The 60948-nt window shown below is 41.2% G+C and overlaps 1 protein-coding gene and 1 pseudogene across 1 annotated transcript; one reads left to right on the forward strand and one right to left on the reverse strand.

The window, feature by feature from the left end:
- Positions 1 to 20247: 20247 nt before the first annotated feature.
- COL1A1 (collagen type I alpha 1 chain) lies at positions 20248 to 44209 on the forward strand. Its single transcript, XM_077460020.1, has 50 exons — positions 20248 to 20455; positions 22629 to 22817; positions 22959 to 23023; positions 23357 to 23449; positions 23548 to 23616; positions 23987 to 24031; positions 24127 to 24180; positions 25679 to 25732; positions 26138 to 26191; positions 26643 to 26696; positions 26794 to 26847; positions 26937 to 26981; positions 27756 to 27809; positions 27906 to 27950; positions 28173 to 28226; positions 28509 to 28607; positions 28694 to 28738; positions 28967 to 29065; positions 29368 to 29421; positions 29509 to 29616; positions 30641 to 30694; positions 30922 to 31020; positions 31510 to 31563; positions 31660 to 31758; positions 31899 to 31952; positions 32461 to 32514; positions 32603 to 32656; positions 33043 to 33096; positions 33474 to 33518; positions 34452 to 34550; positions 35048 to 35155; positions 35470 to 35577; positions 36036 to 36089; positions 36171 to 36224; positions 36670 to 36777; positions 36867 to 36920; positions 37386 to 37439; positions 37811 to 37972; positions 38168 to 38275; positions 38691 to 38798; positions 39536 to 39589; positions 39689 to 39796; positions 40510 to 40563; positions 40652 to 40759; positions 40909 to 40962; positions 41078 to 41185; positions 41365 to 41635; positions 41721 to 41911; positions 42050 to 42292; positions 42870 to 44209. The coding sequence occupies exons 1-50, from the start codon at positions 20374 to 20376 to the stop codon at positions 43014 to 43016; spliced, it is 4338 nt and encodes a 1445-aa protein (XP_077316146.1). The 5' UTR covers positions 20248 to 20373; the 3' UTR covers positions 43017 to 44209.
- Positions 44210 to 51677: 7468 nt separating this feature from the next.
- On the reverse strand, positions 51678 to 52896 carry LOC143934927 (microfibril-associated glycoprotein 4 pseudogene; annotated as a pseudogene).
- Between the last annotated feature and the right edge of the window lie 8052 nt (positions 52897 to 60948).

Raw genomic sequence — 60948 nt, forward strand, 5'->3', positions numbered from 1 at the left:
AATGATTTGCAGTGAAAATAAATATATCCCTATGTTATATCTGGTGAGGATATGCTTGAATGCCAATGGTTTCCTTGTCCTTAGTGAACCCTTCATTCATAGTATTCATAGTGATATATTCATATATCATTTACCTTTCTATCTATTTACTAATGCGAACACCATAAGGATTAAAAATAGTCAATGTTGATCAAGGGAGTTTAGTTCTGATTTAAGTAACACAGTGAAACTACAATCAGAGAAGGCTTTGAAGACTAAAAGAAGTGAAAGCAGACCCAGAAACAAAAATGCAAAATGGCTGACGATTTGCTCCCAAATTAATCATGGAAATGCTGAGTTAATTAATTTTCAGCTGCATTATAAAGCCCTCAGACATGGATAATTAGCACTGTGTGAATAGATTATCTCAATGGGGGAGATCTGAACATCTGGCTATTATGAGTAAGCTAGGGCTCAAATATTCATGACTAAGGATAAAATATAGGGACTGGTGTTGACCCCCCCCCCCCCATTGGTGTACATGTGGAAAGTATGAGGTCATCTGAAAACATGAGGCAATTTCCACCTTCTGCTAGAACACTGGAGATGTCTGGACCAACAGATATGGGCAAGCCTTTGGTGGCTGCTGTCGAAAAAACAAAGATTCGTACAATAGACTATATCTGGGAAGTAAAACAGCTATATTTATTAAATAAAATAAAAAAAGGTTAAAGGTATTTTTAGAAACAGCCAGCATAAGTACCAGATTCTAATCTGATATTAGTTCCCCATAACCCTCCACATTTAGAATTTGCGCATCCTGAGCTAATCAGAGTTGTATTGCTTTGCACAGTGTTGTGAGTCAGCATGTTTACAGGAGACCGCAGTAAGATCACATAATCTGTCTGTTACTACTCCTTTATAAGTCCAATTATCAGGCTTGGGTTGGTTGTTGACCCAGCAATGTTGCCTTAAACGGGGGTTGGCAAGCTGTCTATAGCGTTCTACCCATTGGCTGTCTATGGGATCGGAAATGTGGCCCTGCTTTGCTGGTCCTCCTCTTCACTGCAGACTGGAGATCTGGAGGTGTCACAGTACTGGACGGAGGGTGGGAGCTGCCTTATTTTACCTTTTAAATTAACCAGCAGGTGATTGGTTGCTAGGATGTAAGATGGGTCGCTGGTTCATCCCAACCACAACACTACCTGCCTGGAGTTTACATGTTCTCCCTGTGCCTGCGTGGGTTTCCTCTGGGTACTCCGGTTTCCTAGTATAGGAATTGGGACCTTGGATTGTGGGCTACTTGAGGGTAGGGACCGATGTGGGTGTAGCAATGTACAGGGATTGGGACAATTGTAGACACTCACTCAGGTTGAACTGGATGGACTGGCCATTATTCAACCTTACTAACCATGCAAAATGGAGACTGTGGGGTTGATTTACTAAAACTGGACAGAGCAAAATCTGGTGCAGCTCTGCATAGAAACCAATCAGCTTCCAGTTTTTTCTGTCAAGATGTCTTCTGTTAGAAGCTGATAAGCTACCATGAACACATGTACCAAATTTTGCAGATGTTTTAGTAAATCAACCCCAGTGTTTTTCACCTAGTTCTCAAAGACCACTGCATAAAAAGAAGGGATGGAATGAAATCTGCAACATGCTGCAGCTTTGAAAACAGGAAAAATAACAAAATTTGTATGTGATAAATGGCCCAATAATGTTTGCTTTTTGCTTTCATAAAAAAAGACAATAAAGAGATGTAATGAATTATAAAATGTGGCTACAGCATTTTGCTTGCAAGAAACTGTATGCACTATGCAGGACTAGCCATGGTAGTCAAGGATTACGTTTCACAGAGCAGGTGGGTGACTGTATACATTGCCTAAAGCCTCACTACTGCTCCTGTTTAATAAGATTCCCACATGGCAAGCGGAACGCAGTAGCCAGCAGTGTATGGGTTAAACCTGCCCCTGGGAGAATTCCTTCATGATGTGAATTCCTCCTGTGCTTCTGCTCTCCTCCTTCAATAGTGACATAACAGCAAAGGGCCTGCTTAACCATTTCCACTCTGAAAACATTGTATGGCTCATTAGCCAACCTGGACCAAAGACATCTCCAGCAATAGTTAACCAGTTTTCCAACTGAACGTAGATCTGCACATGAAACTGATTGCTTCTGAACACCATACTGAATGATAAAATGGCCCTGTTGAGGAGGATCCCTTTGGATCCAACATTACTTCTCCCCAAATTTTGAACACTGCCTCTTCGACCCTTAAACTCTATTGAAAGTTGTCCATGATGGACCAGAGGACTAAGAAAAAGAATAGAAGTAAAGTAAAAAAAATAGGGAGATTAGGGGTTGGTAGGGGTAGAGGTTTGTGGGGGTCTACAGTCTGGTCCCTTGACGGTAGACCTCCCCGTAAACCCCTACCATCACCTCCCGAATTTTCCTAACTTCTCTACTCTTCTACTACCCATTGAGACATTGTACCTCTCAGTGTGTTATGCCATAGCTCATTAAACAAACTTATTACACCTAAAAATGCTATGAATTTCTTGTATTTATCTTTGGTAAAACCTCCGTAAACATTATTGAACAGAAATTGATTGCTTTTGTTTCAGTAAAACGCCCCAACGGGAGTTGGTTCCTGAAACCCGAAACATGTGAAGGAGGCAGTAGGGTTGTTGTCCTTATCTACCAACCTTCCTACATTTGAAATAATACCTTTGATTTCTTCCGGCAGGAAAAATGTCCCATTTTCTTCATGTTTTTTACATTCGTTTAAATATAATCCCAGTGTGACTGATTGATGGAAACTAAGCTAAGAGTGGAAATATTGTCTATAATAAAGTTTGGTTTAAAAAGAGGAACTGTGACAGCTTCAGGTTTACTCTGATTTCCTTGGTTCTATCATGTATGGAATTATTTATGAAAGTAGGGTTTTCTACAGCAGCCAACGATATCGTACAATCCATCTAATGCACGAAGACTATAGAATGAGGGCAAAAACCTGATTGGCTGTTTGGAGCCACCCTTTTACATTTTATCGGTCTCGTCTTCCTAAATAACCAATTCATCCCCATAACAAAACTCACATCTGATATGTATATATCTCTTTAATATCTTTCTATGGGTGGCACAGTGGCTAGCACTTATGCCTTGAAGTACTGGGGCCTCAATTGGAATCTTGACCTGGACAAAATTGCATGGCGTTTTTGAGCTCTCCCTGTGTTTTTGTAGGTTCTCTCTTATGTTCCAAAAACATGCTGGTAGGTTAATTGGCTCCTGTCCAAATTGATCCCAGTATATGTATATAAATTGGCTTTGTATGCATACATCACATTCTACATGCTAGTCCCAAGTTGAGCATTTGGGGAGGTTTGAGGAAAGACCTTATGACTAAGGCTGGCCATACATGGGTCAAATTCCGTAATAATTTTCTTTCAAAAATCTTATCTAAGAATTTCTGTTCGAATTTTGTTCCAATTTTGCACCATTAGTGCGCTGCAGCAATGGCCCAATTTTTGTGTGGCCCTTTGAATTTGAGTGATCGGGCATGTTGGAAATTTTTTGAAAAAACAAATTTTCTAATCAATGATTGGAGAATTGTGTGAGAAATATGATTGAAAAAGAAATGTGCATGAGTGCAGGAAAGGACAATTCCTGGAAAGAATTATTTTCTATAGCAAGATGAGGTGAAATTTAAGGCTTGGTTGGTCCAATTTCTAAATCAATGGTGGCACCATCAAGTCACAAAATGCATGGAATTTCTGATTTTTGAAAGAAAATTGTTTCAGCATTCGACCCATGTATGGACTACATCAGGATGACCTTAAGTTCAGACTGAACCAAGAAAGAAGCTGTCAGTGCTAGGCCAATCAGGGGCAGCTGATGCGTTCCCCTTGCCACAAGCATCCGTGTACATTCAGCTGCAGGGTGGTGGATGCCTCGGCAGCACCTGGTTGGCCCGGCACTGACACCTTCCTTCTGGGTTCGGGTAAAAATGGGTGCGGCCCGAACCGAAGCTGAACCCAAGTTCATCCCTAACAGTGACCTACCTCATAAGAAATTTGGCAAAAAAAATCTATGAAAAAGTCATGGTGTCCAGAGAACTTGCCTATAGAATTATCAGATACTACTGAACAGATGCAAATAATATGCTGCTAACCAAAGATTTGAAACTATAGTTGAGCAATAAATATCCTTTAACAAATAAAATGGTATCACTTATTATTTAATTGAGCTCCTTTAAGTCGCATTAGCAGCCAATCATCTCCACTTAAAAAAAAAAAAAAAAAAAAAAAAAACTGATGACATGGCTCTATAATATCAAAGCTATTACATTGTGCATGAATTCCCCACAGCATTTGAACATAAAAAGATTGAACGGAGGTTTAACAAAGGCTGGAGGCTTGCCTGGATTGGTGGGTTTTCCTTTGCGAGCTCTATATCAATAGATGCACTCGTGGCTTATTTCCATGTCTCAATGCATTCCTTTACCATGAGATTTTGTAACTCTCTTTCCTGCCTGGATACTACAATGAAAAGTTTCCAGGTCACAATGTTTAATATCTTTGGTTATCCTTTTCCTCTTTAATGTTGATAAAGAAGAAGATTCTACAACATAAGCGCAATTCCAATATTCTATAAAAATATAACAAGGATTCTAGTGATTCCTTAATTTTTACAATATTAAAAAACAGATAAAACGAAAGGCGCAAAAACAAATAAAATGCAATAGTAGGTTTCATAAAAATAATAATATATATGGTTGTTTTTGTTGTTTTCATAAGGGGTTTTTGTTACACTTCAAGATCCAAATTCTTCACCATTTTTCAGCAAAGGGTACAATATGTACAGGAGTTAAATAGACTTTATGGGTATGGAAGAAAAATAACATTGTTATACTGTATATTTTCAACTGTTTTATTTTTTCTTCTTTATCACTTAGAAAACTTATTAATATTGTGAAAAGTATTTTTTATTATTTCTAACAAAAATGGACACAGGAAATTATTAATTATTATTATTATTATTATTATTATTATTAATAATAATATGTATTATTATTATTATTATTATTATATTGTTACTATTGACATTTATTTTTTAAATCTACTGAATTGTATTCTTAATTATATTTATAAAGATATTTGATTAGATAGTTAATATAAACCATTAGATACTAAAGATACACCAAAGAATTGTAATGTATACCACTATGGTTTTGTTACTTTTAGCCCTTGTACACACGGTCAGAGAATCCGTCGGAATGTGTCCTATCGGACCGTGTTGTCGGATAAGTCCCACTGTGTGTGGTATGCATCGGACTGATTCCGTCGGAATATCCGTCGGACCCAATTTTACAACTTGTTGGAAATTTTTTCCGACCAACTGGTCCGATCGGACATACTCCGATCATGTTTAGAGAATTTTGATAGGACCAAGTGCCACGCATGCTCAGATCAAATTCCTAAATCAAAGCTATTGGTTACTAGCCTGAATGTAGTCCCATCGTAACGAAATTGTGTCATCACATTCTAAAAGATCGGATTTTTCGACAACTTTGTCCGACCGTGTGTATGCAACAGTTTCGGACAAGATCCGACTGACAAAATCCGACGGATTTGGTTGTCGAAATCTCCGACGGTGTGTACAGGGGCTTACTCTGCCATTTACATCATATACAGCAAAACAAATATCTGAGAGTATTTTTTGTTTCAGTTTATTCAATAAGCACACTGCAAGTACAGAAAATACTTTTGACCCTGCCAGAAATTCAGTGAGTTCCTAACTTCCTGTAGTGAGTTGACAACGCCTCTTCTGCACTGAAATCCCAAATAGTGCTGCCCTGTCCAGTTCTACCCTGCTGGACTACAGAACACCTCATTTTTTATTCTAAACATATATTGGATATAAAATCCAATGCATTTTCAGGGGCTGTTAGGAGAATACCTGTAAAGTGTGGAGACCAATGGCTGAAAATGTCAAGCTAAGCCCCATACTCAGCCCTTAAGAGGTAGAATCTTTTGAACCGCTAGAGAGATGATCAATGTCGGAGTCACAAGCCAGGGTCAATGCAGGGCTAGAGTTTTGAAGTCGGGGGCCACAAGTCAGGGTCAATGTAGGAGAAGGGTTTCATAGTTGGGCGTCACAACCCAGGGTCGATGCAGGAGAAGGGTTTCATAGTTGGGCGTCACAACCCAGGGTCGATGCAGGAGAAGGGTTTCATAGTTGGGCGTCACAAGCAGTGTTAATTTTGGCAGCAAATTTCTATTTAGATTTAGTCTTAGGGCTAAAATGGCATTTTAGGTATATTCCCATTTTAGTCTTCTGCAATTGTTTTAGTTTAAGTCGTATTTAGTCGGCTAAATCTCCAGGACATTTTAGCCGACTAAAACCATTTTAGTCGACTAAAACAAATTTTAGTTATCTGAAATCTAATGGGTGTAGTTAAATTATAATGCATCATTTAAGCATTTCTTTACATTTTCCAAAACTCATTATATACTGCTGGAGTGAAAAATCAAATATGTTATTTATGGTAATGAGGTATGAACATGCACTACAGACCAGTGTTAATTTTGATGTCAAATTTCAATTTAGTCTTAGTCTTTTGACTAAAATGCCATTTTAGTTTTAGTCATATTTTAGATATCTCAATTGTTTTAGTTTTAGTTGTATTTTAGTAGACTAAAATGGTATTAAGTTTGTAGACAAAATTAACACTGGTCACAAGCCAGGGTTGATGCAGGAGAAGGGTTTCTCCAAGGTCGATCCCAAGTAACAATAGGGGTAGCTTGAAGGCAGAGAAAGTGAATGAATGAGTGACATGTATAGCGCTACCTATGCAAACTGAATCGCCTCAGGGTACTTTTGCTGCTGGTGTCCATTTGCGGTATAGCACATTCCTTTAACCCGTAGGGTCCCGACGTGCTTACAAACACATACACATATTTTGGCCAGTTTTTATTTTTTCAGACAGGGTCTAATTAACCTACCAGCATGTCTTTTGGAGTGTGGGAGGAAACCCATGCAGGCACAGGGAGAACATGCAAACTCCAGGCAGATGGTGTCGTGGTTGGGATTTGAACCAGCAACCCTATTACTGCTAGGTGAAGGTTCTACCCACTACACCACTGTGAAGTGAAGAGGCATGGCTTAAATCAGGAAGTTCATAGGAGGAGCAAAAAGTTCAAGGTTCAAGACAAACAAGGTTCAAGGCTGGATCATCCAAGGAATTGTTCAGGGAAATGTCCAGCATTCCAGGTAGCTCCACAAGCAGAGATATCATCCGACACAGCAGAGGTCCCCTTTACCCCCTTTGTCAGGGTTTATAGAAATGTGAGGGCTCGGGCAATGATTGTAATCTGAAAATATGTGCTTATAATTGTCAAATTTGATAAAGAAACATTCAGCAGATGCTTAGAAGCAACACACTTGAAGCACATATTTTCAGTTTACAAATCTTTGCATTGTGACCCCACAGCTCTATAAGCCCTAATGAAGGGAGTGATACCCGGCCCCCGGAGCGCGTTGGCTGTTTGTATCTACTTTATATTTGGAATAAGACTTCATTTGGGACTCGGATGTTTTATTGTGGTGCTTCAATTCTCAGATTCAAATAAGGTCTGCGGCAATGTGAACCCATCTCGCCTTTGTGAATTTGAAGGTGGGTGGTCGAGGGTGGCAAAAACGCAGATCAACCACCTATTTTTACTGTCCCTCTGCTGCCAGTGTGAACTAAGCCCAAGGAGACTTATGTATGGGATCTTACATTCACAATCAAAGATAAACTCTACACAAAATCATTGTTCAATTTGGATAAAATTTTGACTTTAATTACAAGTTGTTACCAGATGACCGCAGGTGGAATAGCAGTATGAATATAACATTCAGTTTTTGTTCTCCATGCGTTTTTACTGTACAGAGAATACATGTGTTTCCAATGTTCTCTCAACTCCATGAATGCACATTTTTATAACATGCAGAAATATATAATACTGTTGGCTATTTTTTTTAAGGTTCCCATGGAGCATTAAAGGCAGAATGATGACACCGGAGCAAGTTAATGGAAACCAGTGGGTTTAGAGCAGGCCTACCACTAACTTTAAAAATCTATATATTTTCAGATAAGTCATTATAAATAGCAACAATTAGCATTTTAAAAGTTTGTTTTAAAAATAAGAAGTCCAGAGGTTTCTGTCCAGTGATGTTGATTAGTCTAAGATGATGTCATCAGTCTGCTGCAGGTTGGACAAATAATTTCCTCAGTCTCCTCTATCTAAGTACTATTTCGAGTGTTCATTGAAACCAATGGTGAAGTTTTAGGATGGGGGGGGCAGACCCCGTCCTTCCTTTTTGATCCCTTCTAGTTCTCTTAAGAATAAACCCGCTCCACCCCCTGTATTCCACTTGCTTCCACCCATAGTGTCAGGAGTATACAGCTCAGCATCACAGGACAGAGTATATGACTCAGCCTCAGATCAGGGTGTACAGATAAAGGTATACAGTTTAGGATATACAGGTCAGGGTGTACAGATAAAAGGTATGCAGTTCAGGGTGTACAGATAAAGGTATACAGATCAGGGTATACAGATCAGGGTGTACAGATTAGGGTATACAGATCAGGGTATACAGATAAAGGTATACAGATCAGTGTATACAGATAAAGGTATACAGATAAGGGTGTACAGATAAAGGTATACAGATCATGGTATACGGATAAAGGTATACAGATCAGAATATACAAATACAGGTATACTGATCCATGTATACAAATACAGGTATACAGATCAGTGTATACAGATAAAAGGTATACAGATCAGGGTATACAGATCAGGGTATAGACATAAAGGTATACGGATCAGGTTATACAAAGCAGGGTATACAGATGAAGGTATACAGATCAGGGTATACAGATAAAGCTATACAGATCAGAATATACAGATACGATATACAGATCAGTGTATACTGATAAAAGGTATAAAGATGAGGGTATACAGATAAAGGTATACAGATGAGGGTATACAGATAAGGCTATACAGATCAGTGTATATAGATCAGGGTATACAGATCAGGGTGTACAGATAAAGGTATACAGATAAGGGTATACAGATAAAAGTATACAGATTAGGTATAAAGAACAGGGTGTACAGATCAGGGTATACTACAGATCAGGGTACAGCAACCCTCCCCTGCGGCTCTGTACACCCCCCCCTCGTGACTCTGACAGCCCCCTCTCCGCTCACGGCTCTGACAGCCCCTCCTCGCGGATCTGACAGCCCCCCCCGTTTATGGCTCGGACATTCCCCCCAGAGCAGCTGTGGCAGCAGGGATGTCCGTCCTCGTGTCTCCTCTGTGCCACCTCTACCTGACGACCTGCCTACCTGATTGGCGGGGAGGAGCGTTAGTGTGAAAATAGCAAAAATGAATTCGCTATCGTCACACAATTGGGTGGGATCAGGGCGCACTCTCTGCACCCTGAGCCCACCCTATTTTGAAACCTATTTGAGCCTCTGGCTCTAATCAGGTGCTTCAAAAAGTACCACCCCCCACTCATGCCATGGGAATCCATGGGTCCGGCGTCCTGAAAGGGGTCGGGTTCATGGGTGGGGGGCGGCGCCCGTGCACCCACAATGCATGGGTCGCCCCTGATTGTAACACTTTTCAGTGGGGCTTATTACGGGAGATTGCTTTTACTGACAAACATTGTGGTTTGAGTTAAAAAATTGTACCCATATACAGTGCAGATGTGACACTTCTCTAGAGGTCATAGAAGACAGGTAGACTTGTCCATCTAATATGGGATTGGTCTCCTAATATTGTACTTTGGCAACACTCATGGCATCTTGTGACCCCAGTACATCATTACATGCTTAGGGAGACATAAGAATCCTTCTGTAAGAAAAGCCTATGGATGTGCTCATGTAGCAGACAACCTGAAAGGGAGGGAAGGAAGGAAGGACAGGCAGCTACAAAAGCTAAACTTTTCCAGCCTCTATGCAGATGGATAGATAGATAGATAGATAGATAGATAGATAGATAGATAGATAGATAGATAGATAGATAGATAGATAGATAGATAGATAGATAGATAGATAGATAGATAGATAAAACACATGTTAGCAAAGAAAGAAAGAGAGAGAGAAAAGAAAAAAGAGAGAGAGAGAAAAGAAAAAAGAGAGAGAGAGAAAGAAAGAAAGATTCAATTATAGAATTAGGGAGAATAGAGATAAAAATGTATAAGGTAGATAAGAAAGTAAGAAAAGAAAAGAAAGAAAGAAAGAAAGAAAGAAAGAAAGAAAGAAAGATAGATTAAACTATTATACAGAATAGCAATAAATATTATGTATACGATAGATAGATAGATAGATAGACAGATAGACAGATAGATAGATAGATAGATAGATAGATAGATAGATAGATAGATAGATAGATACAAAAACTACATATTAGAAATTAAAGAAAGAAAAAAAGAGAGAGAGAAAGAAAGAAAGTCAGGAAAGATAGATAAAATTCTAGAATTAAGGAGAATATAGATAAATATATTTATATAGATAGATAGATAGATAGATAGATAGGAAAGAAAGAAAAAAAGAAAGAAAGAAAGAAAGAGAGATAAAAAGATAGAAAGAAAAATTAATCTATTTTAGAGAACAGCAATAAATATGTATACGATAGATAGATAGATAGATAGATAGATAGATAGATAGATAGATAGATAGATAGATAGATAGATAGATAGATAGATAAAAAAGACATATTAGAAATGAAAGAAAGAAAGAGAGAAAGAAAGAAAGTCAGGAAAGGTAGATAAAATTCTAGAATTAAGGAGAATATAGATAAATATATTTATATAAGATAGATAGATAGATAGATAGAAAAGAAAGAAAGAAAGAATGGAAAAAAAGAAAGAAAGAGAGAGAGAGAAAGAAAGAAAGCCAGGAAAAATAGATAAAATTCTAGAATTAAGGAGAATATAGATAAATATATTTATATAAGATAGATAGATAGATAGATAGAAAAGAAAGAAAGAAAGAAAGAAAGAAAGAAAGAAAGAAAGAAAGAAAGAAAGAAAGAAAGAAAGAGAGAAAGAATGGAAAAAAGAAAGAAAGAGAAAAAGAAAGAACGATAGAAGAAAGAAAGATAAATCAATAGATAGATGGATAGACAGGCAGCTATAGACATTTCCCCAGCCTCCGTGCAGGCCGGCTTCTAGTGGTGAGGTGGCAATGTCTGTTTTCTGCTTCTACATATAGAAAAAAAAATGCATTCTTTTCTTTGCTGTCATGCTTAAAAATTGAAGACACAACTCTGCCCTGGACGGCTTCCAGCCATGAAAAAATCTCAGGGAGGGCCAGGGAAATGATCATGCAACGTGTCTGTGTGGATGTGTGGGGCTGGACGGAGCGGTATTTGGATTGGATTTCTGGGCTGTACTGTGCTTCTAATTACACTTTATACTATCACACAATAGTCATAAAAGAACACCATCCCCCCAATACAACGTGTCAGAGAGAGGGGGAGAAATATCTCTCATCTGTCTGCCTGTCTAGAGAGAATGTCCTGTCATCTATCCATCTATCTATCTATCTATCTATCTATTGTACATGTCTATCTCTGTTTTGTTTTTAATTCTATAATTTAATCTTTCTTTCTTTCTCTCTTTCTTTCTTTCTTTCTTTCTTTCTTTCTTTCTTTCTTTCTTTCTTTCTTTCTCTTTCTTTCTTTCTTTCTTTCTTTCTTTCTTTCTTTCTTTCTTTCTTTCTTTCTTTCTTTCTTTCTGTCTATATTTATATTCTATAATGTGATGACATCACCATAGCGTACCTACCAGGTTGTCTACCATCATGTCATCACATAAGAACAACCATAAGCTTTACTTAAAGTAGGGTTCTTATAAGTCCCTAATCTTGCTCTAATCTCTATCTATCTATCTATCTATCTATCTATCTATCTACAAGGGGACAAGGGGTCCGCCATGGGAATTTGGGGGATTTTGCTAGAAGGGATGATTTTGAGGGGGACGACAACTTATACTAGGAGTGTGGACTTGTGTTATGAGTGGGGAGTGGGGGGGGATATGTGCTAGTAGGGTTGATTGGGGGATTTGTGCTAGTAGGAGAATTTTTTTTGGGGGGGGGGATTTGTGGTGGGAGAGAGGAATTTGGAGGGGAGGGGGGATTCACGCTTGAAGGGAAAGGTAGAAGATATGTGCTAGGAGGGGGGAATTTTGGGAGGGAGATGATTTGAGCTAGGAGAGGGATGTATGCTGGAAGTTTATGCCAAGGGGGCAAGTAATTAGATTAGTGCTTAAATGTGGAGGGGGGGGGGGGTGCCGTTTGGCATCTTTGCCCTGGGCACTAGATGACCTTGTCCCTACACTGTCCATACCTATATCTCTATCTATCTATATAGCTTTCCTTCTATCAATCTGTGTGTTGCAGTGGTGAGAACTCTGAACTCAGTTTGCCTCCTGCACTGCTGAGGTGGCAGCATACATCTCTGCACTATCACTTTTGGAATGGCAATGTATGATTTACATGAACATTATCATGTCTATATAAGGTTCTTTAAAGATGAACTAAGCTGCATCTGAGCACCACCATCCAAAAACACAATTTAATTTATTTTTAATATTCAAAGCCAACTCACCCATCTATCCATGTCTCCGTGCTTTATTTTGCTGAGAAACTACTTTGAAACATTTGTCTAAGAAAATAATTTCCCTTACTTTAGGAGATTTCTTCAAACTTTCCATTGCATCTTTTGGACAGGAACTAAAGAAAAATTGAACACATATAAGAAAAAAAAAAAAAAAAAGCGAATTGAGTAAAATACTAGCCTGCATCAGGCCTAACTGCTATTATTTAGGATAGTTTTTAACAGCATCAAATCATATTGTAGACCAGAGGTCTCCAAGCTTTTTAAACAAAGGGCCAGTTTACTGTTCTTCAGGCATTAGGAGGGCCGGGCTGTGGCCATTGGAAGTAGAAAAGGTACAGATATCTATGGGAAAAAAACAATGCCCCATCTTTGGTGTCAGTGGGAGAAATGTTGCCTCATCACTGGTGTCATTGGGAGAAATTGTGCTCCATCATTGGTGTCATTGGGAGAAATTGTGCTTCATCATTGGTGTCATTGGGAGAAATTGTGCCCAATTGATGGTGTCAGTGGGGGAATTTGTGCCCCTTCATTCTTGTCAGTGGAGAGAATTATGCCCCATCATTAGAATCAGTGGATGAAATAGTGCCTCAATGGCACTAAGAGCAATGAAGTCACATTTAAGATTCATAATACCTATTTTATCTTGCATCAACATTTGGTTGAGATGGCCTTAGTGAGGTCTGCATCAATTCTATATATTTTTCTGTTAAGGTGGGAGTAAACTCCCATTGTTGATTTTTTACCTATAGGTAAGTACAGTATATATGACCCCTAAACTTAATGTGTCCTAATAAAGAACCGTGTCAGGTTGCCACAATGAAAGAAAATGATTGGTAGTTGTGGGCAGCAAAGGTGGTTATTTTAAGTACCCACCAATACCTAGGATGGACATAGGATTGTGGGAGGTCAAAATAACCACTCTGACGTACCTATACCACTGTATGGGATAACAAAGAAGACAATTCAGTGGTTTGATATGGGAAACTATCCCTCTTTGTGACCTTCCATTAATAAATAGGGCCCATTATAACAACCAGTCTATTCAATCTCCAATGTTAAAAATAAACACTGTTTCTTATGTCAAATAGCTTAATAGGCTATGACATTGCAAAACCTCCTTATTGTCCTGTAATAAAGACTGTGTCATACAGCAACATGCATTACACTCAATGGGGTTTTCATTTCCATTTAACTGCCATTTTGAATCTGATAGCCAGCACAGACAGGTTGACCTGGGGCCTTTTTTTACACGACCAGTACTTAAAAAATACACAGAAGTGTCAAGAGTAAAAACATTTATGGATGCCTACAGTAAATTATCTTCTCTCTTTCATGTTGTCAGTGCATTAGGGTAAAATGAAAGGTAGTGTCTGATTGGATGCTAAGGACCATTTGAAATGTTCTACCTCCGTACATGATAATGTTCTACAAGAGTGGAAGATGGTGGATATCATTAGGCATACTGGAACATACAATCAAGGTTGATCTTATCTTTCAGAGAAGAAGTCCCATTTATTTTTATTTTTTTTAAATATGATCTGATCCCCGGAGGACAAGGTACATGTAGTATTTAATCTGTTCTTTCTATGTGCTGCCTAAGTGCCGTCCTCCACTGGGACGTGGCTCTGCCGACCCAATGTCGAAAAGTATGCGTATGTCTCAGCCAGCGCAACTCCACCAGCCACGCTGTGACACATTTCGCCCCACCCACTTAGTCTATGATTAGTCTCTATAACTAGGCCTCGGTGGGTAAGGAGAAATGCGTTAGAGGCCATAGCCTGCGGAGTGGCGTTAACTGAAGCCATTCACATACTTTTAGACATCGGGACGGCAGAGCGGCTTCCCATGCTTTTCAAATATGGTACTTCTGGATTGGTGGACTTAGATGCCTGCTCCCTTTCTCTGAGATCCGGAGGGGCAGCACTAAATACTTTGGCTATAAGCTTTCTAAAGTCACATTGTACCCTATTAGACGCATTTTCTATGACAGAATTTGGATATAAAGTGTACTCACTCACTCACAGCAACCAATTCAATCTCACTTTACTAGAGTTATGATAATGAAAAGATAACATGATAGGCTGAGGTTGGTTACTTTAATTTACACAGTCAGATAAGCTTGTTGGAGTCATTAGGGTTAATATACTAAAGCTATCCGTACATGCTTCGATTTCTCTAGTATATCCCTAAACAACATGGATAGAACCTTCATTGCCAGCTATTCAGCAGCTGCAGGCAGGTTACCTCTCAATGCCAAGCTGTCACCCTAGCTTCAATCAAGACCGAGCAACACTCCGGGAAATTGAACTTACAAATATAGCTTTATCGCAAAATAAAATAAAAGGAATGGTCATTGGTCACCAAGCCAAGGCTTAAACGCAGTTTCCAGTCCAGTACACAATTTTAAGCCCTGAATGGGGCAATGTTTTGCCTCCTGGAACACGCTGGTTTGGTGATCAAAGGTTTATTTGGACATGTGCATTTCTGGTGTGGCCTTCAGTCTTGATTTCCTGCATCAGATAGGATGCAGTCACTGTTGGCCAATAATTTTCTTGGGTTTACTTCCTCTTTTTTTCCCTGCAAAGGTAAAGCATAATGGACTACTATGCATCGCATAGTAGCTCATTATGTGTCACTTACCTGACACAGGAGCCAGCGAAGTCGCCGCTGTCCCTTGTAGTCCGCCGCATCCATCTTGCTGGTGGCGTCTTGCAGCTCCGCCGAATGACAGCGGCGAAGCCGCGATGACGTCACTCCCGCGCATGCGCACGGGAGTCGCGTCTCGCAGCTCCGCCGCTGTCATTCGGCGAAGCCGCGATGACGTCACTCCCGCGCATGCGCACGGGAGTCAACAAATTAGGCAGCTCCATTCTTGGACTTGCCGCGTTTAGTGCGCCTGCGCGCCGCTGTCTACGGTGCATGCGCCGTAGACAGCGGTGCCCATTTTCGGGCAAATATCTCCTAAACCATATAGGTTTAGGAGATATTGCTTGGACCTACAGGTAAGCCTTAATCTAGGCTTACCTGTAGGTCAAAGTGGTTTGTAAGGGTTTACAACCACTTTAAAGCGGATCTTCACTGCATCTGAGCACCACAAACCAAAAACACAATTTAATTCATTTTTAATAGTCAAAGCAAACTCCCCCTTCTCTCCATGTCTCCATGCTTTATTTTGTTGAGAAACCCCTTTGAAAAACACCCCTTAGCATTTCCAGCCGTGGCCATCTTGAGTAAGGGCAAATGATTCATGGAGCATTTACGTCCTGGAATCTGTCTGCCCTTAGCTCCAGAGTGGGCTTAGCTGAGAAAACCCCTCCTCCTGTCCTCCCCTCCTGAAGACTCCAGGGATGTATGACATCATTTGCCTAGGCAAGAAATCAGGAATTAATAAGAAATGCAAAAAAAAAAATGATATACTTTCCTGTCTATTTACTAATGCTAGCAGCATTAAGATTATAAATAATAAATGTTAAAGTTACACTTTAATTTGCAGTAGATTGATGAGTCTAAAAAAATCACCAACAACTAATGACTATTGAATGACAGGTGCATATTGATAGCACGCTGTAGACCTGCTCAACAAAGCATGGGGCCTAACAAGAATATGGAATGTAAGGAATTAAATCCTAATAAATTAAGACCTGACAGCCTGAAGGGAGTGTATGCAAGGCCCAGTGAGGGGTGCCTGGTTCTTCTCATGGCCTTAGGCTACTGCCTTTGTGGGTTTTAACTTAACATAATGCATTACATACATTTTATAATAACATAATAGAGCTACGTTTTTATATTGTTTCCTATTCATATTGTAAGTCATCTTGGCTTATTGTTACCTGTTACGAACCGTGAAAACACACATCAAAATGATCAGTAGACCGAATATACTGTATAAACAGCTGAAATTCCATGCAAATCTTGACTTTTTTTTTATAAAAGTCAAGCTTGGCCCCACCCTCTTCCATGCCTCTGTAAAGGTGTTTTGGGGGGGAAGGGCTTTAAAAGAAAATATGGAAATTTGGAGGCAAATTCAACTTCCTATATTTTCAGATCTTCTGATTATTTTGAAATGTTGCTATCGCTAAAGGTCACCTCTGCTTATACAGTTCTTCATTGACTTTTTTACGAAAGTCAAGCTTGGCCCCACCCTCTTCCATGCCTCTGTAGAGGTACAGTATTTTAAGGCGAAGGGCTTTAAAAGGAAATATGGAAATTTGGAAGCAAATTCAACTTCTTATGTCTTCAGATCTTCTGATTATTTTGAAATGTTGCTATTGCTAAAGGTCACCCCTGCTTATACAGTTCTTCATTGACTTTTTTACAAAATTCAAGCTTGGCCCCACCCTCTTCCCCCTTCCATGGCTCTGTAGAGGTACAGTATTTTAAGGTGAAGGGTTTTATAAGGAAATATGGAAATTTGGAGGCAAATTCAACTTCTTATATTTTCAGATATTCTGATTATTTTGGATGAGTGCTATCGCTAAAAGTTATCTCTGCTTATACAGTTCTTCATTGACTTTATTACAAAAGTCAAGGTTAGCCCCACCCCTTTCCTTCTCCCATGCCTCTGTAAAGGTATTTTTGGGTGAAGGGCTTTAAAATGAAATATGGAAATTTGAAGCAAAATTCTACTTCTTACATTATGTCTCCAGATCTGCTGATTCTTTTGAAATGTTGCTAAAGGTCACCTCTGCTTATACAGTTGTTTGTGGATTTTTTTCAAAAGTCAAGCTTGGCCCCACCCTTTTTCCTTTCCCATGTCTCTGTACTGGTATTTTAAGGTGAAGTGCTTTAAAAGGAAATATAAACTTGGAGACAAATTTGACTGCTTATACCTTCAGATCTTCTGATTACTTTGAAATGTTACTGAAGGTCACCCCTGGTTATGCAGTTCTTCATCATCATTTTTATTTGCCCAGGTTTGTAGCAGGCTTGTATCAAAGGGTAATGGCACTAAAAACTGATATTTCACTATCGGTGGGTGTTGGTGGACTTTGGTAATCACCTTATTAAGTTACTAAGGGACCTCTATGGAGAAATGTCCACCTCTTACCATCTCAGATGTCACTCTTCTGCTACTGGATTATCTTTCATGTGATTGCAATGAATAAAATAATATCTGGAGGTGATGGAAACCTTACTGTGAACATGGAAGAAGGGTCGAGTTAGCGTAGCGCAGTGGTCTCCAAACTGTGGTCTGGGGGCCAGGTGTGCACATTTGCTTGCCCATATCTGGCCCTTGGGGCCTCCCTCTGAGTCCAACAATGGGGCACTATTCCTCCTGCTGACACCAACGATGGGGCACTATTCCTCCTACTGACACCAACGATGGGGCACTATTCCTCCCACTGTCACCAATGATGGGGCACTATTCCTCCCTCTAATACCAAAGATAGGGCATAGTTTAATCACACTGACACCGGGACATTTTCTACTCCCACTGGTGACTATTCAGCCCCCTCCCTAAAATTTAAACAACAGTAAACTGGCCCTTAGGTTTGAAAGGTTTGGAGACTCCTGGCATAGGGTTTTTGTTGTGCCTTTGGGATTTAAAGTGGATCAAATATCAGATATATTTTTCATGTTAAGTACATGCATGTACAAATATAACACTTGTATATAACATATCAACCTCCTGCTGCAGACTATGACTTTTTCACTTGTCACAGCTTGATTACCCCGGAAGAGGAGACTGGGGAAATGCTTCCTTGTACATGCAGCAGCATGGTGACATCATCTCAGGCTAGGCAGAGATCTTTAAGAGCATATATGGAGTTGCCGACCATCTTCTATTAGTTCCCATCTGATGGTGCCTGCATAGTTTTGGGACCAACACCATTTGGAATAGCCAAGGATATGTCAAAGATTATTTTTTGCTTTCTGTATCAGTGGCATACTGACCATTACTTTAAGGGGGGCTTTCTTACCAATGACCATCAAAGTAAGGGGCATTTCTCAATGACCCCAATTAATTGATATTATTAGGGGTTCCCTGAGACCTGGACACCTTTAATTGTTCCTCTGGAGTAGAGAGTTCTAGAAAGACTGTCTTCCATATGTAGGGTCTTGCTATCCATATGTAGGGTCTATCCACTGGCATTTCAAACTATCCAACCATCAAAAACATTAGTTGGCAGTCCAATTTTATCTACTCAGTCTTTTTATACTATAAAAAATGTTTACACAGGGAGTAAGTCTAAATTCCAGGTGAGGGGCTGGACCAAGAAGAAATGAGTTCTGACCAATAAAGCCCCCAATACATATAAGCGACCAGCGTGTACATCAACCTGGTAGCATCCATATAAGTGAGATCATTTTAAGTGGACTTACCTTTACCGATTATTTTATAAAAATAAATAGATAACCAAATAAACCATTTTTGTATAACATGAAGTACATAGTAATCAAATATAAAGTAATTTGCCTATGATAAATGCATATCCAACAAAGCTATAGTTGCAAGAGGCAGAGTAAAAAAAAAAATACATATATATTTTTATAAGGTTTCCCTTTTTTTAAGCGGAATTACAAAAATAGGCACAACCGAAAAACCTCCATTAATTCTATATCATTGTCCTTCCTTAAAGACTGCTCATTCACCAGCCTGTGTACTCTTAACCCTCTTGCTAAGTATATATTGCTATGTCTAATTGCTGCCTGTAGAAATAAAATGACATATTTCATATATCACTGCAGTGCTTCCAACGTGGCTTTTCTTAAACAGAAACAAATGTGGGTTTTAGCCAAAAACTGAGTTAAAGGCAAAGACCAGATTTCTGCACAATGCAAAAAAAAATAAAAAATTGTCTTTTAATTTATTTTAACTAGAATTCTTTGGACATAATAAAGTTACAGTAATTAAGACACCAACATATACTATTCAAATATACTAATTACAAATGTACTAATTACATCTAATTCATAATTAGAACTTCACCTTAAATTAAAGAAAAAAGTGCAAACTTTATTATAAATTTTTAGTAGTTTGCAAAGTTTCAATTTATGCAGTTTGGAATGTTTTGAATTTATAGTTTGTTTAAGCATCAAATGTATTTACAGAGACACAAAAAGACATTTTAAATAAAATAAAAAAAACTGAATTTATTTTACCATAATATGAATATGATTTTGTGGATGTATATTTTAATGTCTGTAATAACTATTAAGTCATGTAAATTACTTTTTTTTTTTTTTCTGCAAACTGTCATAAACCTAAAAAAATGTAGGTACTTTTAAGACATTTGGAAAAGTTTTGTGCATTACTATACAAATGTCCCGTGTTTTAAAAACCAAATTGTTAATTCAAATACGAATCTTAAGTTTTATTACAATCAAAAAATGTATGCAGCTTTTTTGGTCTCGGTGCATAGGGTTGCAGAGGCTCCTATTCTTTGAAGGGAGGGGCTGGCTTTGTTTGAAGTTTTTTTTTTTTTCCTCCCTCTCTCTTATGAGTCTGTGTATGAGTTTTGGTATTGGTTAAAGGGCTGGACCATCTGTTGTTCCAACCTTAAAAAAAAAAAAAGTATTGAGAGAGCAAGGATCTTTGGACCCCACCTCTCTGGAGTGGTGGGTAGATATAAAAAGGGGTCTAGTCCAGCTGAAACACAGTAGGAAGTTTCTGCTGGGGTCTGCATTGGAACTATACCACTAAAACCTACCCCTGTATGACTAGGACCTAAGAAGAACAGAACCAGGGCCACAGAGAGTCTACATGTCTAGAAATTAGACATGTTCAGCTTTGTGGATACACGATTACTGCTAGTAATAGCAGCAACAATCCTAGTAGCAAAATGTCAAGGAGAAGATGACCGTAAGTACACTTTTTTTTTTTTTTTTTTTTAGTTCCTATTGTCTTTCAGGTGTGATTAGCCATTGGTCAGCTGGGCATTTGCATGCAAGTGCCAGCTGCACCTTACATGGGTATTGTTGCCCAGCATCACTCAACTTTCTTTTTATGCCAGTAGGCATCTTTGAGCTGTCTGGTTATTGAAGTTCTGCAAGTGTCAAGCATGCAAAGCCATGCTAGGACTTGTAGTCCCACAATGCCTGGATAGCCAAAAGTTGTCTATTTTTTATTTATTTTTTTCAGATTGATGTATTTATGTTAAAGCTGTATCCTGCTGCATGAGAAACATGCTTTGAGCATTCTTGCTGTCAGCATTGAGGGTCTCGAATAAGTCACATGTTTATAATTTAATGCAGGGTGGGAAAAATGTGTTAACCTGTCTTGATAGGAAAAAAAAAAATGTTTAATTGGGTTACAATTTGCTTAGCAGAGGGTTTGCAGGGGTAGGGGGTGTAGCAAAAAAAAAAAAAAATCCAGAGGGGAGGAATTCTTGTAATCGCCTTTTCCTTTGTATGATTTAACGCAGGGTGTTTATATTAAAAACATATTATCTCATGGTTACATTCAGTGCTTTAGGAAAAAAGGGGGGGTTTGCAGAATAGAGCAATGCATGTGGTTTTCATTACATTCTGTTAAAGTCATCAGGTGGTGGTTGGGGGGGAACTGGATCATAAAACATGCTAAGGAGTGATTCACCATGGGATGTTTAACAGATTCCAGTTTTAAAATGTCTAGACATAACTTCAGAACTTGGGATGCTAATTTTACATATTGGTCCACACTGGTATCACACTGCTGCCACCTGGTGGCCGCAGTTGATACTTCATGGACCATGTGCAAAGCAATTGTTGTGGTGGCAGGTCAAGACAATAGCACTTGCTTATTGGTCTGTCCTGACATCCTTATTTTTTTTAATTCTACGATTGAGTTTACTTTTAAATTTTTAAATATTGCAACCGAAAAAAAAAAAAAGGAAAACTTTTCCTGTACTTCTAGGATGTATGCTACCAACAATAAATAGTTGGCAGTATATACAATTCAAATTATGTTTTATTGCAATCTCAGTTGCAATATATTTAATATATTGTCAGCAATAAATCATTTTTCCATCTTGTGAGAGAATATCGGGTTGCATATTTGTCTTGGGTGTGGTACTTTTTTTTTGTGCAACAATGCACTGAATATATATATATATATATATCTATATATAATATATATAGATAGATATAGATATATATATAGATATATATATCAATACATACATATATATATATATATATATATATATATATATATATATATATATATATATATTACATGTCTGTATCATGCAAGATCTTTAGCATTTGAAATATTATAGCACAGCAATGGTCGGAATGTTATAAGCGTTAAATCATTACTATTTTTATTTTAAGGCCAGGTTCTTTATTGTTGCTTGGGGCACTCTATACATCTGTCATTTATATGCTTTGGAAACAATCCTTTCTGTCCTTTTTAACATTCCTTTGGTACCTGAGCGTGTCTCATCCTGCACATCTCCAGCTGCACACGCCACAAGTTCTTCCTCCTCCTACTTTTGCAGGATTACGGCACAAGCCTCTACTCCCACCCCAAACCTTTTCACCTTCTCAGGTTCTCTCTCCTCCCTCTCCAGGGCTACATTATTCCTCCCTCTTTTGTCCCTCTCGGATCAGCAAGCAATAATGATGTACTTGGGCTTGGAAAAGACCCTAGCCTGGAAAAACTTAGTTGCTTCCAAAATATTTAGTTTCTCCTTCCTCCTCCCACTCGCAGAACTTTGGCAGCCTCCACTCTTGTCAGGGAGCCTAGTTGATGGGAACCAGATGATATTTTTTTTTACCCCCCCCCCTCCTCTTTTTCTTACTGTTAAACCAGATGTTGCTCAAAAACATAAAAAAAAACACAGCTGTATCTTCTAAAGTGTTAACCCTTTTGCCCTTGGCCTCAAAGGGATCCCATTAAGTCAAACGTGCTTCCTAATAATCTAGTAGGTAAGGGAAGTTTTAACAGTTGTCAACCATAATTTAAGCTGCACCCCAGGGCAGTTGCTTATATTGGACATAGTTGTAGGGTTATAGGGGCCTAGTCATTTAATTATGACCCTTTTCTCCCACAGTCGGATATTCAGGGTGCACCGTTGATGGTAGAACGTATAACGACAAAGATGTATGGAAACCCGAACCCTGTCAGATCTGTGTATGCGATGAAGGAACTATTCTTTGTGATGAGGTGATCTGTGAAGACATTGGTGACTGCCCCAACCCTGAGATCCCAATGGGAGAGTGCTGCCCTGTGTGCGGTGAGGGTAAGTTCTAAAAAGCCTACCAGTGGTTCTTAATCATGCATAAGAGGGGTGTGGCCTTATTTAGTATTTATCTGTTTGTTTCATTGGTTTCTTTTAAAGGTTGTGTTTTATTAATCAACACATTTGCCCATTTGTTTATAGGTCAGTACCAGACAGGCTCTGTCGTTGAGGGTCCTAGGGGAGAAACTGGTCCAAGAGGCGACAGGGTAGGTATCAGTGATCGGGCCTACATATATCTCAACCTTGTGGTTTGTGGTCATCCTGGAATCCGTGGCATAAGCACGTGATCAGGTCTAAACTGCCTATTAAAAATAACTTGTCAACTGTAGAATGATAATCATTGAACTTTGATCTTAGTAGGATTCATGGTGTTTTACAGAGCAAGTACACCTCAGCGATTTGCTTTCTCGAAGTTTAGACTCAGAATATTTTTCAATTTTTAGAGTTAATAGTAAATTTTACATACATAATCAAAGATCTACTCACTGATAATATATTATCTTTTAACTTATTAATAAACATGTTCTTTAATCTAACAGGGACCAGCTGGCCCACCTGGCAGAGATGGCATTCCTGGACAACCTGGTACACCTGGACCCCCAGGCCCACCTGGACCACCTGGCCTTGGCGGAGTAAGTAGCCCACCTGTCCAGCTTGTAAATGTTTATTTCACCCATTGCAGGTCACCTATGTACATTTCTAACCGGTGTGCCTTCTTTTTCCCTTACAGAACTTTGCTCCTCAAATGTCTTACGGTTATGATGAGAAATCCGCTGGTGTCTCCATGCCCGGCCCTATGGTAAGAGAATCTACTTTTGGTTATACACTGCTGAAATTACAACTTAAACCATTTCTAAAACAGTGTACTTTTAATGGTAAGCCTTTTAATAGTGCATCTTAGTACACTCTAAACATTAGTAAATATATGGGTATGATTGAATTAACAAAGCAGCAAACTATGGTTCAATATCTGCAATGGTTACTGATTAGTTCAAACTCCTAGCCTAGGCTGTAGAGGACTTTGAGTTGAGTTTAGGAATTTGGTTCCCCCTAGTGATACAAATAAAATTAGCATTTGAGTAAAATAGGGAAATTAGCTAATATGGCTTGTCTTGAGAAAGTGCATGATGCTCAAAATCAAACTCACATTTACTTATATCTTTCATTAGGGTCCAATGGGTCCCCGTGGTCCTCCTGGTCCTTCTGGCTCACCTGTAAGTACCTTTAATTTTTGTTTTAAAATGACACTTTTCACATTATACCATACATGAAAGAAAAACTTGACATGTCTCCTTTTTCCCTTTTTAAGGGACCTCAAGGCTTCCAAGGACCCCCTGGTGAACCTGGTGAACCTGGTGCTGCTGTGAGTATTTTTGATGCTTTCTACCTGGGCATTGTTCTTAAATTTTTGTTTGTATATCTTGTCCACCTGTATGGCCTTCACATTGGCCCATGATGTTGAGAGACAGAAAAAAAGGGAAAGGCTAGGCCTGAGACTTTTTGCTCAAGGTTAGCTATGCCATCCTATTATTGGTAGAGCCCAACATTTTGATAGGCCCGAAAGCCCCTTTACCATGGCATTGAATTGGCTTCATCTTATAATGCATTTTAACCTTTTTGTGAGATAAAATGTCCTCCCTTTTTCTGAAGGCTTACCACCACAGTTCTTTAGAACTTTCTCAGAATTATTCTATGACTGAAACCTTCCCTGATTATGTTCTGACATTACCAACAATAGCCAAGCCACTTCTATGACATAAAGCTATACACAAGCACAATGCTGGGGTGAGGATTCCAAGAGACCAAAATCAACCCCTTAAAAAACTAAATTAATTTGTAGTCCGAAAAAAAAATCAAAGCCAATTGCATTGTTTTTTTTTTCTGGACAAACTAAATTCCAGACTTGCATTTCAAATTGTATACTGTATTTTGAATTTCTAGAATATCCTCAGTCTTAATACATGACAGTGTAAGTAAAAGTCATACAACACAACAAAAATTCCGCCTTTGCCCCTGTAAATGATCTCATTGTGTTCAGATACTTACAGACAGACCTTTTCATATTTTAAAGTAAATATTAATGTCCGATCAAACACTTATATAGGATTGAATAAACTCATATATGATCAAAGCCAATATGTACTTTGACCTAATAAGTTCTTAGTGGACAGTGGTGTTTCTCAATATGCAATGCATGTCTACAACAGAGCATTATGAGAAATAATGGAGTAAGATAGCCATTCGGTTTCAGCGAATGACATTCTCTTGTTCTTTGTAGTATATCTTACTGACTATTAATAGCTGGTCAGTAATTCATAATATTGTAGGGTGCACTGATCTGACTAGTCATATAGGTTCTGTGTATAGTTGCTCCTCTACTAATGATGGAGTAGGCCTTGCGGCAGCAGGTCTTCACTTGCAAGAACAGAGTGACAAAGAAAGTTGTGGCCTAGGTATACAAAGTGCATCCTACAAGTGTTTAACAAATTATATATCTATATAGATATATATAATTGTGATCACTTTAACAATGATCCATCCTTTCACACAATATTATTTGTAATGCTTGCCAGCAGAATTTTTTCTAAAATGCTCCAACTATTGGCTAAACCTTAAGGGTGCTTCCCAAAGAGGCCTGCCAAGCCGCATCATGTGTACTGAAATCATACAGTACCATGCGATGTAGATTAATATCATTTTATGTTTTTGGGTAACTACATTGTCCACCTCCATTCCACTCTTTAATATTTCTAAGAGTATATGTTTGAAATACTTCTAGTTCTATAATAAAAGAAACTAGTTATAATGAGAATGGTCTACTTCTACAGATTTTCTAATGAATGCCTTTGTGTTGTTTTTAGGGTGCTATGGGACCTCGTGGACCCCCAGGACCTCCAGGAAAGAATGGTGAAGATGTAAGTATCTTGCCCATAGATACATGTACATATTAGGGGAAGACAAATTAATTATTAATTGATTATTTTAGTATAAATCAAACTATGTAGCAGAATTCCACTAATACATGTCTCTAGTACATTAGTGAAGTGCTATGCTCTCTTCTCAGTTTAGATAACCTGAAGCACTCCATGCTGGGAATCTCAAAAAGTAGAGAGTTATAGGTCACCTTCCTCTGGCCTAGATAGTTGCATTTCCATCCCAGGCCTCAACAATTCAGTAATCCTCATAAAGTCAGACTATGTATTTTTCAGTTCCGAACCTGCTTATTTAACACAGATTCCAATAAATAATTCACCGCTCAACTAGGTTATCACCTTAACTAGCAACATTCTTAATGCTTTTTATTTATTTTTTTCCAAAAGGGTGAAGCTGGCAAACCCGGACGTCCCGGTGAGCGTGGTCCCCCAGGCCCACAGGTAAGAGTCTTTCGCATCATTTTATAAAATACAGTTTTGTCATGTGTAGTTGGTTTTAGATGAATCATAAGATATCACTTTTAGTCTTTCTTCAGACTTAGTCTTTAAAACTCAAAAGGAACATGGTTTTATATCTAAAGTTGATGTATTCTGTAGTGTGCTAGCAGAGAGAAGTGTTATTTAATCCATGTGACTAGGAAGCAAAATCATATATGTTGGTCTTAAATGCCATTACATTTAGACATTCATTATATATTGTTTATACTATTGTTAATACCAATAATAGTAATAATTATAGTACACATTTTAAAACTTTCTTGTGATTAAATATATCAATTAAGAACTTAGACACTGTTGGTCTTGCATAATTGTGATCACTTCAATAATGATCCATCCTTTCAGGATACAATGTTCTTCAAAATCTGATGGTGTGATTCTTTTTCATTTATAGGGTGCTCGTGGTCTCCCAGGAACTGCTGGTCTTCCAGGCATGAAGGGACACAGAGTGAGTCCTCCATCTTGACACCATCTTCAGAAATATTCAGTCATTTAGTTGCACTGGCAAGATCTTATTCAATGTTTTCCTTATACTCTTTACCTAGGGTTTCAACGGTCTTGATGGAGCTAAGGGTGACACCGGTCCTGCTGGTCCTAAGGTAGGTTTTACCTACAGGTGAAACACGGACTATGGCTCACTGACAATATCTTGGAGGTGCTGATCTCTATTTCTCTTCACCCCCTTTAGGGTGAGCCTGGCAACCCTGGTGAGAATGGCGCTCCTGGACAAGTGGTAAGTAACAGTTTCACATTGATGGAATCCATTTAAATTTGCCAAAATCTGATGAGATAGATACGGTGGCCCTACCAGACACATGGAAAATAGTCTTAAAGCACTGCCTAATGTACTTGACAATGTTCCTCTTAAAGGGCAGGTAGGAATGTAGTATACTTTATGATATAGACTGTTTTATAGGTGCCATCACCAAATAAGAGATACAAGAAAAATAAGTAATATCTCGTACCCATAAAACACAAATAGTAGATCAGAATCATTTTTCAAATGATATTGTTAAAAATGCTGATCAACTAAGACCTAGCTACTGTAAATTTGCCATATAGTTGTGCTGTACTAATCTTGCTAGATTTATAATGCCATTTTGGGCCTTACAATGGTCATCAAATCAGCTTTATTTATCAGCAGCACCTATAACCAAAAATATGCTGTCTTTTATTAATCCTTATATATTTTGAAAATAATTTTTCCACATAGTATACCAATGAAAATGATAACCCATACTATCTGTATTTGGGAGGAAAATATTATTTCCAATTAAAAGGATTGAAAGGCATGGCATTGGCTACACAAGGCCTGAAATTGTGAGCCTTATAAAGTCCTGAAGCTATGGTTGGTGCAGTATTCATCACTCCTTGGGATTAACCATAGCAATGTAATATCATACCTTCCTACTACAAATCATTTCCTTTGCTGTATAGAAATAACAAGTTTGGAAATGTTTTATTGTGTTCTTGACTTTTAGTAATGATCTCTGTTCTTTTTATTTAGGGTCCACGTGGTCTGCCTGGTGAGAGAGGTCGTCCCGGCCCATCTGGTCCTGCTGTAAGTATACTGGACACTTTTACTTCAGCAATTAGAGGCCTATGGGATGTATATGAACAAAGTACTGATTAGACTGTTCTTATTTTTCCCTCTTAGGGTGCTCGTGGTAATGATGGTGCTCCTGGTGCTGCTGGTCCCCCTGTAAGTAGCATCTTTGGCTTAATAATTGAACTGCATGATGAGCGATATCAATATTTTAGGATAATTTTTTTAATTCAAATTAAAGAAGCAAGATGTTAGCACCTGTTCTTCTGTAATATCAGATGAGATTCAGTGCTGGCATTTACTGTTACTGGTATTAGGTATTGGGTGAAAAGCTTCTTATGATACATGATTTGATAAATGTTTCTTTTTTGATTTTAGGGTTCTACTGGCCCAACTGGACCACCTGGCTTCCCTGGCGGTGTTGGCCCTAAGGTAATATTTTATATTATGTTGCTTTTGGCATAGAATTTTCTGGACATACATAAACACAATTGCTGGTGGAATACCACAGTTTAGTGTCCCTCACTTTGGCTTACTTGAAAGAATACCATGTCATCCAACATAGGGCATCTTTTTTCACTCACTTCAATATTCATTTCTAGACTCCTTTAGTAAATTTGTGGTAGCATGACACCAACTTCAAACATTAGATATTATGATTCCTGACTCTTTACATGACTGTCAATAACCCATGTTTTTTTTTTTGGCAAACAGGGTGATTCTGGTCCTCAAGGATCCCGTGGTCCTGATGGTCCCCAAGGTGCTCGTGGTGAACCTGGTGCTCCTGGTCAAGCTGGCCCTGCTGGTACTGCTGTAAGTAGATTTGGCATATTTCTCTGAATGTTTACTGATGCATCATTTGGGAACCTTCATTGACTGATATTTCTCTTGCATTTCAGGGAAACCCTGGTACTGATGGTCAACCTGGTGCCAAAGGTGCCACTGTAAGTATAAAAATTATATAACAATAAATATCACCCAGCAGGCCAATACTTGCACTTCCTGTCCTATTATTTTCTTAAATCCTAAATGCTGTTATTTCTGTTATGTTGCTCCAGTTTAGCTTTCCTCTATCCTACTATATATTTTCATGGTCCTGGTTTACTTCTAAATTTCTCAAGCACAAATTGTCCTCATCAGGCTAACACCCAATGTGTTCTTATCTCATATAGGGTGCTCCTGGTATTGCTGGCGCTCCTGGTTTCCCTGGTGCCCGTGGTGCTCCCGGACCTCAGGGACCTGGTGGTTCTCCTGGTCCTAAAGGTAACAATGTAAGTATACCACATCAATATCTATTAGTTGTCCTTTTGAACATTTTGTAGTAATGGATAATAAGTTCAGCAGTAAAACAAACAGGGATAGCAACCCTGAGTTCTTGCCATTGGGAAACAAAATATGTTCTACGTGTTTACACATTATTATCTGACCAATGATTGTGCTTGAATAATGGCAGATTAGTTATAATTAGTTTCTCTAGAGCTGATTTTACATCTATATAATAATCAGTTAGATATTCAAGTGGATAGGAAACATTCTGTTACTGGTGTAACATTTTATGTTTACTCTTCTCTAGGGTGAACCTGGTGCCCAAGGAAACAAGGGTGAGCCTGGTGCAAAGGGAGAGTCTGTAAGTATCTACCACATCCTCCTAAGTTGACTGAACTGCAATCATATTGGTTTGAATTTATTGGTTAACCTTTCTACTTCTTTTTAGGGCCCAGCTGGTTCCCAAGGACCCCCTGGCCCTCCTGGTGAAGAAGGAAAGAGAGGATCCCGTGGTGAGCCCGGACCTTCTGGACCTCCCGGACCTGCTGGCGAACGTGTTAGTATAAAAATTTGCCAAACTCACAATTTTGACTGTGCCTAGGCCCATTAGTGAAAGGGAATAAGAAACACATAGAAGGCCAAAAGCCATCTAAGTGGGTGTGTCATAGGACTTATGGCCTGATTTAAATGTAATAGATATCAAACTTGGGTCACTGGATAGACTCTGTGACCTATATCTAATCTCATTATTGGTTGCTCCATGTAAAAACTATAATCACTGGGGTATGATGGAAACATGCTATATTCCCATACCAACCAACTGTATGTCATTTTCACAGTCTTTGCCAGACAAGCAGACAGCTGTTGGGTATTCCTTATTTTTCACCAGATTTTATAAAGGCTTCCAATATTGTATTCTATAACCCCCCCCCCCCCCCTTCCTTTTCCATGTTGTATAGATCAGCTCTACTTAGCAGGTGGTTATTTAATGGGCAGTATTAGTGATGTCAATAGAAGATAGGTAGGCTGGTCATGCCCACAAAATGTCTGCCTCCAGTGCTAGGTGGCTTTTACAAAGGCCGTACACTTCCATGTACTACTGAACTATACAGCAGGCCTTGAATTATTAAAATGTTCAAACTTAACTAAACATTTTCAGCATATTAATATCAACAAAACCATAGTACGGACACAGTTAATGATAAAGTAACACACAATGATGTGTTAAAGGTGCAATTTTTGGGTGGGTACAACTAACTAGATTCATCTTTTGAAAAATCCACTCCATTTTATAACAATACTAATGGATTCATTCATAATGGATTAATATTATCAAATATATGAATGAGCCCTTGCCAGGACCTTGTATGGTTTCATATGGCCTTGAAGATGTTATTGGTTTTTACATAGAACATTGAGGGCATACAATATCAGGATGCAAGCCTTCAATTATTACTACTATAGCTAAATCCAAAGTATTCAGTATTGTAATATTACTGATTGCATTTACTTAACTACTATTATTACACAATTTTAAGCTAGCTTTGAACTTGACTCAGAATGTCTTTTTTTCTTAACAGGGTGCCCCTGGAAGCCGTGGTTTCCCTGGTGCTGATGGTGCTGGTGGTCCCAAGGTGAGTCACCTATGCAATTGACAACTTTAGCTGACAGGACATAATTTTGGACATTCGATGGCACAGGAAAATTCCTGACCTCAATTTATCACTAAAAAGATATTATATGTTTATATCCCTTTACCTTACTTCCTGGTAAAGTTTCATGGCCTCATTCACTGAAGGCAGAACATGTCTCATTATTGGTTTTAATCACTCTAACCATTCTTTATTTTGCTGTAATACAGGGTCCTCCTGGTGAACGTGGTCCCGTTGGCTCTGCTGGTCCCAAAGGATCTCCTGGTGAATCTGGTCGCCCTGGTGAGCCCGGTCTTCCTGGTGCTAAGGTGAGATGCCACTTTAGAGCGTTATGGAAACTTCAATCATTGTCATTCAATAGATCTTACACTTCCCATTTATCCATTTATTTCCATGCACACACTTCCTTAACTAACTTGTAAATCAGGTATATACCAACAAAACTTGATCATTTCTATGTTTACCGCTAATTTTATTTAGAACGGAGAGCTCTCTGAATGGGCTAAGCCTGTAGAAGGCTCACACTAGATTAATTGATTTCCTTTTTAATTGTATAACCAAAAGGGCCAAAAAGGTAAAAACAACTCATGATACATCTCAGACTTCAAACTACATTTGTTGAAAGCCTACCACTTATACCACAGGATACCACTTATCACATGCCCCATAGAGGATAATGTAAAATTAAAAAAAAACAGGCTAAAGAAAATAGTTTCAGAATGTTTCTATATTTTATAGACCTTGGTTTTGCTATAGAACACAGTGTAATCTTGGCTTCTCTTCCTCTTCTATTCTAGGGTCTGACTGGTAGCCCTGGTAGCCCTGGCCCTGATGGCAAGACTGGCCCTGCTGTAAGTTGGTGTCTTCTCCTTTCAGGACTGTGCATTTCTTCCTTTCCTTCATTTGATAGATTTGTTTTTCTGAACTGTGTTTTTTTTTTGGCATAGGGTGCCCCTGGTCAAGATGGTCGCCCTGGACCTCCCGGCCCACCTGGTGCCAGAGGCCAATCTGGAGTTATGGGATTCCCTGGTCCTAAGGGAGCAGCTGTAAGTATACACTTCATGTGAAGACCCCATAATGTAACATTTGCCATCTTTTCTCCTAAAGTCCAAATCTTTACTATATTCCAGCAATGAGTATATGCTCACTACATAGTATAATTTAACATCTCTTTCTTATTTCACAGGGTGAGCCTGGTAAGCCCGGTGAGAGAGGAGTTGCTGGTCCCCCTGGTGCTGTTGTAAGTATTCAGAAAATTATTTTAATTTTAGCTCTCTAAAATTAGATGCACTCTACAGTATCCAGACCTCTTGACCTATAATTTGTAGGCTAACTAATTTAAATGGGAAGCAAAAAAGGAAGTATGAATTTCAGAAAATCTTTTATTTGCATCACTGTACTATACATGCGATCTATGATAGTGAAAGTGTAGCCATGGAAAAGTTTAAGGATCTATTTATAAAGCAGTGAATGTGACTTACCAAACATTCTCTGGTGGAGAATCAGTGTGATTTAAAACACACAGACCTGGAAAATTCACCTGCAGATAATGCTTGCTGGATGTCAAATCCTCTGCTTCATAAATATACGTTAAACCCAAAGCACTAGAATTGCTTCTATATGGTGCTAGATACCAACAATCATTAGTGTTATTAAGTATTTTGAATGGAATCTAGTAGGTCTATTCTTATTCTTAAGCCTTTTGTTTAGCTGAGTATTATATAACCAACCTTGATTTTCTGCTCTAGGGTGCCCCTGGCAAAGATGGTGAAGCTGGTGCTCAAGGTCCCCCTGGCCCTGCTGTAAGTATAATTTTATTTTCCTTTTTACTGATTCATTATTGATATTGGTTTTCCCACAGCTATATTGAATTTCTATTTTGCCCTGCAGGGACCTGCTGGAGAGAGAGGTGAACAAGGTCCTGGTGGTCCTCCTGGATTCCAAGTGAGTACTTTACCATAAACAAATTGGGTCCCTATATTCCAAGGCCTTTAGAATATTGTCCCCCTAACATAGTCCCTCACATTGACCCTATGGTCTGCACTTGACCTTACTAGGCAATATCCTCAGTAAAATTCTCCCTCCCTGTGATCACTTCTTTACACCTTCAAATGTCATATACATATATGGCTATGCTGTACTGCATTATCTTGTACACATCTGATACTTACCTTTACTTTAATATAAAGTCACCTATGTATGTAAACCCTGAGACATTGTATTTGAGAGACACATATAATGTAATGGCAATTACTTTCACTTAGCATTCTCTTACTGTTAATTACAAGCTCTAACTGTGGATTAATATAACTCTTTCATTACATTTTTAGGGTCTTCCCGGATCTCCTGGTGCCCCTGGTGAGAGTGGCAAACCCGGTGAACAGGTGAGTCAACTGAATTTACCTTGCTGAACCGCCAAAGTATATTTCGGGATAGGAAATAAATCTGTGTACTGCCGCTAATATATAGGGTGTTGTGTGAATGGGAACATTAGAACCTAGTAAGTGACAATCAAGTTGGCAGTATTGTATATATCCATATATCCATAATAAAAGCTAAAACCTAAATGAATACAGTGAAAAACAGTTAAATTTTCCATTATTATCAATCTGCATGCATAAGATCTTTTGGCTTTAAAGCTAGCATATATCAGCACAAGTTAAAGCCTCAAAATATAGAGATTGCAGGTTGAATTTTCATCCCTGTTTTATACAAGCTATAGTTGATTACATTATATTAAACTGAGTGTCTCTCTCCTTAGGGTGTTCCTGGAGATGTCGGACCTTCCGGCCCTGCTGGCTCAAGAGTAAGTATTCCATCCTTCTACATACTACTTACCATTCTCCAGTTTATTGAAAGTGAACTATACACAAATTAAAAGAGAAACAGTCCATTTTTGACAGACCTAAATGAAATTTGGCCATTATTGGGGTTCCTAACTACATGACAATCATAAGACCCCAGAACCATGGACCCTATATGGAGTTCTGACCCACAGATTGTGAATACTTAACATAAATCACTGGAAAATAACCTGCTAGATCTTGAATTAGCTGTATACAAGCTCTGACAACTTTAAAAAACACACATTGAAAAGCTGTTTCATTTTTTCCAAAAGAAAGCCAGTTGTTATGCCCACATGCTTTAGTAGCAATAGAGATTTTTAAATTGATTTTTCTCTATTATTATTATACTTTCCAACTATATCAATAATAAAAAAATAAGGGCCTAACCCACAAGCTGAGAACAACAGGGACAATCAAGGGGTGCTACATGCGGCCTTGGTATCTACCAGTTGGACTCCTAGATTATTCAGAAGTACTTAGTCCTGTTGTAATATATATTCATGTTATATGTGTTCAGGCCTATATTTGGGAAAAAACATAATAACAAATTATTAATATGGCAAACTTTACAGAGGCTAACACTCGCCTCATTATTTTATGATACTTTTTGTAAACCTTCAATGATAGAACAACAAACCACACCAATCTGTGGCAGTAGAGCTTGCCAGCTTTCTGTATGATATACAGATTTTCATTATGCATATAATATTTTTTCTTCATTAAAGGAATCTATAATATTATTGTTTATGGGATGGGATAAGGAAGAGTGCAATAGTAAGCACTAACAATTACTAATGGAGTATAGTTTAATATATATAGCTATTGCTTCTTTTTTTGTGTCACTTGTTTCAATATACTTGTTTTTTGAATGGCACTTTTCTTATCTATTATAGGGCGAAAGAGGATTCCCTGGTGAACGTGGTGCTATTGGACCCCCTGGCCCTCAGGGACCTCGTGGTGCCAACGGTGCTCCTGGTAACGATGGTGCTAAGGTGAGTTGGTCTTTTCTTGCCAACAGTTTATGTTTTGTGTCCTATTCCAAAAAAAAAATTTGCTATGGCCCACGACTTCCAGTCACATTTAGACTTTAAAATCCCAATTCTCAGTTGAAATCTTAAAGCTAGGTGGGTCACATTGTTCTTAGCGAAGAAACTTTTCCCAATAACGGTAATTGTTGTTGGGTTTGCAGACCATTAAACTGTCCAAAGATGATAGTAGTAACTCCTTTTCAAACAAAATTGGCGGCTTATGGAGACTTAGTCTGATCCTTTGTATGTAAAAAATGTCCAATCAGAACATCAATAATCAATAATCATGAAATGTATACTATAGCTTAAGAGAATTATATTCAGTTATGCATGATGATTTATCTCAAACATGACAATTACATAGCAATAGGGTGGGCAGCCCAAGTACACAATATTGTTAGAGCATAATATACATCCTTAGTTTGAAGTTAAACAATGCTTTTTCTTTTCTCTCAAATCAGGGTGAAGCTGGTGCTCCAGGTGCCCCCGGTGGTCAAGGACCTTCTGGTCTTCAGGGAATGCCCGGTGAACGCGGTGCTGCTGGCCTGCCTGGTGCTAAGGGTGACAGAGTAAGTGCCAGATACTTGAGCTGCAATTATAGTTAGACATTTTTTTATGAACTCACCGATCCTAATTATTAATTTCCTTTCTTTATTCAAACCAATATTGGTCTCTTCTTCGTCTACCTTCATTTTAAAGGTGTCCCTGTGCTTCTGGATCCAATTTTATTTTTCTTTTGTGCTTGTTTTTTTTTTTTTACCTTAATCTCATCGCACTGACTTTGAATATTTTATTTCTCCTATACCAGCTAATGAATATACATTGTGCTATATGACCTAGCTTGCTGTTCAAACTATCAACACTATCTTCTATTGCCTTCTAGGGTGACCAAGGACCTAAGGGTTCTGATGGTGCTCCTGGCAAAGATGGCGTAAGAGGTTTGACTGGTCCTATTGGTCCTCCTGGCCCTGGTGGTGCTCCTGGTGACAAGGTAAGTTGAAAGGCCAAAGTCTCAACTATTTGAAATCTTAATTTCACTGATCAGGTGCTAGGACACATAGGGTATGCAGATTGTACACCTCTCAGACTCCATGATGTCAGAGAACCTGAGCATAACTGCTCCTCCTAATGAATCAATCAATATTATATCTCCATTATGGTAGCAAGATCATTAATAGACCCATCTTGGGAATGCCAATTTGTACCCTACACAGGACACTAGATACAAAATAGATTAGAAAAAAAAACATTTGTTAGAGTACTGTCTATTTATGTTCTAATATTTCTGCTCCAAAGGCCCTGGTAGAAGAGAAGTACAATAGTTATTTCATACATTGGCCAGCCTTATAACAGTTGCTTACAACACTATGTAAAAAGTAGATTTAGTATTGAGGCTTGCCTACAATAGTCAACCCCTGAACAATCTTTTATCAATGCTTTTCTTTGCAGGGTGAAGCTGGTCCTGCTGGTCCTGCTGGTCCCACTGGTTCCCGTGGTGCTCCCGTAAGTATATCTTCAGTTGACCTGCTTTCTTTGCTCATCACAAAATGGCTGCATCTAATGGTCACTTTACTGTTCTTATAGGGTGAGCGTGGTGAGCCCGGTCCTTCTGGCCCTGCTGGATTTGCTGGTCCTCCTGTGAGTATTTTGCTTTAATGTTAGCATTTAAACACCTCATAGATCCATCTTATAAAATACATACTCCACTGTCATTATTGCCAGACAATTTTTTCACCCAGACCTATTGAGCTGTGATGCAAATGCAAAAGGCCCATCTAAAAAGTCTTCTCAAAATATTGACTCTGACCAGACTAATGCATTATTATAGAGCATTTTTATTTCAAAGGTAAAGCCCATTAGGGCACTTTTCATCCATCTGCAGCACCTGGATCTTTATCCATGACCGTTAAAATTATTTTGTGCACTTTACAGCTTACCTATAATTTGATGACATTAAGTACACACACACAAAAATAATAATGATAATAATAATAATTTAATATAGTATTATAATTTACATACATACATGCATTAATGCATAGAGTTACCCAGATTTACTGACTTCCATTGTCTCTCCATGTAGGGTGCTGATGGTCAACCTGGTGCCAAGGGTGAACAAGGTGATGCTGGTCCCAAAGGTGATGCTGGTCCTCCTGGTGCTGCTGGTCCCACTGGTGCTCCTGGCCCTGCTGTAAGTCTCTTCATAAACCATTCAAACTTCACCTCCCCATGACCATTATCATCCAGAAATGCTAATGTACTTATTTTTACTTTTTTCAGGGTGCTATTGGTGCTACTGGTCCCAAAGGTGCTCGCGGTCCTGCTGGCCCTCCTGTAAGTATAAGTAGTTCATAATCTCCCTATCTCTATATCTCACAATGGGTGATAGGTCATTGGGTACCTTTACAAAGATGGGGTAGACTGTTGCATTTTATAAGTTGCCTCATGAATCAGGTCACACTTGATCCCTCCAACGAAGGCCACTTCACCTGTTTTTGTGCCCCAGCTTATAAAATTGGGCATAATACAACATGCATGTCTCATTTTATGACCCTACCACATTTTAGACATGAACAGATGGTACTTTAGGCCTTCATAAGTCATTACTGAATATAAATTTTATTTGTACATTTTACCCATAACCCCCTTGCTTACATGGGACTAGCTGATTTGAAGACTTTCACTGTATTAAAGGACATACATAATCTATATATGTTATATCAGCAGATGTGTCCAAACTTATTCCAGCTGACCTCATTGAATACAAAAAAATTAACCAAATTTATTTTCCATCCTTAGGGTTCTAGTGGTTTCCCTGGTGCTGCTGGACGTGTTGGACCCCCTGGCCCCTCTGTAAGTATATATCCTTATGTATTTTTAATTAATGTTCATAAGAACTAACACTTTATCATGGATGATGAGAAGAAAGGTGGTAAAAGCACTTCTGCAAGGTAGTTCTAGGTGGATTATTTTGCCACTTATGCCTATTGCAGTTAGCAGGCTTTGCAATGTGTGAGCAAGACCTACTTGCCATAGTTGAAGCTTACAAATTTATTATTGAACTGCCATGCTCCAAAACTAGTCTTCTGAGTTGTGTTTACATGCTCTTATTTGAGAAGCCCATTATTCTTTTATGACTAACTATGATATGTGAATAGATGTGTAGCTGACTATGTCCAATGCCACTTTGGTGCCTTTACACTCAATCTTTAAATACTATTTAGGGCAATTCTGGACCTCCTGGACCTTCTGGCCCAGCTGGAAAGGAAGGACAGAAAGGACCCCGTGGTGAGACTGGCCCTGCTGGACGTCCTGGTGAACCTGGTGCCTCTGGACCTCCCGGACCCTCTGGCGAGAAAGGATCTCCTGGTAGTGATGGCCCTGCTGTAAGTGTCACTTTAATTCTAATCTAGCCATATTTTTATCTGAAAACTTTTCAAGACCCCTTTAGTAATTATTAACTAACTTTACTCATTAGTTATTATTTAATAGATAAGTAAGGCCAAAGGATCCTTCACAATCTGGTAATTCCAATAAAACTACAGCAAATCATTACTCTTCTTTATATATCTATTCTGTAGGGTGCTCCTGGTATTCCTGGACCTCAAGGTATTGCTGGAACCCGTGGTACAGTTGGTCTTCCCGGACAGAGAGGAGAAAGAGGCTTCCCAGGTCTTCCAGGTCCCACTGTGAGTACAACCTTGGAATTTATACACAAACCTTTAAAACTTTGGAATTTCCAACTTTTCAGTAGGCCATATAGTGAAACTTCTACAAGACACACTGTTCCCCATACAGTCTGCTAATAACAATTCATACACAACACATTTTACAGTGGAACATTTACAACAACCGTTGGTAAACACAGTCAAATGGGCACCTACCAATTGCTAAGCAAAATGCTATTTCATGTAATATAAAACTACATGGACAGATAATCACTTTACCAGACTCTGTATTTCAAGTGTATTATCTTTACAGTCACCATCACACATTCCTACCTATAAATATTTACTTTGTATAATATGATTTAGCAACATGGCAATTTGGCAGTTATAGTATTTTATTTAATTGTATTTTGACTTTGTCCTTACAACAATTTAGGGTGAACCCGGCAAACAAGGTTCTTCTGGCCCAAGCGGTGAACGTGGTCCTCCCGGTCCTTCTGGCCCACCAGGCTTAGCTGGACCTCCCGGTGAAGCAGGTCGTGAGGTAAGTGTTTGTATAATAGTTTAGGCATTGTAAGACCCTAAAATGCTTAAACTAACTGTAAGGTCATACAAGGACACAATGTGAACCTTCAAAAAATATATATTAGGTACACATGTTAAAGCTTGACATTTACTTAGACCTCATAATGGCAAATCCTGCTCCTCAACATTTTACAGCTGAGTAGGTCCAAGCCACTAAAGAAAACAGCTGTAGAAGATATAGAAGTTTCCTTTTTTTCTGATCTGTGCCAGGACAGGTTTCCCCATGCTAGGATCAATCCTTTACACCATATATTTATTTTACTGGTCATAACCTGCCTTGGAATAATATGGCAGTATGTAAATTAGCTTATTTGAAATGCCTCTATGTTAACTGGGGAAAATGTGTGGTTGATGGCTATGTAGAGAAAACCTTCCTATTTTCCTTTGCTACCTATAGGCACAAGCCTGCTGTACCTAATGGTTATACTGGCACTGGCTCTCTGTAAACTGTGTTGCAAGTCACCATGAGGCTGCAGAGGCAACCACAGACACATCCTTATCAAGGCTGCTAGGACATAGACATTAGCTGGAAATTAGTTAAAAGTATCTATAGCATATATTTATGAATTTAAAGAGCTGTTCATATTAAAACCTTATGCTGGATTTTCAGTAAGACAAGAATTTTTTCCCCTTAACTACTATTGCTGGGTAGCAAGGAGTAAAGGCACTAATGTTTCTCTCATGGTTTGTCTTTAGGGATCTCCCGGTTCTGAAGGTTCTCCAGGTCGTGATGGTTCTGCTGGTCCTAAGGTAAACTGTTTTATCTAAGTCAACTCCCTTGTCTTAGGTTTGCTGTGGTTTCATTTAAAACAGTTCTTCAACTGAACCCCATCATTATCAATATCTTAGGGTGATCGTGGTGAGAATGGTCCTGCTGGTCCCCCTGGTGCTCCTGGTGCCCCTGGTGCTCCCGGCCCAGCTGGCCCTGCTGGAAAGAATGGCGACCGTGGTGAGACTGTGAGTATACCATATTATTCATTTAAGACTCTGCTGACAAAAAGTTGGCCTATGGTTGAAACATATTCATTGGGCAAGGTTTTGTAATTCTTGATCTTGAGAACCCTACATTTCAATTTAGTACTGCCAATCACATGGCAACAACTATTGACATTACCAAACCATTTACTTAAATTTTGAAAACTAGAGGTGTGAACAATCTTGCATTTGATGCATCAGTTTACATGATAAAACTTACCTCAAGCCCCATTGTTTTCAGGTGGCAGTCTAAAATGCATCCAGATATGTCACAGTTGGTTGTATTTCAAGTCGCTTGGTATTGTGACATGGATTAATTCAAAACCATGATAAGGACATCAAATTCAACTTCTTCATTTACCAATTCCATTCATTTAAAAAACATTGACACTCCTCTATTTATATTTTCTCTGCTTCTAAAGGAGCTTACAATCAAATGTCACTACCACAGTAAGCAGCCCACTATTTGCCAGTTTGCGGGGAAACCAATTAACCTTCCAGTATATTTTTGGACTGTGTGAGGAAAATAGAGCACAGAAAACTCACAAAACCCACAGAAAACATACAAGTTGCATACAAACCCAAGTAACAATGCTAACCAGCCACAGTTATGCCCAGACATATTCTGTTGAAGTTTCAGTTTGCAATGGAGACTAGATAGGAATAACTTTAACTTGTCTCTATTTCTTTCTTAGGGTCCTGCTGGTCCTGCTGGCCCCGCTGGTCCTGCTGGTGCTCGTGGCCCATCTGTAAGTAGTTCTTTCATCTAAAGAACCTGTATTTTCAACAAAATCCTTGATACTTTTTTCTTACCCTAAACATATATTTTTTGTATAGGGACCTGCTGGTGCTCGTGGTGACAAGGGTGAAGCTGGAGAGCAAGGAGAAAGAGGCATGAAGGGACACAGAGGATTCAACGGTCTTCCTGGACCACCTGGTGCCCCTGTAAGTAATGTGTGACATAATGTCTACCTACTTTACCTCTGTTCAGAAACTGTTAGTTCCACTACTCTTCAGAAGCCATACAGTTTTCTTTGCATTTTCTTCTCCCTGATACATTGTTTCCAAGTACTAATAACCTGTTTGCATTTTAGGGCCACGCTGGTGAACAAGGTCCATCTGGTGCTTCCGGTCCCGCTGGTCCAAGAGTAAGTGCTTTCCTATTTTCTCTATACATACAGAGAAAAATAACTTTTTTGAACATTTTTATTCTGAGGCCTTCAATGGACATCAGTGCCTTATTATGTAATGTGTTTACAATAGGGTCCTCCCGGATCTTCTGGCAGCCCTGGTAAAGATGGCTCTAATGGTCTGCCTGGTCCCATCGGCCCACCTGGTCCTCGTGGTCGTACTGGTGATGTTGGCCCTGCTGTGAGTATACTTATTTACTTAATATTTCTTAACCAATATGAATTTTTTAAATCATCTTGACCAGTCTATGGAGTTTCTTTTCTTTAGAAGTTGCTCCATGATGGTCTTTATTCATTTCTAATGATTCAGCAATTGTTGTTTGTCTCAGATTTGCTGACTATTCCTATTATACCTTCTAGGGTCCTCCTGGACCTCCTGGTCCCCCAGGTCCTCCTGGCCCCCCAAGTGGCGGATTTGATTTCAGCTTCATGCCCCAGCCTCCTCAGGAGAAATCCCACCACTACCGTGCTGATGATGCCAATGCCATGCGCGATCGCGATATGGAGGTAGACACCACCCTCAAGAGCCTGAGCAAACAGATTGAGAACATCCGCAGTCCCGAGGGTACCAGAAAGAACCCAGCCCGTACTTGCCGCGACCTGAAGATGTGTCACTCTGACTGGAAGAGCGGTAAATATTGGGAATTGACACAGACCTGCAGAACCCTTTTCATCTGCTTGTCCTCTTTCTTACAGAACTGTCTTCTTTTTTTTAGGTGAATACTGGATTGACCCCAACCAGGGATGCACTCTTGATGCCATCAAGGTCTTCTGCAACATGGAAACTGGAGAAACCTGTGTCTATCCCACTCAGTCCACTATTGATCAGAAGAACTGGTACATTAGCAAGAACCCACGTGAGAAGAAACATGTCTGGTTTGGCGAGACAATGAGCGATGGCTTCCAGGTGAGGAAAATCTGTAATACATTATAGCTTGCTTGGCCAAGGACAGGCAAATATGCTGTAAGTTCACCATTTCTTACATATAAGAGTAAGCACCTTGAAATTGTCCATAATCATGTCATCATTTTACTTTGTTCCCAGTTCGAGTATGGCAGTGAGGGATCTGACCCAGCTGATGTTAACATCCAACTCACCTTCCTCCGCCTTATGGCCACTGAAGCTTCTCAGAACATCACCTACCACTGCAAGAACAGCGTTGCTTACATGGACCAAGAAACTGGCAACCTAAAGAAGGCCCTGCTCCTGCAAGGTTCCAATGAGATTGAAATCAGAGCCGAGGGTAACAGCCGCTTCACATACAATGTCATCGAAGATGGTTGCACGGTAGGATACTTGTTTGCTTGACTGTGTTTGTGTATTGTTTTGAGAAGAATAGTGGAGGTTTAGAATTTCTGACTGTTTTTAATTGCTGTCTGTAACTCTATTGGTAAGATTTGCTATCACTTTTTGTCCCTGTGACACCAGAGCAAGACATGTGAAAAATGGTGGTCACCTGAACAGGCGGGCATAGAGAGCAAAAATAACCTACAGAAGCTTTAACTTTTACTCACTCTACTTAAAAAATGCATTTGTATTGCTGTATTTGGCCCCATTAAGGAAGAAATCTCACATATGGAAACATAGAGAGATAAGAGAGAGAAATAAACTAAATGTGAAGAAGGTTTTAACCAACCTCTGCACTATCCAAAACAAAAAAATAAGCTTTATTAAAAGGGACCTCTTGATGATAAGTCTGAAATGGCACCAAATTGGGCCAGGTTAGATAGAAACATTTTATTATGTAGCATGGATACTTAAGTGACATTAGTACATGCCCTAGCCCTCTAAACTGTGTACATACTGAGACTTGTTTGGTTGCTACACTGAAACACTCTCCTAATGGTCCATTTTCCTTCTACAGCAACACACAGGACAATGGGGCAAGACAGTCATTGAATACAAGAGCCCAAAGACATCAAGACTGCCCATTACAGATGTGGCACCCATGGATGTTGGAGCCCCAGACCAGGAATTCGGAGTTGAGATCGGACCAGTCTGCTTCGTGTAAAAACAACAGACAAATACTAGGACAGGATAATTTCTCATGCGGACTTGAAATTGTTGTTCCTCTCATCTCTAAAACTTTTCTTGTTTCGGTAAGCATTACACGAAAAAAACAGATAGACATGCTTTGAAGAACATCTCTCCAAGGACAGACCAAACGCCCGTGTTTGTGTTCACGGGATGGAGACTTTTCACCTCTCCTATTACCTGTGCCCCCTGCTTACATGAATTGGCCTTCCTATGACCTTGAAGATGCCCCCATGGAGAAAAAAAAATAATGGGAATGTCCTAAATAAGACTGCCCCGGATTTGAGATGATGAGAATGCAGGGTCGATCAACCCACATTTCCCGGAGTCGAAGAGGAGTAAACTAAATAATTTCATGTAATGCACCTTTTTTTTTTAAAAAAAAAAGTTTGTTTTTTTTGTTTTCATTTGTTCAGGTGGCAAAAAAAATAAATATGAAAAAAAAAATGAAAATTGAAGGTGTGTGGAGAGTGTTTTGGAATCTTGAAAGGTTTTTGTTTCTCTGGGTGTGAGTGTCTCCTTCCATTTCCTAATTCCATCCATCGTACTTCAGCCCCTTCTCCATGCTATGTTTCGTCCTTGTCACACTGAAGGTCAAACAGATCACTGAGACTCCTCCAGTGTTAGAAGGGTGAGCAGTGTAGAGTGTTTGATGTTTTTTTGTTTTTTTCTCTGAGACTACCTCACTGTCATGTCCCATTCCATTGGTGCTAAGGTCTCATTGCTTCTTTGACATTCTTCCCCAAAATAGCTTAATTTTTTTTTTTTGGTGCTATAGATAGAATCTATTTTCCATATTTATCAGCCCAATAGGCTTCCACTTGAGGATTCTAAGGTGCTATTTCAGAACTTCTTTCCCTTTTCCTATCTCTCTAAATCCTCTTTCCCGTGAACACAAGATCATGAGGTACTGTCTGTGTTTGTTTTAATTCCCACCTTGTTATGCTTAGTCCTCTTTGTCCTTTCCATTCCTCCTCCTTAACCTCCTTTTTCTTCTTTCTCAACTCTCTCTTTATTTTCAATCTTTGTCCAGTCTCTAACTAGACTGCAATGCCATGGGGTTTAAACTGAAACCAAAGGATCTGTATCTGTTTTGTAATTGTATAATAATTTGAGATGTTTTTAATTATTGTGATTGCTGAAATAAAGCATGTAATATGGTCCAAAATAGTCAATGTGATCGGTGGTCCTTCTCTATCCGACGTTGACCTCCTAGCCCGCTAACCATCATAACTAAAATTGAGTGTTATGGCAAAGCATGCAAAATCAACGTGGCTTGTCCTACTAATAAAATTAAATTTATATCATACTATGGGTTTAAGAAATAGAACCCATATTGATATAATTTTATATACAGGTGTTAAACTTATTTTTCAGTATTTTTGGCATGATGCCCTAAATGTATATAATTTTTTGCAAACATTCTTATTTGAAGATTCACTTTCTGTATTAGGCTGAAAACACTAAGCCACTTCCTTGCAGTTAGCAGCAGTCTAGTAAGCCAGTTCTTTAGTTGGCTGTTGGGCTGCCAATCAGGTCTGAGCAAGCATGCAATATTTATTTTGCATATAGATGATCAATAGGAATTTGAAAGTTTGAGCAAAAGCAAATATCTGGACCTTGTACCTGAAAGGGTTGGAAAAAAGTTTTGTTGGTAGAAAAAAAGGCCCAACCCCATGACGTTTTCACATAGACACACAAAGCTTTGGAAAATCATCTAGGGCCAATGCACAGAAGCCCTAGATGCCTTGATAAAGTATGGCTGTCTCCATAGGAAAAATACAATGGTGCAAACTTTCCATAGCTGCTTAATATATGCATGCGCCACAAAATAGTGAAATAGATTGCGGGTTCTTCAAGTAATTTGTTTAATCAATGAATGGATTTAGTGTTTGCTTTCTGATAACAGGCAGTTGGATTGTGCAAACAAATGGTGGCTTAGGTCATGTTATCAGCTTACCTTTAACGCCAGATCAAAAATGAAAAAAAAAAAAAGCTATTCGAACTTCATTGAAGTTCATACAGTTGACAGAGTAATGGAGATATAAGGAGCAGAAAACAAGAATAATGCCCACAAAAATAAATATGGTTAAAGATCACCAGAATTTAAAAAGTAAGGACTTGCTACTATGCTGTATAGCAATGGTCTCCAAACTGTGGCTTGGGAGCCGGATGCAGCCTTTTGCTTGATTTTATCTGACCATTGGAGCTTTTTTCCCCTCCACTGTCAGCAACAGTGGGCCATAGTTCTTGCCAATGACACCAACAATGGGGCACTATTCCCCCAATTTACACCAATGATGGGGTGCTATTTCTTCCACTCACACCAGTAGTGGCACACTGTTCCTCCAATTGATACCAAAGAAGGGGAACTATTACTCCCTCTAATACCAATCATGGGGCATTGTTTACTCCCTCTGACACCAGGACATTTTCTACTCCCACTGGCCAGTGCGACCCTTGCTAAAGCTTGAAAGACAGAAAACTGGACCTTTGTTTAGAAAGTTTGGAGACCCCTACTATATAGGGAACATGTAGAAAATGTGCCCAAGAAGTATCCTGAAAAGTTGTTGTCTTTTCTCTTGAATTCCCCTTGAAAAATATCCATTCCCCTCCTGTATCTTAAAACTCATAGCTTCATATCAGCAGTATGAGATTGTCTAAGGCAGCAGTCTCCAAACTTCCACCCCGGGGGGGGGCAGGATGTGGCTCTTTGTTATCTGGCCCTTGGGGCACTATCCACTGCCACCAACAATGGGGGCACTATTTCATCCACTGACACCAACAGTGGGGTACAATTCCATCCACTGACATCAACGGGGTACAATTCCATCCACTGACATCAACAATGGGGCACTATTCATCCCACTGACACCAATGAAAGGGTACTATTCCTTCCACTGACACCAACAATGGGGCAGAATTCCTTCCATTGACACCAACGATAGGGGCAGAATTCCTTCCATTGTCAACAACAATGGGGCAAAATTGCTTCCATTGACCTCAACGATGGGATACTATTCCTCCCTCTGACACCAACAATAGGGCACTATGCCTCCCACTGACACCAAATATAGGAAATTGTTCATTCCCACTGGAAGCCATGACATTTTCTACTCCGGCTAGCACTAGTCCCCCTAAAGTCTGAAGGACAGTAAACTAAACTAAAACCCCTTTGGAGACCCCTGGTCTAAGGCACTATAGTCTCTGACTATTAGTCCCAAAAAATGTGGCGTGAGATTTGGTGATGCCATTACTGTGTTCCCCACTGTTCTTCTGGAGAAGAAGCTGTTCCTGAGGACCTGACCTCATTCTGCTTCATTTATTCCATGGATGTGTGGTTTCTAAATCTATCCTCCTGCTGTTTTATTATAGCAGCAGCAGTTATCAGACCACCAGAAAAAAGGTGGCTCTGACATGAGGAAGGAAAGCCCTGCTCTCTACCAAGATGGCTGCCTCCACACAGAGACACAGTGGGGAACAAGGCTTTGGGACACTTTTTTCTCCACTGACACCAACAATGGGCCAATATTCCTGCTACTGACTCCAATGATGGGGGGCACTATTTCTCCCATTGATGCCAACGATGGGGCAATATTTCTCCTATTGACATCATTGATGGAGCACTATTCTTCAAACTGACACCAGCGATACGGCACTATGCCTCCCCCTAATACCAAAGATGTATTGTTTAATTCCACTGATGCCAGCATAATTTCTACTCCCACTGGCCACAGTCCGGCCCACATATAGTCTGGAGGACAGTAAACTGGCCCTTTGTTTAGAAAGTTTGGAGACCCCTGCTGTATATGGTCAACTTTATGTATACAGGGATGGAGTTTTAATGTTCACATGCCCTAGGCACCCTACTGCCACTCTATAAGTAAACATTTATCTTGGCCAAGGTATTAAAATTAAGCTAATCTTACCTTTCTTTCAACAGTCCTCGTTCCTTATCGGCACCAGCATCTTCTGTTGGGTGATGGTTTTTGGCAGTCATCATTGGCTGGCTCAGGATGGTGTCACTCCTGTGCCTGCACAGGAGTCAGTCATTCTGGCACACCAGGACCGTGCCAGTAATGTAAGCTGAGCTGAACATGCACAGCTTAGTTTACGTGCCGCAGATGACAGTGAGCAGACATGTAGGGGTATTTCATTGCATTATATACCTCCTCTGCAACAAAGACCCTGCCTGCTCACAGTTTTTGACTTCAGGACTTTACTTCTGCTTTATCAACCAGGGAGGACCTACCATTTTGAAAACATGTGACTGCACAAGGATCCTCTGGGACCCTTGGTGGAGCTTTTATAAGGTATGGGTTGGCCTATTGCTGAGCCCATCTTGCTGCACACTGCTTAGACTTTCCTAATCCTGGCCAAACATTTTTCCTAGTTTGTAATTTCCAAGTGGCCTGACCAGCCCTGTGTCCATGCAGAATCTTTCTCTCATTTCTTCTTGACCCTATGTACCAGGGAGGAAGAGATCAGGAGTTAATCAAAGGTTAATAAATATGAAAATTATCTATCTATCTATCTATCTATCTATCTATCTATCTATCTATCTATCTATCTATCTATCTATCTATCTATCTATCTATCTATCCTAAAAAAGTCATTTAAAAGTTTAAAAAATTTTAAAAGTACTTAATCAATAGTTGAATGAAGGGAAGGAATTATTCTTGCACAGGGGCACTTTGGTGACTACTAGTGGTGCCAATGTAAAGCAGTGATGTAAATATTAAAATCACACACCAAAACATTTGTGGCCATGCATTACTCTATATATGTAGAATGTGTATATTATGTTTACACCCTTTGGTGTTAGTTCTTTTAGGATTGGTGACCCCAGAGTTAAAGCGGAGTTATGCCAAAAAAAAAATTCAGCAGCTACAAAAAGTGTAGCTGCTGACTTTTAATAATCAGACACTAACTCACATGTTCCACGATCCAGCGACTCTCCCGCTCCTCTCCACGGCACTGGCATTCTTACTATGGGCACCCAGTTGTGGCTCCACAGCTGGGCACGCATTGCACATGAGCGAGCAGGGAATGGCCGGGCAATCTTCTGGGACCTGTGACATGTCCCAAAAGATTACAGGGAGGGAGAGGGGAACTTTCTTCTGGCGCCGCGGAAGGGGGAGCTGGATGCCTCTAAAAAGAGGGTATCTGCCCCCCCCCCCCCCCCACAAAAAAAATGACATGCAAAATGTGGCATGTCAGGCGGTCACGGTCACTTAAAGTGGAAGTTCCATTTTTGGGTGGAACTCCACATTAAGGGCAGATTATACATGACTCAACAGTCTTTCACCACTTCAATAACATTCTATAGTCTAAAGACGGCTACAGCGTGTTCGTCTAGTTCAGGGAGGGCATCCATGGACATCGTCCCAGAACCCCGCCTTCTTGAGATACGCATCGGGTGTGCTCTGTGATGGCTGTGTCCTTCAGACACAGCTAATCACAGATCGAGGTAAAGGGCAAATCACAGCAGCCGTTTACCATGTGCTTAGCTGTGTCTAATCATAGCTAATCACATGTAAATAGACTTGCCTGTTATTGGCAGCATGCTGTGTCTGTGTGAGGAAAGTCAGCACATTGTTTACACTGTTAATTAGGACACTGGTCATCAGTACCCTGATTATCAGTGCAGTCCCATCAGTGCAACTTATCAGTGCCCATTAGTGCCGCCTATGGGTGTCACCTATCAGTGCCCATCAGCCCCGCCTATCTGTGCCCATCAGTGCCTCCTCATCAGTGCCTATTAGTGAAGCTTATTGATGCCCATCAGTGGCACCCCATCTGTGTTGCTTCATCAGTGCCCATTAGTGCAGCCTCATCAGTGCCCATCAGTACCCATAAGTGCATCCTCATCAGTGCCCATAAGTGCAGCCCCATCAGTGGCGCCTATTAATGTTGCCTATCAGTTTCCATCAATGCCGCCTATCTGTGTCCATCAGTGCCACCTCATCAGTGCCTATCAGTGCAGCTTATTGGTGCCTATCAGTGCCACCCCATCAGTGCTGCATCATTAGTGCCCATTAGTGCAGTCTCATCAGTGCCCATCAGTACCCATAAGTGCATCCTCATAAGTGCCTATAAGTGCAGCCTCATCAGTGCCCATAAGTGCAGCCTCATTAGCGCACATCAGTAAAGAAGAAAATTTACTTACTGTAATTTCAATTGTCATTCAGAGTGCGACAGCACTGAAAGTGGAAAATTGGCCTGGGCATGAAGGGGGTGAAAGTGCCTGGTATGGAAGTGGTTAAAGGGTGGTGGATTTGTTACTGAAGTTAGTTATTTCACACCAACTACTCACAAAAGGGAGAAAACACATCCAATCTAAAATTTATTTCGGATCTAGTATCCTAGTGATTACAGGACAACAATCCATAGTTGCCTTTGCATCCACCACAAATAACAAACCCTCACTAATGGGATTCATTCTTTGTTCTTGAGACTGGGAGGTCTATTGTCCATAGGTATGATGTCCCAATTTCTTGGAACAGAGAAAGTTTTCCTACATACAGAACATTTTCTTAGTAGATTTCCTCGGTACCCTCAGCTACCTTCACAGGAATAAAGGGCTGCAATCATGTAATTCTCTCTTTTGTTCGCAATGCTCTTTTACGCATCTAGATGGGATGCCAAAGATATGCCCTAGACAACTTGAAGGGCTTTGTGATACATAGTGCTTTATGGAATGCCATTCAGTTAAGGTTTACATCTACTTTAAAGTGGTTGCAAACCCTGTACTACCACTTTTACCTACAGGTATAAAAAGGCTTATCTGTAGGTACCGTAAATATCTCCTAAACTTGCACTGTTTAGGAGATATTCACTGTATCCGCATGTGCCGACATCATCGGCATCATCGACATCATCATCATTTCTTCAGTAGCTGTGCCGTGACCGGTGGCTCCCATGCGCATGCGTCATTGCGGCTCCGGCCAATCACAGCGCCAGAGCCCACGCACCCAGAAATAACTCCAGGAGACATGTCGCCGGTCACAGCGTTGTACAGGGACAGCTGCAACAGCTTTGATCTAAGGGTAAGTATTTCATAATGAGCTAGTATACATACTAGCTCATTATGCCTTTGTCTTGCAGGTTGTTTACAACCACTTTAAATGTTAGTTTATTTATTGATAGCAACTGGTAGACTTAATCAACCCTTGGGTTTCTTATACCTCCCAGGATTTCTAGTAGAGATACCTTACCTGTAGAGACTCTAGGACAGCTAACCCTCTACCATGGCATCTCACTTTTTCTTCAAGGACAACGATCACTTGGTGGGTAAAGCCAAGAATGGAGCTGGTGAAATCCCTGGATTTGTCAATTAATATAAAAGCAGTGACTGTATTCACTCAGATATAACTTAGACCATTGGCCCCATTCATACCTGAGTGTTTGTAGCTTCCACCTCCAAAATGCTCAACATAATCTCATGGTTTTCAATTGTGCCTGTTCACACCTAAACATAGTGACGCTTGGGGCTTGTAGCTCAGAAAATACATGTACTTCTTTTGAACTACAAACTTCATGCTTTAAGTGTTTTTTGGCTCAATAAGAATGCTTGAAAAGCGTGCAAATGTGCAAAAATGCTCTTATGAGACATTTTTATTGCCTAGTAGCTAGAGTTCTTTTGGCCAAAAACAATTTAAAAAAACACCAAAGCCTTAGACGACTGTAAAAATGCTAACAAAAATGCCTGTAAAATGACCAAAGATTCTCAGCTCAAATGTGAATGCAGCCTTAAGACCCTTATCATATGGCTGTCCAATCAGGTCTGCCTATCAGCTTTTTTAGGAGGATCTGATCAGACCCTCTGGTTTCTTCTATGGAGCGGCAGATGTAAGATGCTGCCAACCGATCCAATCCTGTCTGCCAAAAACAGAAAGGTGGTGGCCCTTTTCCCCTTCTGTCCGGTGGATCGGATGCCATCGGATGGTCCATTTCCAACCGATTGCCCCATAGAAAAGAGTGGGACTGTGTCCGTGTTCACTCTGCATAGCAGAGGTTGGCCCTTAGTGGGGATCACTGGAGAGATCCCCCCGCGGAGCAAGTGGATTCCACATAGCGGGGGAGCCCCTGTGAAATGGCCTTAAGGTTTGGCAAAGCTTTCTTAAACACACACCATTCATTCATAGACGCATACATGCATGGATTATACCCACACCAATTAAAACCCAACTCCAACCAAATTGTTTTAATTTATTTTGGATAACTTAGGGTAAGTTTGTATGATCATCGGATTCCTTATTAGGAAGACTTCCTGTAGGGACAGGAAGTGATGGAAAATTTCTCCAGAGCAACAAACAAAACAAAACACATTGTGAAAGAGTTAGTACTTTCTACAATGTTTTACTGCTGTCTGTGCCTTTTTGCTCTGGTGACAATAATACGTCCCAGCAGGTGTAAAAGAAATAAATATCTCCCCAGTGGGGTCATAGATAGAAACAAATACCAGGCGGAAATGTTTACTCATCCACACTCTATCCGATACTGAAATCTAGTTTTGCTTTGACTTTAACCCAATGCATTTGCCACTTTCAGAACAATAACTGATTCAATTTCTTTCTGCAATAAAACATTTAATTTTATTTTTCATACATTGAGTACAAAGTAATATTTAGATCTAAGCAACTAGTAATACAACAAGTAATTTCATTCCATTAATTTTTAAAAGAGTATGGTTAATTACCACTTATCATCATTATAAAAGAAAACATACTTGTAGAATCTAATAATCTTCTAATAGGAATCCCATATCAGACATCTAGACTGCCACTTAAGTAAGATCCTGCCGGAGCTATCTTCATCTCGCTCCCCTTTAGGGAATAATAGTATCCTTTCCAAAAAGACCATACTATTCCAGCCGCATACTCCTTAGTGGGGCCATGCAGGTATTTCCCATTAAGATTGGCATTGTGACACTGGGTGTACCAGAAAGCTCCTTGGTAGGCCTTAGCACAGTTACCAACGTATGCATCTCTGTCATAATCATACGCAGAGAATGGTACCCCGGAGAAACCCGAAAAACAGTCTCCTGCAGGTTTATCAGGATCCCCCTCTTCAAATCCATCAACATAGAGTCTGTAGCCATCCTCTTCGGGAGATATTGCAAATGGTGAGAGGGAAAAGTTACTGTACATCACAAATCGATGGTCTCGTTCAAAATCTTCCAAGTCAATCCTTAGACGTTGCGGCTTATTTCGGGTGAGTTGATGAATGTTCTTCAAGCCCAACCAGTGTTCTCCGTTGGCTTGCCCAAAACCAGCCTTATAGTCTGCCCAACCTCTGAAAAAATTTACGCTTCCATCAAACCTCTTCTGAATCACCGTCCAAGGACCCCCTTCACTGGTCATATCACAAAACACTGGCATTGGACTAAACAAGGGGCCAGCGGGATATATCAGATAGATGCCATTTTCCTTATAACCCTGAGCATGTACCTCGGCACAGTCATGAGGGTGGCATGTGTCTGTACAGGTGCCAGCATTTTCCTGGTTCAAGGGGGCAATCCTGAAAGTCTGATGACCCCTCTCCAGAAGAAGAAACAAGCTAAGGACAGAGAAATAATGCCACATCTTCAGCCTGTGATCAGTTCTAGCCTCTGTGTGTCCAAATGTGTTGTGTTTCCAAGAACTTTATATAATTAACAAACATCTCCTCTGGTTATTTATATTCCCTCAGCGTTTCCATAAATCTCAGCGTGCCGATTACCCAATCACAGTCCACAACGGGCGTTTCCCTGCATGTCCCAGGTATCTGTTCAATTTCTGTCATATCTCCAAGTATCTGTGTATTGTTTGCTGATAGTTACGATGAAGACCACTGGTTTTATTTATTTATTTAATTTTTTTTGCTTTATTAAAATTAAAAAAAGAACTATGGTCATAAAAGGCACACGGTAGAATATACTACTAAGTACTGCACCCAGTCAGCTTTCGAAAACCACTGTAAACAAAGCTGTAGTCTTGCGGGTCTGCCAGCTGACGTAATACAAGCTTCTAATCTACAGCCTGCATTTCTAAATAAGTGTTGGGGAAGGCAAGAGGAGCTGTTGCGCTATTTAGCTAACGTTAAAGAGGAACTCCCTCCACCCTATTTTCCTCCTTTTGCCTCTATAGGGAGAGTTCTGAACAAAAAACATAGTCAAATGTCCAGGGTTCGGGTCTTATAAGGAACCACCACCTCTAAAGATCCAGTCCCACGCTGCCATCTTCTTCTAAAATCATGAGGGAGCCATCTGTCTCTTGTGCAGAGGCGGCTCTAGACTTTGTGAGGCCTTAGGCAAAACTTAGGCATGAGGCCCCATTCACTCTACAGTTTGTAGAGGCCAATCTGCTGACAGCCTTAAAGTGGAATTAAACTCTCCTATCCTTTACAGCCAAGGAAGATGCTTCTGTTTGATCTACAAATACCATGGTGCTGTTCCAACAAATACCTGTCAATTCTGAACAGGTGTCTATTTAGCGTGCCTACAGGAAAACAGCCTGGTGTAAGGGTGTCCTATTAGCAAAGACTTATGCCAGGGTCCTTTCTCAGGCACTTACTGAAAGCCAACCAAAACAAAAAAAAAAACACTTTTTGTTTCAAAATACAACAATATTAATACAATACCACAATATATGTGCTAACTATAGTTGAGGCTCATACACAAACCTCCTGGGAGGTTTTAACAGTAGTGTACTTTTTTAAGGTCAGAGACTTTGAAGACAATGATACAGGAGATGGTCAGAGACTGTGCGGACAATGATACAGGAGATGGTTTTATTATGGTAATGACAAGCAAACTCTTACCTGGCTAACACGGTAACAAATGTTGGAGCCACAGACAGGATGCTGACAGACAATCACACCACAAAGATGCAGGTGATGGTCAGAGACTGTGCAGACAATGATACAGGAGACGGTCAGACACTGTGCAGACAATGATACAGGAGACGGTCAGACACTGTGCAGACAATGATACAGGAGACGGTCAGACACTGTGCAGACAATGATACAGGACTGTGTGAGTAAGGTGCTCAAAATTTTTGAAAAAAAACACAAATTTCAGCCTCACGGTGCCCCAGCAAATGCAGCCGCCACTGTGCCCCATCAAATGCAGCCGCCACTGTGCGGGGAGGCTATTTTGGTGCCCCTGCAAAGTGCTGCCCTAGGCCTGGGCCTTGTCGGCCTAGGCCAAGACACAGCACTGAGACAAGGTACAGACCATGTGACCGTGAGACACAGACAGGGTACTGGGGGCAGACCGTGAGACACAGACAGGGTACTGGGGGCAGACCGTGAGACACAGACAGGGTACTGGGGGCAGACCGTGAGACACAGACAGGGTACTGGGGGCAGACCGTGAGACACAGACAGGGTACTGGGGGCAGACCGTTAGACACAGACAGGGTACTGGGGGCAGACCGTTAGACACAGACAGGGTACTGGGGGCAGACCGTGAGAGACAGACAGGGTACTGGGGGCAGACCGTGAGAGACAGACAGGGTACTGGGGACAGACCGTGAGAGACAGACAGGGTACTGGGGATAGACCGTGAGAGACAGACAGGGTACTGGGGACAGACCGTGAGAGACAGACAGGGTACTGGGGACAGACCTTGGGAGACAGACAGGGTACTGGGGACAGACCGTGAGAGACAGACAGGGTACTAGGGACAGACCGTGAGAGACAGACAGGGTACTGGGGGCAGACCGTGAGAGACAGACAGGGTACTGGGGACAGACCATGAGAGACAGACAGGGTACTGGGGACAGACCGTGAGACAGACAGGGTACTGGGGGCAGACCGTGAGACAGACAGGGTACTGGGGGTAGACCGTGAGACAGACAGGGTACTGGGGGTAGACCGTGAGACAGACAGGGTACTGGGGGTAGACCGTGAGACAGACAGGGTACTGGGGGTAGACTGTGAGACAGACAGGGTACTAGGGGTAGACTGTGAGACAGACAGGGTACTGGGGGTAGACTGTGAGGCAGACAGGGTACTGGGGGTAGACAGTGAGGCAGACAGGGTACTGGGGGTAGACAGTGAGACAGACAGGGTACTGGGGGTAGACTGTGAGACAGACAGGGTACTGGGGGCAGACTGTGAGGCAGACAGGGTACTGGGGGTAGACAGTGAGACAGACAGGGTACTGGGGGTAGACAGTGAGACAGACAGGGTACTGGGGGCAGACTGTGAGACAGACAGGGTACTGGGGGCAGACTGTGAGACAGACAGGGTACTGGGGGCAGACTGTGAGACAGACAGGGTACTGGGGGCAGACTGTGAGACAGACAGGGTACTGGGGGCAGACTGTGAGACAGACAGGGTACTGGGGGTAGACTGTGAGACAGACAGGGTACTGGGGGTAGACTGTGAGACAGACAGGGTACTGGGGGTAGACAGTGAGACAGACAGGGTACTGGGGTTAGACAGTGAGACAGACAGGGTACTGGGGGTAGACTGTGAGACAGACAGGGTACTGGGGGTAGACTGTGTGACAGACAGGGTACTGGGGGTAGACAGTGAGACAGACAGGGTACTGGGGGTAGACAGTGAGACAGACAGGGTACTGGGGGCAGACTGTGAGACAGACAGGGTACTGGGGGCAGACTGTGAGGCAGACAGGGTACTGGGGGTAGACTGTGAGGCAGACAGGGTACTGGGGGTAGACAGTGAGGCAGACAGGGTACTGGGGGTAGACAGTGAGGCAGACAGGGTACTGGGGGTAGACAGTGAGGCAGACAGGGTACTGGAGGTAGACAGTGAGACAGACAGGGTACTGGGGGTAGACTATGAGACAGACAGGGTACTGGGGGCAGACTGTGAGGCAGACAGGGTACTGGGGGTAGACAGTGAGACAGACAGGGTACTGGGGGCAGACTGTGAGACAGGCAGGGTACTGGGGGTAGACTGTGAGGCAGACAGGGTATTGGGGGTAGACAGTGAGACAGACAGGGTACTGGGGGTAGACAGTGAGACAGACAGGGTACTGGGGGCAGACTGTGAGACAGACAGGGTACTGGGGGCAGACTGTGAGACAGACAGGGTCCTGGGGGCAGACTGTGAGACAGACAGGGTACTGGGGGCAGACTGTGAGACAGACAGGGTACTGGGGGCAGACTGTGAGACAGACAGGGTACTGGGGGCAGACTGTGAGACAGACAGGGTACTGGGGGCAGACTGTGAGACAGACAGGGTACTGGGGGCAGACTGTGAGTCAGACAGGGTACTGGGGGCAGACTGTGAGACAGACAGGGTACTGGGGGTAGACTGTGAGACAGACAGGGTACTGGGGGTAGACAGTGAGACAGACAGGGTACTGGGGGTAGACAGTGAGACAGACAGGGTACTGGGGGCAGACTGTGAGACAGACAGGGTACTGGGGGCAGACTGTGAGACAGACAGGGTACTGGGGGTAGACAGTGAGACAGACAGGGTACTGGGGGTAGACAGTGAGACAGACAGGGTACTGGGGGTAGACCGTGAGAGACAGACAGGGTACTGGGGGTAGACCGTGAGAGACAGACAGGGTACTGGGGGTAGACTGTGAGACAGACAGGGTACTGGGGTTAGACAGTGAGACAGACAGGGTACTGGGGGTAGACTGTGAGACAGACAGGGTACTGGGGGTAGACTGTGAGACAGACAGGGTACTGGGGGCAGACTGTGAGGCAGACAGGGTACTGGGGGTAGACAGTGAGACAGACAGGGTACTGGGGGTAGACTGTGAGACAGACAGGGTACTGGGGGCAGACTGTGAGACAGACAGGGTACTGGGGGTAGACTGTGAGACAGACAGGGTACTGGGGGTAGACAGTGAGACAGACAGGGTACTGGGGGCAGACTGTGAGACAGACAGGGTACTGGGGGCAGACTGTGAGACAGACAGGGTACTGGGGGTAGACAGTGAGACAGACAGGGTACTGGGGGTAGACTGTGAAACAGAGACAGACCATGAGACTGTGACAGTCAGGGTACTGGCCATGAGACCATAGCAAGACCGGGTAATGTATTATGTACAGACAGCATGATGATGTATGTACTGTACCTGCTCCTCAGTCTTCTACACTACTAAAGGCAGCATGAGAACGAAGCAGGCGACAGGTGATGTTGTCTTTGCGCTCCCTGGCCTCATGCAGTGCAATCTGGGAGTTGTAGTCTCTGCACAGCAGAGGCACCAGAGGCCCAAGTCTGTTGTCTGTGCTGTGAAGAACTACAACTCTCGCCATGCACTGGGGCTGCCGACTGGGGAAAGGCTAGGAGGACAGCGCCGCAACGGTGGAGCCTGTTATTGGATGCAGCCTGACTGAGCCCAGATGATTGATGTCATCTAACTCGTCCGCGGCGGCGGAGGCTCATCAGCTCAGACAGGCGGCGCGGCGTCTATGTGCAGCACCCGCCCGCTCGCTCACCCCGCAACACACACTGACCGTTCCACTCCTGAGTCCGCACCATGTTTCCTGTCAGGCAAATTAGGTGGCCGCGGCCCGCGAGGCCCTTCTGAGGGCGAGGCCTAAGGCAATCGCCTAATTTGCCTAATTAAAGAGCCGCCTCTGCTCTTGTGGGTTATTGCAACTGGCATTGTGTCATCAGTTGGTCGGCTGCAAAAACTAGAAAGAGGCAGCTTGCCTCCATGATGACACGCAGCAGTGCTTGCTCAGCAGAAGGCCCTGCAGCCACCTTGGATGCGTGATATTGGTTTCTTCAGGAGGCAACAAATAAAGTGGGTGGGGAGAGCAAAAGGTCGCTTTAAGTATTGGAATTGGATTGAAATGGGTCTTTATTTTCTTTTCTAATTTAAAAATTAAAGTTCAAAAAGCTTACATGCTGTAGTTGCTGCCAGGATGTTGGCAGCTCATGGAGACATCTCCATGCCCTCAGCAGGAGAGGTCTGCATGCTGGTAGACATGGTGCCGACTGAAGACTTTGTGGGCAAGATGGCCGCCGAGGATGAGGGGCGGGAATAGGGTTGCCACCTTTTCTTCAAGCCAAACAGGAACATTTTAGTGTTGTACGGCAATTTTTTTTGTAGTATACACTATAAGATTGTAAAAGACCTGGGGCACTGTTGGGTGTTCCAATGAGAGTAGTAATGCGGCTTGCTATGTGCGCCATGGCATGTCCAAATTTTATTAACAGTGTGAGGGGCTTATAGTGGCATGGTTAAATAAAACAAAAGCATTTTTGTATCCATAAAATATTCTTAGATTAAAAAAAAAAAACAATGTCACTGTAAATATATGAGCTTAACCCACCTTAAAAGTGGACAGTGTCAGTCAGCAAAACAGTGGACAGTATCAGTAGGGCATTGGATCATAGAAATAGAGTTGTGGGTGGCACCAGTATGAGAGTGGACAGGATTCCAAACTTGCACTGTCCGGGTGAATCTCAGCCAGGTGGCAACCCTAACTACTGCTCGCTTAACCCAGTCCATGAAATCCAGTGATTCTCAATCAGGGCTCCATGGAACCCTAGAGTTCCTCCAGAGGTTGCTAGGGGTTCCTTCAGCATTGGGCCATTTCTGCCTCTTGGATAAGGTCCCACCGACACCATTGATCTTTTTAGATATCTGTAAGGAGGTAATTCTTCCCAATGACCACAAGTATAAGGACCATTCCTCTCACTGACCATCACACTAATGTATCAATGAGTAGATTCCTAATTTTTAGCAGGGGTTCCTCGAGACCGGAGAACTATTTCAAGGGTTCCTCTGTATTGAAAAGGTTGAGAAAGGCTGATGTAATCAAATGTAATGAGGACGTGATATAACACCTCCTCCCTGCCTGTTAAATGCCTTCTGAAGAGCAATTCAAATGTGGATTGCTCTTCTGAGGGCACCACATGTGTAAATGAGCGCTAAGTCTGTTCAGCCATTCCAGTATTTTCTGTCAATTCAGTAGATAACTGGGCACAGGAACAGGACTATTAATGTTTACTATTGGCCTCATGGTCTGCAGCAATTACAAAAAAAAGCTTCCCTAGGCCCCATCAGCTTAGCTGGGGGAAGGAACAGGACTATTTAGGGCCCTTTCACACTACTCTGCAGCAAAATCTGCAAGCAGCAAGAATTTTCTGTGTTTTCACATGTGTTTCCTGTGTGTTTCTGGTGCGTTTTTGGGTTACCTGCACCTGTGAAAAATGGATACGTGACTCAAAAACCCACCAGAAACTTGAATGGAAAGCTGCGTTTTTGGTGTGGTTTTAATGCATAGGATGCATTAAGATATAAAAACATGAACCTTTACAACCCCTTTATGAAAATTAGGGCAGAGAGGAAAAGAAGCTGGAGTTGGGCCGGTTCGCACTGGACCCGGCTGCGGATCGCACAGGAACGATGTGCTCCCTGTTCTCCGTTTCAGGGACGAATCAGGGCTGAATCTTTGCCTGAATTTGGCCCTGAAACGGAGCCAAACATGCACAGTAATTCTGTGCAGCGCCCTCCGCAGCCGCTCCGGAGATATGTGAACTGGCCGCATTCTCCTGCTATGCCAATTGAATGCAAGGAAACCCTCATGCAAATCACACAGGTGTGAACCCAGCCTAAAGTGAACCATATATTCCCTAAAACTTTCTATGGTAACAAAAGATGCCCTAGTTAATCAGGCACTTTAGCAGGACTAGTTAAAGCTTATAAGGGAGCAGCAGAGTAATCCTTAATGCAGTGGTTCCGACAAATAAATCAGAGTCCTGACAATCCACCGGGGCATCTAAAAAAAGCAGAAGGCAGAGGTAAGATGTATGGCAGAGGTAAGTAATGTATAATGCAGAGGCAGGGCTGGTGCAAGAATTTTTGACACCCTAGGCGAAACATAATTTTTCCGCCCCCATTGGCTCCACCCCTTTGCCCTGCCCATGTGACAGGAGGCGGCGCTATACAGGAAGCATTGGCTTTGCTTCCTCTAGAGTTGGCTTTAGTGCAGCGTTGCACCTCTAATTACACTACCGCTCAGACGGTGCAGCTGTCTGAGACTGAGTTAGTTACATGCTACAGCCTGCAGAGCATGCAGAGGGAAACCAACGGCTGGGCACCCCTAGGTAGCAGTTCGCCCTAGACAGCTGCTTAGTTTGCCTAGTGGTAGCACTGGCCCTGTGCAGAGGGTAACCATCAATGGCTCACACACAGTCACAGGCAGCCCCTGTGCACATCAGTCTTGTCCATCCTGCCCCCTTGCCCCAGATTCACATCCTTACAGATGCACACAGGCAGCCCTTGAGTTTAGTTTTTTGTCCATCATGCACCTCCTCCTCTTCATCATCATCTTACCAGCAGAGACAAGCAAGGCAACGACTCCTCATTAACTCATTAGCTATGTTCCTTCCCCTGATCTCCAGCTAACCACAGTCCGATCTGAAAAAATCATGTGTCCGGGTTACTGAGACTAAAAAATGGACATATGGTTCAAAATTAGGGATGCACCGAAATTTCGGCCGCCGAAACATATCGGCCGAAAATGGCCCTTTCGGCAATTTGCCGAAAGGAAAAAACGGCCGATAATTGAGCCGAAAATGGGGCGTGGCCTGGGCGGGGCATAGCTCCGCCCCGCCCCTGGTGCTGCCCATCACGGGAGGTGTATAGCGCAGGAATGCCGCCTCCGCCGTCTGGATCAATAGAGCGCCGGGAACATCACAGCTTTAATTTTAATACCTGTGTGTTCCCCCGTCGCGCGCCGTCGCATACAGTCCCCCCCCTCGTTCGGGGAACTGTGATAGACAGATCCCCCGTCCTGATTGGACGGGGGATCTGTCTATCACAGTTCCCCGGACAAGGGGGAGGGGCTATATGCGACGGCGCGCAACGGGGGAACACACAGCTATTGAAATTAAAGCTGTGATGTTCCCGGCGCTTTATTGATCCAGACGGCGGAGGCGGCTCTCCTCTCTCTCTGCATCACTGACTACACAGGGGACAC

The sequence above is a fragment of the Lithobates pipiens genome, unplaced genomic scaffold, assembly GCF_037356315.1.
Source record: "Lithobates pipiens isolate NorthernLeopardFrog02 unplaced genomic scaffold, aLitPip1_a1.2 Scaffold_28, whole genome shotgun sequence".
In the NCBI taxonomy this organism is placed as follows: domain Eukaryota; kingdom Metazoa; phylum Chordata; class Amphibia; order Anura; family Ranidae; genus Lithobates; species Lithobates pipiens.

Coding starts and splice junctions, on each gene's coding strand:
- COL1A1 (XM_077460020.1), top strand. CDS start 20,374: ATGTTCAGCTTTGTGGATACACGATTACTGCTAGTAATAGCAGCAACA. Junction 23,617..23,986: donor TCTCCATGCCCGGCCCTATG/GTAAGAGAATCT, acceptor ATCTTTCATTAG/GGTCCAATGGGTCCCCGTGG. Junction 27,951..28,172: donor CTGGTGCTGCTGGTCCCCCT/GTAAGTAGCATC, acceptor TTTTGATTTTAG/GGTTCTACTGGCCCAACTGG.